Here is a 72,089-nt window from a genome sequence, read left to right as displayed (position 1 = left end):
CTATCTAATGTGAACAAATCTCCTAAATCTTAACCAATAATTAGATTTATTTCTCATACTTTAGTAAGATTATTGATACTTAACCAATTATTTAATTTTGTAATAAGTCACTAGCTGAGTTGGCAAATTTAGTTAATTTATATGATGATTGTAACTTCAATTATAAAGTTTATTTTATTGTAACTTCAATTATAAAGTTTATTTTTTCTTATTTTTACTTAATTTATACCGTGCAATGTGAATTTAACTATATTGAATATTCGCAGTATACCTCCGTGTACTTTCTCTTACACCCAAAATTTCGAAAGAAGAGTTATATGGTCGTACTGTGAAATTTAAGATTGTAATAACTCTAGTTAGATAACTAATTATAAATATGCACTTGTAGCATATGAATCTACCTTACGGCAAATGTAGCATAAGACACACTGTGAATTAGAGAATCTTTATCTAGATGGAAGAAGTGTTTGAATTTCGATGATGATATTATTTTAAGGGGTATATTGTAATGCCATGAGCTTTTCAATACTTAGGTATTGAAAGTCCTTAAATGTTACCATGGGTATTTAATTTAGAAGGTAGATATTAAAGATGGCTTAGATCCAAAGGCTGAAGTCCCTATGTATCATAATATACGCACATATACACACATGTACATGTATGCGAGGAGTAAGAGGCCATTTTAAAAGAATTATGGCTTTTATGATTTCAAAAGACATTAAATGAAATTTTCAACATGAATAAGAGGTATTTGTAAAAATTTGAAAATCTTATTACCGATTTGGATTTTAGCCATCCCAATTAACGACTTAGATATCACTAAATCCTCCTCATTCATTTGTTTTATGGGAGTAGCCACTCTCATAGCTCTTTGGGTTAACATGTAGTTGCACAAATTCCTATCAAAGCCCATAAAAAAGGGCTATGTGAGCCCCACCACGATAATTATATAACATCAATTTCATATACCTTCCATATCACCTTATGTTAAGATGTCAACCCAAATAAAAGGTAGATCTAGAACTTGAATAGGCCACAAAAATAGAAAAACGTAGAGACGAATCACCTGTGGTTGGAAGCCTTCTCTCTACTCTCCAATTTCTGTCATTTCCTCTCCATGTAGCATTGCACTAGCCACTTAGTTGCTTACAATTATCCCAACAAACCTCAAATGTTCATGCAGACATAATCTATCATCTGATTTATTTATATTGCTTATAGTTATTTACTCTCTTATATTTTAATTTTTCAGGCATCAATGAAAGGAAGCTACCATGTTCCAAGCGTTGAGCTGCATGAAGTGCATTCAGGGCCAAATCCCATCAGCAATGCTTTCCCATTACAAAAGAGAAAGAGCAGCTTACAAACAACTCCATGACTTCTATACATGTTTCTTGAACATTCTAGAAAGTACAATTTTATAAATATTGACCATATACAATGCTAGTAGCGTTTGGCTAATTTAACCTTTGCAATTAGTGATTCCACATGCACTAAAAGGAGATTGAAAAAAGTTTTAGATGGTTAGCTAATATCTACCCACGGTAGAGAGTTTTGGAAGATGATCCAATTGCAATAATTCCATTGTACTAGGAATCTGGCTCATCATCTCTGGATTCCCTTTGTAAAAACCGAAAAGAGCCTTGTATTGTGCATGTCTTTAAGTTGAGGATCCTATATATAAGAAAAATAAGAAGAGATGGCTGTGAGGGAATCTCAACAACCCTCACCGGCCACCTTAGCAACTCTTCTCTTCATCTCCATCAACATGGACACTCATCATGACATCTATATAATCAAAGGCCTCAAATGCTCATCGATGAGTTTTTTTTTAAAAAAACATTCCCTTCAAAGGTGAGCCTTATTACATAAACTATTTGAGCCATGATAAAGAATCCAAATCCAATGAATAAACTTGCTAAAGCATTTGGAACATATTTTAGCAATTTGGTGATCAAAGGATGAAGAATTGACTAAGGCCCTATTTGGGATCAAAGGAAACGAGAATGTGAAGTTGGTGGGGATTGGGTACTAGCCCCACCATAACCTAACTAGAGAAAAGATTCTGTCAGGGTTTCGTTGGGTACACTGTGATATATGTGTTTTATCCAAGCAGCCCATCCAGTTTGAAAGATTGTTTTAGGGCATGAACCGGAAAAGGAGGCAGATGGAAGGCTTGAGTGGACCATAACACATGAAACAGTGGTGACAGTGACTCCCATCATGGGAACATTCCTAAGGTTTACCATAGTGTTTATTTTCCATCCAAACCGTTCATAACGTCATAGACCTAAATGAAGGAAAAACATAAATATTAACTTGATCCAAGACTCCTGTGGTGCCTGGAAGGTTTTTAATGGTATGCATTCAATCCCCATTGTTTCTTGTTGTGTGGTCCACTTGAGCATTTGATTTACCTTATGTTTACGCTTAGCACCTAAAATGATTTTTTTAAATGAATTGATAGTGATAAAACACGTATATCATGGTGGGCCCCAAAAACCTCCTAACAAGATTATCTGCTTCTTCTTCTTTTTTTTTCACCCACACACCACTCACTTATACACCCACCTACACCATATGGGCACTCATCCCTAGTCTCAATGCTGTAATAGAGCCTGTATACCATTGAGCCATGGAGCTGGACTTAGGACCGTCCGCTCTCTAGCTAAGTCCCAGTGGGGTGAAGTTGGTAAATCCGTCAACCCAATAAATTTATAGATTTGAATTTGATAAATTCTGAAGTCCACTATTTAATTATCAAAATATAAAATTATAGATCATAATAAGAAGCCTGCAGAGAAAATGTAGCATCCGTGAGTAATTCAAGGTCAATTTTTTGTAATATAATTTTCAAAAAAAGATTAGAGTATTTATTACAAATGATTTTTATTTTTATTTTTATTTTTAATTCAAAACCATCCACATTTAAATATCCTCCAAGTCAATAGATTTATAGATGTGTGAATCCAGATCTTCTGCTTGCCCTAAGCAGGGATTTCTTGCTTGTTGCAATGTTAGTGGTAAATGGAAAATCCCTACTTATAGCAAGATCCAGACTTAAATTTAAAAAATTAACAATTTATAAATGTAACAAAACTCCAGCCAAAAACTTACATGAAAATTTTGAAACTTGTGCGTAACAAGGATCCCTCACCCAAATCACTCACTGCAAACAACCTTTAATTCACAAATTAAAAGGTCCAGGATCATCCAATCTGAAAATGTTTTGAGAACCCAATCAGCGATTGGAATTATCATATCAAGGATCTAGATCACTGGATTGCTGGGCCAGTGTCTATGTAAAATCCTTTGGCCGTCCAATAAATGGCCACTGATCTGATTGTCAGAGATAATCGAATGATGAGAAATTTTGGTTCATGTTACATCTAAAAGGGTACCATAATTTTGACAGTTGAATTTAAATTACTTATGCTACACGCCTGCAACTAAGATATTTTTAAGTGCGTGCGTATCATCTATCAAACATGTCAGAGTATCAAAGTTTGCACTGACCTTACAACTAGTACACAACAATTTAAAAAAGATGATGGCTGGCATAATATAGTCCGGCTGGCATTATTTTACATCCATCTAGACTGTCCAAATCCCCCGTCACTTTCTAGATGGAATGTAATCCAAAACTCACTCCAGGAATATGGTAGTAACCATACTATATTTCCATTATTCACTATTCTACTTTTAACCATCCATTCCACTGACACAAAATTGGTGGATGAGATTTCTTGATCAGCTTTATTTATTGTATATGCCTCATCCACGATCGTCTCACAATTTGGATGGTCCAGATACACGTACAGATGTAAGATGAGTTACCACCATTTTTTAGAATGGTTTTGAACTAGCACACGAGACTATCGCCCCAGATTTTCAAAGTACGAAAATGCCCATTTCTTTTCCAGCTTGCTACCTGACTATTTATAAGAACGAAAAACCCAACTCCAAAGCGGCCGCTTCTCTTCTAGGGTTAGGGTTTGAGAAGAACGAACCGAAACTCGCCAAGGTCAGACATTCAAATCGCTCTCTCTCTCTCTCTCTCTCTCTCTCTCTCTCTATGTGAAATCAAGATATCTGTTTCATAAATGATTGTGTTTGTTACGTTAAAATGTCGAATCTTTTGAATTTGAATCCTTTCATATTGAAATGTTTATGAATTTTCTATGAAAATTTGTTCGTTTTTGTAATTAAAAAGAAGAAGAAGAAGAGATGGCTGTTCCTCTGCTAACGAAGAAGATCGTAAAGAAGCGTGTGAAGAAGTTCAAGAGGCCACAGAGCGATCGCAAGGTCTCCGTCAAGGTATTCTTCCTTTTATCTTTCCCATTCCTTCTCTTCTACTTGTTGTTTGAGATTGATGGATGCTGTTCTCTGTATTTCCTTTCCCTTTGATCGAAAATGATCTCGACTGTCCATTTTATAAGGCTATGGATCAGATGTTTAGAGTGATATTTGTCTTTTACATGACAACCCAAGAAATGTCAGCTGGATCTAATGGACAGCCTATATCTGTCGATTAGACAGTCTAATTGTCCTGTTGCATGTAGGAGCACTATAACTGATTTGTATTCCGAGAGAACTGCTCTCTCACGTATGCCCTCCCCCGCTACACGGTGGGTGTTAGGAATTGAGGTATTGGCTGATGTGGCTATATCACCTATTGATATTTTTGGGGAGAGATTTTAAAATTCCTTAAATGTATTGAGTGTGGTAGCTTAGGATGTCAGTGGTTGCTGGAAACTAATTTGGGATTTCTGCTCCAAGTCTAGTTTATAGAAATGATGGAATGATGTGAGCGTTGATATGATGCTCTTACTTTCTAATACAAACACAAACGAACCCCTTTTGGTCTCTTTTTTTTTTTTTTGAAATTCTACTGAAAGTATGAATTCTAAAATCACAAATTATTTCTATCCTCTACTGTAATGACAAATGAGCAAAATGTAGCCTAAGTTACTTAATATTTAAGCTGTTTCAGGCCTGTATATCAGTCCAAGTTCTTGGCCATATCAATGTCCAATATCTTGGAGGGCAACACAGCACATCCATATTCTACTTGGGGTGGACTGATATTTTGTTCATGATACTTCTGATGTAAAGCCCTACCACTGAATTCAGTTTGGATCTTATATCCTTGCAATTTGAGTTCCAGATGCCAAGTCTGCATTTTCATTTTTTATTTTTTTGTGAAGCTGGATGTTAGTTTCAAGAACAGTCTTTGGGCTGTACCAGATGATCAACTTGTATTACCATGACAATTAGTTGATACATCAGAGATTTCTCATCAGGTGGTAATAACATGGAGGGGAATGATAGGGTGCTGGGCATCATACCATAAAAAGGTCCATCTTCTCCTATTTTATAAAGCACCTCAAATCTGCACCACCCAAATAATGGGAACAGCCCAGCACTGTAGTTGCGGTAAGTGTTAACAATACCCTACACCATATCATTCACTCCAAGGAGTTCTTATGGACTTGGCATTCGACAAGGTGCAGCTGAGGAATGTGAATGCCTGTTTAATTTCACCATGAAGAAACCGTAACAGATGTTGAATAATCTCAAATAGCAAATTTTAAGAAATTTTTTTTTTAATATATCAAAAACATTTGAAAAATATAAGGAAAAAAAGATTTTAAAAAACTCATCAATCATCCATTTCCCGGATGCGGTTTGCACTCTATAGCATTCTGAGTAAACTCTTTGGGGCCCACCGGGATGTATGTGCCTTATCCATGTCATCCATCCATTTCTAGTTCATTTTAGGGCATCAGCCCAGAATTTAAGCATACTCTGTGGGATCCTTCGCCAAAAAGTTGATCTTTGAATGGGTGTCGAATGTAATGAGTTTAAAAGACTATAATCTTGTTTTCTTAGGCTTCTAGTTTGCCTCGTGGCTGCTATGGATGACAAATAAACATCGCTGTGGGCCCTAGGAAGGTTTCAACAGTGGACATCATTATCCCCACTGTTTCCTGTGGTATGGTCAACTTGAGCTTTGGATATGCTTCAATTTTGGGCTCATGCCCTAAAATGAGCTGGTAAAACGGATGGACAGCACGGGTAAGGCACATACATCATGGGTGGGCCCCACAGAGTTTACTCAGTACACTAGTTATTTAGTAATTAGTACGCAATCTGCATCCCCATTTCCCAATGGCATGTATTGGATCAAGCTGATATTTGTATTTTTCCTTTCATCCATGTGTGTGTGACCTTATGAACAGGTTGGATGACAAATAAACATCGCTGTGGGCCCTAGGAAGGTTTCAACAGTGGACATCATTATCCCCACTGTTTCCTGTGGTATGGTCAACGTGAGCTTTGGATATGCTTCAATTTTGGGCTCATGCCCTAAAATGAGCTGGTAAAACGGATGGACAGCATGGTTAAGGCACATACATCATGGGTGGGCCCCACAGAGTTTACTCAGTACACTAGTTATTTAGTAATTAGTACACAATCTGCATCCCCATTTCCCAATGGCATGTACCAAAAAAGTAATGCATATCATGATATTATCCATTGAGAAAATGTATATGGTATATGAATCATGATAGTAAAGGATTCTCGTCTTTTTCTCTTATTACCTTTCAAAAGGTTTGCCTTAAAACATACAAGAGTCCTTTAATAATTTTATTTTTGTGAAGCATAGAATTATGTTAGAAAAAAATGGCATGAGAAGATTTCTCTTTGTTTTTTGAATATCGAAATCCCGATATCTATTCTCTCTCAGAAGAAAAATGAGGATATTTTTAATAGGTGAGTGCCCTTTCATGTTTGTAAGCAAAAGGGCAAAAAGAAAGGAGAAAAAATTGAATAAAAAAGGAAAATGATTTTATAAGTAAATTTTGGGCCCATTTAACGCATTTTATGATTATCGTAGTTAAGATTTGTGATTTGAATTGTACACCCACATGATACGATATGAGTTGTAGGGGATTCTTATTGTGAATTGTACGAATCTGATAACAGTGTATTCACCTTAAAAATGGCTGCATGTGTTAATGTCTTGATTCAATTCGTGAATGGGAATTTGTTACAGCTGGACTCAATTCACCACATGCTAACATGGCATGTGTTTTAACATCCCTGCTACTTGTTAGGCTACCCCAAAGAGATTGTGCTCTAGCGCATATGTCATGCTGGTCCTCACATCACACGTCAACAGTCTTCCATTATCCAAATGTTGAATATTTTGTGCATGTGTGGCCCATTTACATGGCCTGTCCTCATTGAATGGTCTGGGTCTTACACGGTCTTCCGTGGTTCACTCACCTAGCAAGTCCAGATGTGCGGGTCTTGTCCTCTGGGCTTTACAAAATCTGGAAATGCAACGTGTTGAATAAGAAAGGGAATGTTCATCAATTTACTAGCCATCTGGAAAAAAGGGAATTTAACTGTTCCATGAATGTTCGTCAATTTTCTAGCCATCTGGAAAAAAAGAAGAGGAATTTAACTGTTCCATGGCAGCTAACCAAAATTTCATCTTCGTTGAAAAATGAAAGAGCTTATTGATAAAGATATTCCAAGTACATATGAAACTTCTTTGGCACTTTAACAATAAAAGTTTCATTGCCCTTCAAAATAAAAAAAGTACATATGAAACTTATACTGTTGCTGTATCAACAGTGGAAACTGCTATAGGAACTTTTTTTTTTTTTTGGGTCTTTTGTTTTTCCCTTTCTGGTGTAGAAGTTTTTTCATTGGGACCCTCAAGATTGAGCTCATGCCTTTCTGCTGAATGTATTTATGACAGCCAAACTGGCGTAGACCCAAGGGTATTGATTCCCGTGTGAGAAGGAAGTTCAAGGGATGTACATTGATGCCCAACATTGGTTATGGTTCAGACAAGAAGACCCGTCATTATCTCCCTAATGGTTTCAAGAAGTTTGTTGTGCACAACGTCCAAGAGCTTGAACTGCTAATGATGCACAACAGGTCAAATTTCTCTCTTTTTTCCTGGATAGTTGTTGTTGATGATGGATTCATTAGCAATGTATTGTAGTGTGTTGGGATGCACGGTCCACATGAATTGCAATTATTAGTCTTAAGAAGAAAATGGAAGTGACGGACATGATAATATTTTATTTTACTGATAATGCTCCAAATATCAATTACATGCAAGTTACAAGTCGAACTTGAGAGAGATGTGACTGGGTTCGAGGGCTCTTTATCACCATGCAGAATTACAATTTTTTTTTTTTAAATGATAAAAAATTGTAAGTTTGTTCCCCCATGTGCATGATGATAAAGAGGCCTCAAACCAGTCATATTTCCCAAGTCCGACTTTGTATACCACCCATGAATCCGAACATGGCATTTGTGAAAGATGTTATCATTTTCATTCTATATACTTAAACCCATCTATGTTTACTTTTGATGCAATACAGGACTTACTGTGCGGAAATCGCTCACAATATATCCACGAGGAAGAGGAAAGCAATTGTTGAGCGTGCTGCCCAGCTTGATGTTGTTATTACCAACAAGCTGGCGAGGCTCCGCAGCCAGGAGGATGAGTGAGCGTTTTGCATTACCTTTAGAAGGAGATCGCATTAGATTAATACTTTCAGTTTGGAAATTTTGTTTGTTGGGATTTTGTTTCTCATGTTGAAACCTCTTAAATTTAATTTCACATGGCACTGTTAGTGGATTTGGTTTGGTTTCTTTATGGTCAGTATGAGGTTGTGGCAAAAGAATGCTTTTCCACGTTTATTAGGATTGACGACATTTGTATGCATTGCCAACCATGTGACGATGAGCCTGCAGCAGACCAGCATTCAGTACTTCGGAGAAGTCCTGCGGCAGTGCTTAGTGAAATAGCATGTGCTCAATGCCACATGCCATTGATGTTCTTTTCCTTTTTGATTTCGTCTTGGTTTCACATAAGGCTCAGATTGATTTAATGTATGTTTGTTTGTGCTATTGGAATCTTTCTTTAGACCGTTATCCACTCCAAACTGCAGTTGTTATACTTTTAAGCTGGACATGGAAGGAACACTGCTGCTTGATGGTTGCTTCTTCATTATGAACATGCTATGGTCAAGCTTTTGTAAATTCATGTAGTGTGGCCTAAATTAACTTGAATTTGTGTCCCTTCATCCTGATGAGTGGCATCAGATGAATGGATTGGATGCCATACAAACACCATGGTGAACTCCATGCACAGCTCATGGTCTGCTTTCCAACTGTTCCCTGTCCCTGAGTGGGAACTTTACAAAAAACGAACTACTTGAAGAGCTCTCATATCAGTCATATTTCTCTTATGAGGCCATTCTGCCGCAGGCCTGATATTTTAGCCCTTGGCCTAAACATGGGATCAAACATCTGACAGGCTAACTGTTTCAAAACAGATTTAAAGAGAATTCTAGGGATGCGGCGATTATATGAATTCCACACGGACCATAATTTAGGCCTGGAGCCCAAACAACCGCCATTAGATATTCAGGTGGGTCACACGAAAGAAAACAGTTGGGAGGGTGGGGCTGATTTTTGGGCCCTGAGCCTAACATGCGGTGATGTTCACTGGATGGTTTCATACAAAATTCACATGGGGCCCACCTGAGCTGCTGACCCTTTCCTTGCATGAACGACCCATTCTTCCCTTGACTGATCTTAGGGAAGGTACTTCAGGGATAATTACTTGAATTAGTGGGGTAGTTTATTGAAAACGTATTTGGGAGTTATTTAGTGCTCTCGGCAGGGTATGATGCTTGCTATGCTGGCACTCGCAAATTACACACGTGCCATGCCCATCCCAGATTGAACCGACAGAATTGTGGAAACTACGCTCCTTAAAGCCACCATCCCAAAATCAGATTTGCTTGAACGATCCAAACTTTGTGATTTGTGAACACTTGAAATAGGACCATTGGATCGTCTTTGACAACTAATAGATGTCGACCAATCCAATAGCCAGAAAATCAATATGCATCTCATCTGGACCTATGATTTGGACACCAATTCAGCACAGCACATGGTAGCTCGTGCAACCAGATTTAGCATAATGCTGTTAACCTGCTCAGGTGTCATAAAATTTTTAAAAGCACAAGCATAAACTTGTAAAATCTGACCCTTGGATCTTATCTTCACATCTATATAATCAAGTTTCTAAAAGGATCTAAGAAGGATGGATATCATGACTTTGTTTATCTACAAAATGATGACCAATTAATGTTGGTTTTTCTCGAGGCCATAATAAGAATAACGTTTGTTCTCACATAAGATAAACCATACTAAGGATAACTATGGGTTTGTCTTAAAATCTACTTAGTAGTCATAGTTTAACAGAATACTGAGATCCTTGGCCCATAACCCTTTTTAACATATGGCCATTGTTCTAATCTTGAGTTCTCGAGGACAACTAATGAAAACTTTCGTTTTAATGAGTATAAATTTCTTATATCACTAAGGTTTCACACACATCAATAAGACAAGTGAATCAAGGTGTATAAAACAAAGCTTGAGACAAGCATTAGTTTTTTAATGCATTAGCTCCAATTATTGTCATATTTATAACTTACCATTGCTTATAATCATGAACCCTCCATAGTAAATAGTCCAAAGCATGGACAACTCCAATTTAGAATCTTATTTTCCATGCCGGAGATGATTTTACTTTGATATATTTTATGCTTCCATAATGCATGTGCATGCATTCCGTGTAAGGTGGGTTTGAGTTAAGCCATCAACGAAAGGCCTGCATGAAACTTCCAATCACAAATCAAGTGATCTTGAATTCTTAATTGTGTTTGGTAGCCTGTAATTTGAACAAATCGAGGTAAACAAAAAAAGTAATGCATTAAAATTCTATAGCATATTTATAGGTATTTAAATTTGACTAATAAATCAACTTTAGTATCTCTAATTGAGGTACATAAATGGTATTTGAAGGAATGATTGTAGCAAGCATGTTAAAATACATGTCTTGACAAAAAATTATATAATTTCAAACATTGAGTAGCCACAAGCACAAGTTTATAAATGGGTGACTCACCAAAGCCTTTTAATCATCAATTTTACATGGCCAATGTTTAGATTATTTGGATCATTCTATTGATGTACTTTTAGTGTTGCAGCTAATAATTTAATTGTTTGAAGGTATCATTAGCATGTCATATCAACAATGAATTAGTAGCCTAGCAATAGCTTTGTTGTACGCTGCATCTCTCCTACCTTTGAAAATGAATTTAAAAGAAAAACATTTGATTCTGAATTACAATCAAGGGGAGAGATTTAAAAACTATATATTTCAAGTATCTCTAATCTGGTATACCTTTGAACTCATGCTACCAAGTAACTTTTAAATTTAGAATGCAGGCTACTAGACCACCGGTAAGCCTATCCAACCTAACGTAAAGTCAAGAAATTTCAACACAAGCCCAATGGAACCTGAACCCAAGTTAATCCACCTTGGCCAAAGGTAGGGCAATCGGGCTTGGGTTGAACCTGATGTAGAGCAGGTTGTGGACAGTTACATGGCCAAGATGGATCAGAAAAGGCCCGGTCGACGACAGAAGTGATCCAGACCATCGAACCTTAAATCGGGCGTATCTTGCAATCCGGAATGAGTTATCTGACGTAAAATATATGATTTTGGGGTAGAACGAGCTACTGAAGCCAACCAACCCGGCATAGCCTGGTTACGCAGCTCGGAATTGTGAAAAACACCTGAATCGACGGTCGTTTCCCTGTTTTAATTTCGTTTTTACTATAAATAGTAAGTTTTAGTTTGATTATAACTCTTCATCCGTCGGGCTTTAGGAGTTGCGCCCAACGTGAAAAGAGTTTATAATAATTAGGAGAATGGTTTGGTGAAGCCAAATAGGACACTTACTATTTTTGGCCGAAAACCTTGCGCACTAGTAGACATCACGACCGTCTATAATTAGTAAGTTTACTATTTATAGTAAGTCACGGATTCTAGGAGTTTGAGTTGTAGTTTGATTCTGATTTCTTTCCCATTGCTTGGTACCCCTATTTAAAGGGTTGTGAACTCGTTTTTATTCATCAATTAATCAATTTCGAATTTTTTAGAATTTATTTCTATTTTCTACTTTCTTTCCTCGTGGATTCGAGAAGTCTCTGTGAGGAGTCCAGAGAAGCTCCATGCATTCGGAGTAGTTATCCTCATCACGTTCATCCCTGCATCAATTGGTATCAGAGCGAGGATTCCCCTCGGGCCGATGGCAAACAATGAAGGTATGAATCAAAATCCTGTGGACGGTGATCCAGAGATTCGTTATCTTTCGGAAAGAATGAAAGCTTTCCACCAGAAGAGTCAGTTGATCATGCAAGGACTGCAGGAAACTTTCGACCGTCTTGCAGATGCGCTACTCCCGCCCAGAGCCCTAGGCGATGCTCCACCACCTTTGGTTGCTCCCCCACCCATGGTGGCTCCACCACCCATGGTTGCTATACGACGCAACCCCGATTTTCGTAGAGCACTACTAGTGGCAAACCGTAGGGCTACACCAGATGATTCAAGTTCCAACGACGAGGACCTTAATGAGGGTTTTGCTCAACGACCGATCCATGGAGGTGATCATCTAGATTGTGCTGAAAGAGACTATCGAGGTAAGGCTGAACTTCCTAGTTTTAACGGTTTATTACGTATAGAAGATTTTCTCGATTGGCTAGCCGAAGTAGAGAGATATTTTGATTACATGGATGTGCCAGATCATAAAAAAGTAAAATTGGTAGCGTTTAAATTAAAATCTGGTGCTTTTACATGGTGGGAACAATTACAACTCTCACGAGCCCGCCAGAACAAGGCGCTCATCTCATCATGACCACGGATGAGACGTCTTCTTCGATCTTGATTTCTCCCCAGTGATTATGAGCAGATATTATTTCAGCAATATTAAAATTGTAGACAAGGAAATCGAATAGTCACAGATTACACTGAAGAATTCCAACAGCTGGCTACACGAAACGATCTGTCAGAATCTGAGTCACAGAAGGTGACACGATTTATAGGTGGGTTACGACCGACAATTCAGGACCGAGTTCAAATGTACCCAGTCGGGACTATGGATGAAGCAGTTCAATTGGCGGGTAGGGTAGAAATACAACTTGCAAAAGCTCCTGCTTGTCCATATCCTTCAACTCGACCCCCCATGACGGGTCCCACGCAGGATCCAGTGCTGCCACGAGAAAAAGATCCAATACCTCAACTTCCTATAACCGCAAACCGTGATACGGGGAGCGGCTTATTCAAACCTCAACGTGCATCACCCACAACAGCGAGTCCGAGTAGGATTCCAAATCCTTATGCTCGGCCAAGGTCGAACAATTGTTACCGTTGTAGCCAACCAGGCCACTTATCAAATACTTGTCCTCAATGTCCCGCAGCACACTTAACTATAAACGAAGGGGGCACTGAAGATGAGGCCACAGAAGAAGACCATCGCTTTAATGAACATGAACAAATCACTGAAGAAATAGCAGATGGCGATGAAATGACGGGCGAGGATCGTGAAAATTTCTAGTTGTGAGGCGATTGTTGTATGCCCCACGAAAGGAATTACATCCATAACGACATAATATATTTTGTACTCGGTGCACCGTCAATGGAAAGGTCTATGATATGATCATAAATAGTGGTAGTAGTGAGAACATCGTCTTGAGAGTGATGGTGGACAAGTTGCGACTACCAACGATGAAACATCCTTCCCCGTACTCAATCGGCTGAATAAAAAAGGTGAATGAGACCAAGGTAACTGAACAATGCACTATCTCGTTTTTAATTGGCAAAAATTATAATGATCAAATACTTTGTGACGTGGTCGATATGGAAGCTTGTCATATGTTACTCGGTCGACCCTAGCAGTCAGACCGTGATGCAACCCATCGGGGACGAGATAATGTTTACGTATTCGTCAAGGATAGTCGAAAAATAATCCTTGCCCATATGGCACCAGAGAACCACCCTAAAGCCTCTAAAGTGGAGAGGAGTTCCCTCTTGACCATTCGAAATTTTATGGAGGAATCCAAGGAAACCGGCGAGGTATACACTGTAGTGGTGAAAGGCGAGGAAGAAGAACCCTCAAACATCCCTCTAAGTTTAAGACTGTTGTTAAACAAATTTAAAGAAGTCTGGCCTGAGGATTTACCTAATGGATTGCCCCCCATGAGGGATATCCAACATCACATAGACCTCGTCCCTGGGGCTAGCCTGTCTAACCACCCTCATTATTGGATGAGTCCGAAGGAGTGTGAGATACTTCAGGGGCAAGTGGAGGAATTGATCCGTAAGGGTCTCTTGAGAGAGAGCATGAGCCCATATGTCGTACCAGCATTATTAACGCCAAAAAAAGATGGAAGCTGGCACATGTGTGTCGACAGTCGAGCGATCAACAAAATTACCATCAAATATCGATTCCCAATACCACGGTTGGACGACATGCTCGATATGTTAGAAGGGGCCAAGGTGTACTCTAAACTAGATCTAAGGATCGGGTACCATTAGATTCGTATTCGACTCGGTGATGAGTGAAAAACGGCATTCAAGACCAATGAAGGGTTGTATGAGTGGCTGGTCACGCCTTTCGGCCTATCGAACGCATCAAGTACTTTTATGCGTTTGATGAATCAAGTTCTAAAACCGTTCACTGGCCGATTTGTTGTAGTATATTTTGATGACATATTGATATATAGTCAGGATAAGGCGGAGTATAGGAAACATCTCAGGCAGGTGCTGCAGGTCCTACAAATTAACAAGTTGTACCTCAACTTAAAGAAGTGTAGTTTTTTAACTGACAGCTTATTGTTTCTAGGGTTTGTTGTAACGTCCACAGGCATTTGTGTGGACGATGAAAAGGTGCGAGCTATTAGGGAATGACCGATCTCGACAAACATTCATGAGGTGGGGAGTTTTCACGGGTTGGCGACTTTCTATCGTCGATTTGTGCGAAATTTTAGTACCATAGTCGCGCCTATAACAGATTACATGAAAAAAAAATCGTTCCAGTGGACCGATAAAGCTGACAAGAGCTTTCATGAGATCAAGCATCGTTTCTCTACAACACCGGTTTTGGTGCTTCCTAATTTCAACAAATTATTTGAGGTTGAGTGTGATGCTTCATACGTCGAAATTGGAGGAGTATTATCACAGGAAGGCAGGCCGGTAGCCTTCTACAGCGAGAAGCTCAGCGAAGCCCGAAAGAAGTGGTCGACTTATGAGCTTAAGTTGTACGCAGTTGTTCAGGCGCTACGACATTGGTGGCATTATCTGATTCAAAGAGAGTTTGTTTTGTACACTGACCATCAAGCATTAAAGTTTATTAATAGTCAGACTAACATGAATCGTGTGCATGCTAGATGGGTTGCATTTTTACAGAAATTCACGTTCGTTTTGAAGCACAAGTCAGGGCAGCAGAACAATGTGGCTGATGCACTTAGCTGTCGTGCATCACTACTTGTTACGATGAGCAACGAGGTGGTTGGCTTCGACTGTCTCAAGGAGCTGTATACCAAGGATGAGGACTTCAAAGATTCTTGGATGAAGTGCCAAGAAGGTCACCCCAGTGACCTTCATATACGGGACGATTTTTTCTCTTTAAAAGGAATCGATTGTGCATCCCCCAAAGTTCTCTGAGGGAGCAGATTATTCAGGAGCTACATGGAGGTGACCTCGGTGGACACCTGGGGTGAGACAAGACGCGAGCTCTTGTGGAAGAGCGGTATTACTGGTCGCAATTAGTACACGATGTGGAAAAAGTCGTGCAACGTTGCCATGTTTGTCAGACCTCCAAGGGGCAATATCAGAATACGAGCCTCTACACCCCGTTACCTGTGCCTAACGGTCCTTGGGAGGATTTATCAATGGACTTCGTGCTTGGTCTTCCACGAACATAACGCGGCATGGATTCGGTGTTCATGGTGGTAGATCGTTTCTCCAAGATGGTGCACTTTATCCCATGCAAGAAGACTCTCGATGCAACACACGTGACGAATCTATTTTTCAGGGAGGTAGTACGGCTACACGGGGTCCGCAAGACCATTACTTCCGATCGTGACATGAAGTTCATTAGCCACTTTTGACGGACTTTATGGAATCGATTCGATACACGACTTCATATCAGCAGTGCTTACCACCCACAGACTGATGGGTAGACCGAAGTTGTGAATCGCACGTTGGGAAACCTTCTTCGCTGTATTTCAGGAGAAAAACCGAAGCAGTGAGATTTGGCCTTATCTCAAGCAGAGTTTGCATTCAACAACATGGTGAACCGCTCGACAGGGAGATCACTGTTCCAGATTATCTACGGACGAATGCCTCGCCACACACTTGACTTGGTCCCTTTGCCCAAGCACCCAGGCACGAGCATTGTAGTAGAACATATGGCAGACAAGATCATGGGCATCCATGCAGAAGTGCAGACCAAGCTACATGCCTCGAACGAGAAGTACAAGGAACAAGCGGACAAGCATCGGCGATAAAAAGTGTTCGAGGTGGGCGACCGCGTTATGGTCCATCTGCGCAAAGAGAGATTTTCGACCGGGACGTACAACAAGTTGAAAAATAAGAAGATTGGACCGGTACCAACATCCGAAAGATCAATGACAACGCTTATGTTGTTGATCTTCCAGATGACATGACAATCTCACAGACTTTTAATGTCGCGGACCTAACCGAGTATCATGAACTAGAACATGACGAGAACTCGAGGACGAGTTCTTTTGAAGTGGAGGAGACTGATGTAGAGCGGGTCGCGGACAGTTACGTGGCTAAGATGGATCAGAAAAGGCTCGGTCGACGACAGAAGTGATCCAGACCATCGAACCTTAAATCGGGCGTATCTTGCAATCCAGAATGAGTTATCTGACGTAAAATATATGATTTTGGGGTAGAATAAGCTACTGAAGCCAACTAACCCGGCATAGCCGGGTTACGCAGCCCGGAATTGCGAAAAACCCCTGAATCGACTGTCGTTTCCTGTTTTAATTTCGTTTTTACTATAATTAGTTAGTTTTAGTTTGATTATAACTCTTCATCCATCGGGTCTTAGGAGTTGCGCCCAATGTGAAAAGAGCTTAGAATAATTAGAAGAATGGTTTGGTGAAGCCAAATAGGACACTTACTATTTTTGGCATAAAGCCTTGCGCACTAGTAGACATCACAACCGTCTATAAATAGTAAGTTTACTATTTATAGTAAGTCGCGGATTCTAAGAGTTTGAGTTGTAGTTTGATTCTGATTTCTTTCCCATTGCTTGGTACCCCTATTTTAAAGGGTTGTGAACTCGTTTTTATTCATCAATTAATCAATTTTGAATTTTTTAGAATTTATTTCTATTTTCTGTTTTCTTTCCTTGTGGGGTCGAGAAGTCTCTGTGAGGAGTCTAGAGAAGCTCCGTGGATTCAGAGTAGTTATCCTCATCATGTTCATCCCTGCGTCAGAACCCAACCCAAGTTATGCCACACATGGTGACAAATCTTGTTCTCATCAATTTATTGGCATGAAAATTTCTTGGGAGATTTCAAAATTTGACATTTTTCCAACAATATAATCGAGAAAAATCTCACTGGAAATATCACAATATTACTGCAATAACACCGTTTCATCATTTTTTATGAGAGAGTGGATTAGCTATTGAACTAGATGGTAGGACTTGAAACATAGAATAAGGCACATCCAAACCTTAAGTGAGCACCACCACACAAAATAGCAGGGATTGAACGATTACCCTTGATAAGTTTTCCAGCGTAGTCGTTCTATTCCTACTGATTTTCATTCCAGACGAGGCAGATTGGCTGGCGTACCACGCACCATCAACCAAGCTGGTGTGTGGATGTCACTAAATTTTGTGGATCCCATCATGAGGTACGTGTTATGTCCAAACAGTCCGTTCATTTGGCAAGCTTATTATAAAGTTTGAGTCAGAAAATAAGACAGATGCAAAATTCAAGTGGACCACATTGCAAAAAAACAGTGGGGATTGAAACCTGGTGGGTCACAAAAGTTTAGGATCACTGTGATACTTGTTTTTCCTTTTCATCCAGGTCTTCGGGACCTTATCAACAAACTGGATGAAAGAGAAACGTTACTTACGAATGTTTTAACAGTGAGAATCATTGTCTCACTACTATTTGTGGTGTGGTCTATTTAGCTATGGATATAACTCATATTTTGGGACATGATCTAAAATGATATGGCCAAATGAATGGTGTGGATATAATAAATACATCATTGTGGGGCCACGTAACTTTAGCGGAAGTCGGAGCTCGAGGAGCATCAGCGCTCCTCTTCGCACGACAGGTAACCACAACAGTCAGGTCGGTGCTGTGTGGTACACCAGCCAATCCGCTTCCGTTCTAGACCTGCTGATGGTTGCCCCACCTGATGATGGCCCAGATATCCCGTGCGTCCATGGAAGTGGACCCACCTGAATTTTACGATGAAAAAATCGCAACTTTCAAAAGACCAAAATGCCCTTGATATTTGTTACATACGGACCAAAATACCCTCCACCAGCTATCAGTGCTCAAGAGCTAGCTTCTCTCATTTCTCCCGCTGCATTTCGGGAAGCAAAACGATGCAACGGCCGTCTCTGTTTCTGTCTACGCCAACTCCCGTCTCCATCCTTCCCTACCATTCTCTAAACGCGAAATCCCTCCTTCGGAAGCATTGCAGGAGCTCTTCTATCATCCATCCATGGACCAAACAACCCTTCACTTGCTCCCTCTTTTCCAGAACTACCCCTTATCTGGAATGTCTTCATAGCACAGGTATCAGTTTCCCCCTTCTTTCATGCGTTTGATTTTGAATAGTTTTGAATTCGAGTAATTTATTTGTCTTTCTTTCTCAAACCATCTTTGATTTTTTAAGTAGTTTTTGTTTGATGGCTTTTGATTCTGGAGAGTTCTGTCTTTGTAGGGTTTGGATTTCTTTTTTTACTTTTTTTGTAGCTTTTAGTTGTTTAATGGGTTTGAATTCGTTCTTTTAGTTTTTTCATTTTCATTCTCTGATGGGTTTTGATTTAGTAGTTTTGTATTGTTATTTTTAGTTTTTGGTTTTCTAATGATGGTTTTTAAGAATCTTTAGTGGTTTCTGTTTGACCTTTTTTTTTTTTTGAATAGTTTTATCATTGCTTCTCTTATGGGCTTGGTTTTTAGTAGTTTTTGTTTGATGGGTTTTGATTTTTAGCAGTTTTATTTGATGGCTCCAAGAGAGAGAGAGAGAGAGAGAGAGAGAGAGAGAGAGAGAGAGAGAGAGAGACACTTTTATCTGATTGGCATGATGTTTTTGGCAATTTTCATTTGGTTGGTTTGATTTTTCTGATAGCATGTGTTAAATACTTCAGAGGTTCAAGCCATTGCCGAAACCATTCCGGATGCATCAGAATTCATTGAAATTGGGTATGTCTGTAACGTTCATGGGCTCAATGGGGAGCTCCGTGTGAAACCGACCACTGATTTTCCTGAATTGCGATTTATGGAGGTATCTTCCTCTTGTTTTCTCACTTTTGTGTTATTCAACTATGGGTTTGGGTTCTTCCTATCTGTTCTTTTCTACTGCTAAAATTAAAAAGATGGAAAGTTCTTCAGCTCGAATTGGTTTCTCTTTACTTGGAGTTGGTTCCTCTGCTTTTGAAAATGTGCTCTTGTAGCCAGGGACAAGATGGTTGAAAGTACGAGTTTCAGGGAAGGAAACTATTCAGGAAGTTGAGCTGACTGAGGGAAGAGGTCACCCTGGACAGAGGAATTGGATACTCAGTTTCAGGGGGATTGATACAGTGGATAAGGTGAGAGCTCAATGAGCACTTTGTTATTTGGACAATGCAGTTTGATTATTTATTATTATTATTTTTTTCAAGACGGTACGATTTTTTTAATTTATACTTTTGCAAATTGTGGAATTTGAAGTGCATCGTTGTTGTCATGAACCTTGCCCTTGTATTTGGCATCAGCTTTGTGAATCCTGTATCACCGGTCACTCCTATTTGATGCCTTGTCCTCAGTTCTTACAGAGTTTTGCCTGCCATTAGTATGATCACACTAATAGAGAGATGGGTCCTACAGTGAGATTACACATAGGGCTGAAAGTCGGTCTGGTTGGGTCAGGTTGGTGCTCAACCCTAGCCCAACCCAAGGTTCCTATGGCTGAAAGTCGGTCTGGTTGGGTCAGGTTGGTGCTCAACCCTAGCCCAACCCAAGGTTCCTATACCTCAACCCTAACCAACCCAACCCAACCTCGGGTTGGGAATTCTCAACCCAAGCGGGCTTGGTTGGGTAGATATATGCTAATATTTTCATTATTACATTAGTCTATTATATTTTCAATACATGTCTTATTTTTTGTACCTATAATTTTATTAATTATATACGTAGTTATTTATCGTAAATAAGTTCATTTTTCTAAACAAACAAGCTAAAATATAGGACAACTACTCCTTTAAAAGTCGTATTGTGTATCAAGCAATCTATTTGGGAGGGAGAAATCTAGCGTATCTTGTTAGCTTGAGTCATCGGAAATGACGTGGACCAATGAAACCCGACGACATTGGAATTTCCTGTGCCTTCGACACAGACGATCCGCACTCAATTATAATTAATTTATGAGGAACTTATATATTGATTGGGTTCAGGTTCGGGTTGGGTCGGGCAACCCAAGACCTCAACCCGAGCCCAACCCAAGTTTTATCGGGTTGGTGTTTGTATGGCCCAAGCCCGAGACCAAACTCGATACATCCCGCCCAAGCCCAACCCCATGTCGGGTCGGTCGGGTTGAACCCACCCAACTTTCAGCCCTACTTACACACACACACACACCCCACTAGCCTTGAGTCCTTTATGGTATCATAACATCACTCCATTCCGGATTTGTACACTCTCTGGCATTTGATATCATTTTCTCCTGGATCCAGTTGCTGAAAGACTCCAAACCCATCTCGTCACAAATGGCTACCCTATTCTAGATCCTTCCATAGCTGCAACACCCGCTGAAGCCATCCATGCTCTGCACTCAACTATAGTTATTTACACACAATGTTCCAGAGGTACATTGCCACTTCATCCATACAAATCTAGTTCGATTGGAAACTTCCTTATCAATGTCCCCATCATTTTGAGATATAGAGCGAAGGTAATGAAACAAATAACTTTAATGAATCCCTTATCAATTGATTTTAACTAAAGCCTTCCCTCTATAAATATTCCTCTTAATTTATTTATTTTTTCTATCCACAACTAAAGTTGCATTCTAAACACTCTACCTGGATTTTGTCAGTTTTTTAAACCGTTAGACTCCAAAGCCTTACTCCAAATCTCCAATTTAGAATTTTCTGCTCTCTAGTCTCATCAACCAAGAAAATGTGATTTGCTAGCAAAATTGCAAAATACACAATGAACCTTATCATGGAGACTATTGGATAATTCATCTATAGAAAGTGAGGAAAGGTAAGGACTCAATACCGACCCCCGATGACCTTTTCCGGGAATTTGGAGTGCTCCAATTTCCTCATATATTGAATTGTTATTGTAATTCTTTTTGAAAGTTGGAATTGTTATCTTTATCAGTTTTTGAAAGCTACAAGTTCTCTATAATTATCATGAGCATAAGTGATGGAATTTGTTTAACATTCAATTGATCAATACACATTAATCCTATTAAGATGTTGCCAATGGTTATCTAAGACAACCTATCACTAGACTTGGATCTAAATTCTTGTTTGTGTAGTAAAAAACATCTGGGTCAAAATCAAAATAGTTCTACTGCATTTAATAATTCTGATTTTATGTATGTTTTTTGCTTCATATATTATCAGCTTGTATTTTCGGGGACATACATGCACAGCGGTCGTTGAAAGTTCATAGTGCTCTAGGCATCGATTTCGGAGTTCATTTTTGTTTGTTACTCAAGGCTTTTGGTTAGAGGATTTTAGACGTTTATTGTTGACTACATGGAAACTTGGAAGCAATTCTCTTTTAATATCAGACATGTTTGCTTGTAGGAATCATCATTTTTCTATTTTTTCTTACTCTTCAGGCCAGGCAAATTGTCGGATCGACTTTACTTGTAAGGGAAACAGACAGGCCAGCGTTGGAGGAAGGCGAGTTCTACATTCCTGATCTTGTTGGCATGAGGGTTGTTCTTAAGGTCTGGACATGTTCCTTTAAACAGGATCTTTTATCCCAACCCCTCCAAAAAAAAAGAAAAGAGAGAGAGAGAGAGAAAGAAAAAGAAGCTGTAGCTGCCAAAAGATTCCACTAGTGGAGAGTATCTCATGGAATATTTTTCCTTACTATGAAGCATTTTACTATTTTTCCAAAAGGAATACGTCTATATTTCTTTTCTATCTTTTTCATGTTTTTGAAACTTGTATGATTATCAATAGTAGTGGGTTTTCATTAAAAAAATGAATGAATTGTACTTTTCTGATTCAGGAGACAGGCAAACCAGTGGGCACTGTTGTTAATGTTTTCAACTCCGGGGCAAGTGATCTTTTACAAGTAATGCTTAATTCAGCTGAGGGAAGATTCGACCGCTCTGGTTCATCAGAGACAGAAAGTGGTCCCTCTGGCCCCCTTGTGTGGGTTCCATTTGTTGAAGCAATTGTTCCAGATGTTGATATGAATAGGAGAGAAATGCGGATTACACCTCCAAAGGGGCTGCTTGAATTGAATATACGTTCTGATGGGAGGTCCAAGAAAGAAAGACGCCAGTTGGTTCGTCCCACTCCTTTGCAACATATTATGGATTTAAAATAAATGTTTTCTTCGTATTTGGATGGGCCATGTATTTTGCAGCTTGTATCAGGTGCAACTTCGTTCAAAGAGAATGCAATTACATGGATGAAAATGCTTGCGTGGCTACGCTTGGTCATACAGGGGGCATGACTATTCGCTGACATGGATGGACGACTTCATGTGGGTGAGATCCACCCCATCCATCAGGTGCACCACCCCGTATTAGACAATGATTCCGAACATTAGACTGATCCAAAACTCAAGCGGGTCTCATTAGGAAACAGTGTAAATCTGCCCAGAACCTCAAATTTCACACGGTGTGGTCCACCTTGCTTTCGGCATAGTGTGACTTTTGGACAGTACCTTCCTCTTGGTGAGACGAGTCATATGAATGGATTGGATGGCATATATAAACCATGTTGGGCAGTGGGCCCCATACACAACCAACGTTGTGTGCCGCATCCCAACTATTCCTTATGGTGTGGCCTGCCTGGGTTTTGAACTGACCCAATTTTTGGTTTCCAGGGCGAACATGAGGCGGGGCACCTGATGGACAGTGTGGATCTCATGGACGTTCTCCCTCAGGTGGTGCTAGGTTAGTTGGCAGCATGCCCCCATATGACTGTATTCAGGCTAAAGTGGTTCTTAAATGAATGCCTTCAAGCTGTTGTAAAACAAAGCATTGGATAAATCCTCACTTTCTGAGAGATGGCTCTGTTACATCCTGTCAGATTTTTCATTAGATAAAACTGGCTATAGCAAATTATTTTGTCATTTTTTAACTTGAAAGTTCTTTAGGAATGTGCTAATGAAAATGTATAATGTTACGTAACTTACATGGTTTCAGTAACGAGGTTAGATATGTGGTTTTGCAAGAACATATTTGAGGTAGGACTGGGAATGGGCCAGGCCTATTTAAAAATTTGATTCTGCTGGCATATGCCTGGCCCATTGCCAGCCTTAATTTGAGGGTCTGATATAACAAATTATTATTGTGGAGCATTCCAGGAATGGAAACAGAGAAAGAAAGCCCAGCAACGCTTTATCACAGCAAAAAAGAAGCTGAATGAATTGGGGCAGCAACATCTCCTGCAAGGATTTTCATCTGGAGACAAGGCCCAAAAGAACTCCCTTGCAAATCAGATTGTGGGTATTAATTTCAAATTGCTGCAACAGGCAATTCAGAATATCGATAAGCCTTCCATTAGGTGAAGTATATATTGTTTCGTATACACAAGCAATGCATGATTGTTTATTTTCCTGTCATATATGAACTGGATTTACGTGATCATTTTGAATTATTTATTGATGTTGTGAAGATGATAGCCTGGTTGTTTTTCTACTAAAAGTTACAGCTACTGAAACAGTTAACAGTATGGGGTTATGTATTCAAGTTAACACAAAAGTAAACATTTCTTTTGACCTTGACAGCTTCTAGGCTGTTCTTACTCAGATCCTCCTATGAAGTTCTTGTTGGCACTAGTGAGATTGTGGCTTCTGCCATGGTTTTCAAATGGTAGAAGCCATCTTTTATTGCTCCAACGAGGTCTCTTGTGCATGTGAAGGATCACATTCTTATTGTGGATTGGCTAACTAGCCTCATTCTCCCACACTGACTAGTGCATATTGCGTTCCTGGACAAGCGGCCTCTTTCCTCCTCTTCCAGCAGATTTAATTGGGGTTGCTATCTTTTTCAATCCACTCTCGCTAGGGTTTATATATATATATATATATATATATATATATAAACACACACACACACACACACACACTAGTTATGGAGTTATTGTTCTTGATGATGAGGATGATTTTGTTCAGTTATTCTGATCCTTAGGTGAGATTGATGTGTTCAATGAGAGGATGAAGCTCTTAGTGGGGGTCCAAAGCATCTCATTGCATTTCTCAGTTTGTTTCTTTTATGTGGAATGTCTTTCTATTTTCTTTCACAAACTGTTGTTTACAAAAATTAAAGGAAAGGAACTTTTTATGTGAAATGGTATTCCGCTAAAGTGTCATTAGAAGGTTCAATAAATTGGTGGCTCCTCATTCAAAATACATGGCCCTTTTTCTCAAGATCTTCCTTGGCGTGGTTTACGTCAATTCAAATCTATGGACAAGGACTCCTCCCGTACAGAGGCCCCACGATGTAGTTTTGATGGTACCAACTACAATCAATGAGTCATCCACTTTCAGAGCTTCCTCAAAGGTCATGGTTTGTGGGGACTAATTGATGGATCTGTTATTGTCCCCACTTCCACAGATGCCGACAAAATAGCTGAGTGGAAAATAAAAAATGGACGGATTATTATCTGGATTCTCGATTCAGTCGATCGGTCAAGTGCTGTTGACCTCACGCCATATCGCATTGCTAAGGCAATGTGGGGGCATCTCCAGACAATTTATCAACAGAGTAATGCAGCTTGGTTATACCGCTTGTAACAAGATCAGGTTCACCTTACTCAGGGTGACAAAAGTATTCAAACCTTCTACTTTACAATTGTTACAATTTAGACGGAGATGGCTATGATGGATCCAGAATTTTCTCATAACTTTAAGATATTCCAAATAATGTGCGATAGTGTGCAAGTTCAACAGTTTCTTATGAAGCTGCGTCTAGAATTTGAACATTGTAGGGCTGCTCTCCTGAACCGTAGCCCAACTCCTTCATTGAATTCGGTTATTAATGATTTATTAGCGGAGGAACAACGCCTGAATGTTCTCTCTCTCTCACGTCCCCAACTCAGGGACCATTTGATCTGGTACTCGCTGTATCCACCTCTGCACCAAACCATGGTTCCACTCCTTTAACTTGTCGCGGCTATAGCAAAGTAGGACATGTCGTCGCTCAGTGCAAAGATTGGTGCACTTATTGTCGACGGATTGGTCATGGTGTTTAGGACTGCCACTCACGTGCCTATGCATCCTCTTTCAGCCGTGGACGTGGTGGTCGAGGTCATGACCGGGGTTGTGCTCTTTCTGCTACTTCTGCCACTATTTCTTCAGATCCTTCTGTTAGTGATACTGCATTTACTGTTTCTGCTGAAGGTCTTTCCTCACCTTTGACTCCTACGATGTTTCAGCAGATCGTTCAAGCCCTTTCTACTGCTGGTATGTCAGGTATATTCTTATCTTCTGCATGGTTCTTCGATTCGGGTGCTTCCAATCATATGACTGGTGATGTATCACATCTTCACGACATTCGTCCCTACACTTGCAATCAGGCTATTTCTACTACGGAGGGATAGGCGGCATTGTCGTCTGTACGTGCTGGACTTTGACCCATCTCACTCCGGCTCATTGTTTCTTTTCTCTATCTTGCTCAGATATTTGTTCGGCAAATAAAATGTGGAAACTCTGGCACTTTCGCCTGGGTCATCCACATTCCGATCGGTTGTTGATTCAGTTATTTTCTTTTCGCATGTTAGGGAATATTTCTCTTAATAAAAGTAATTTGGTTTATTCTTGTTCTTCCTGTTGTCTTTCCAAAAGTAAGTATATTCCCTTTCTTCTAAGTACTACAAAATCATCATATATGTTTAAGCTCGTGCACACGGATGTCTGGGGTCCTTCACCAATTATGTCACTTTTTGGATTACAATATTATGTTATATTCATTGATGATCTCACACGTTATACCTGGATTTACTTTCTGCACTCTAAGTCACAAGTTTTTAAAAAATTCGAAATATTTCACTATATGATGGACACTCAATTTCGGGTTAAAATTCAAACTCTCCGCTTTGACTCAGGGGAAGAGTATCTCTCCACAAATTTTCGTACAGATCTTCATGGTCATGGGATTATTCATCAGACCACCTGTTCTGATACTCCACAACAGAATGGGGTGGCTGAACGAAAAAATCGTCATATTGTTGAAACTGCCGACACCCTAATGACAGCAATGAGTGTTCCTCGTTCTTTATGGGCAGAAGCTATGTTGTATTCAGTCTAATTGATTAACCGGATGTCAACCAAAGTTCTAAACAGTAAATCTCCCTACTTTGTTCTCACCGGTTTACTTCCTACATATTCCACATTTCGTGTTTTTGGTTGTGTATGTTATGTTCACTTGACATCACGTAAACGTAACAAACTCTCTCCAAAATCGGTCAAATATATATTCTTTGGATCTGGAGAAACTCAGAAGGGTTTCCGATGCTATGATCTGGTCTATCGTCGTGTTCGAGTGTCACGACATGTTATTTTTCTCGAGCATATTGCCTTTCACTCATCTGTTTCTCCTCCGCCTACACCAAACTCTCCTAGTCTTACCGCTTTTCCTGACATTCCTTTTTCCTTCAGTACACTTCCTCGTCCGCTGTAGGTTTACTCACGATGACCATGTACAGATCCACCACCTATTACTCTCCCTACTGTACCTGTTGCCGATCCAAAATTCATCTTGATACGTCGTTCCACTCGTGTACATCGACAACCTGATCGCTTGATATACTCAATGTCTGTCATGAATGTTACTCTGGATATTGTATCTATTCCTACTTCATACCATCAGGCAGCCACTCATGATTGCTGGAAGAAGGCTATGACAGAAGAACTTGAAGCATTGGATGATAATTATACGTGAGACATTGTCACTCGACCCACTGACTAACAATTAATTGGTAGTAAATGGATTTATTCTATAAAGCTCAAGTCTGACGAATCATTGGATCGATACAAGGCTTGGCTTGTCGCTCAGGGATACAAACAGGAACATGGAATTGATTATGATGAGACATTTGCTCTTGTGGCCAAGATGAAAATTGTTCGCACTTTTCTGGCAATATTATCCGTTCGTTCTTGGCCACTCGCTCAGATGGATGTGAAAAATGTTTTTCTTCATGGAGACCTCCAAGAAATAGTATATTTGAAACCTCCTCCTAACTCTTTAATCCCTGCCAATAAGGTCTATCGCCTAAAGAAAGCTCTATACGGCCTCAAACAGGCCCCTCGGGCATAGTTCCAACGCTTTTACAATGTTGTTACAAGTGCTGGTTTTACTCAAAGTAGTCATGATCCATCCTTATTTTTGCGCACCACTGATCGCGGAATTGTCATTGTTCTCGTATATATTGACGACTTACTTTTGACTGGTAGCGATGTTACTGGCATTTCGGTATTAAAGGAAGTTCTGAAATCATCTTTCAAGATGAAGGACCTCGGTCATCTGACATACTTTATTGGACTTGAATTTTCATGTTCTAAACGTGGGATCTTGGTCAACCAATGTAAATATATCAAGGACCTTCTCGCCTTAGCCTCATTAACGAATCAGAAGACAGTTTAGACTCCCTTAGAACTTAACGTTCAATATGGCCATGACGATGGTGATCTCCTTGCGCAGCCCATATTATACCGTCGTTTGGTTGGGAGTCTGGTTTACTTAACAATGACTCGCCCTGATATTGCCTACGTTGTTCAAGTAGTCAGCCAGTTTGTATCTCCTCCTCGGACTCTTCATATGACTGCGGTGTTGCGCATCCTACGATACCTACGTAGAACTCTGGATTGATCACTGTTCTTCTCCTCCACGACGTACTTATTCGGATGCTGACTGGGCTGGTTGCGCTCTCACACGAAGATCTACCACTGGCTACTGTGTTTTTCTCGGCTCTTCTCTCATCTCTTGGAAGTGTAGGAAGCAAGCCACTGTTTCCAAATCAAGCACGGAAGCAGAGTATCAAGTGATGTCAGCTGCTTGTAGTGAGCTTGTCTGGTTACATGGACTTCTTTCCGACTTGGGTGTTCATCTACAGAATCCTACTCCACTCCATGTAGATAATCTCAGTGCCATTCAGATTGCCTCTAACCCTGTTTTTCATGAACGGACAAAGCATATTGAGGTTGACTGTCACTTCATCTGCGACAAGTTTCAGTCTGGGCTCATTTCTCTTCTACATGTCGCATCCCATGATCAGATTGCAAACATTCTCACGAAGTCCCTTACTTCTGCACGTCACTCATTTCTAGTTGGCAAACTATTACTTGTCGATGACCAGCATTAGTTTGAGGGGGGATGTTAGACAGACCGCATGCCTTGTATAGCTACTTTCCATAGATCGATGATGTATAGCTAATTTCTATAGACAGATAATTCTGTTTTTATCATTTACCTTGTATAGATGACTGTAGATCTCTATATATTCAACCCTCTAGGGTTGTCTCAAATACAAGAAAACCAATTGTCTTCTCTTTGTTTTCAGATCCTCCAATGCAAGTTTTCAGCTAGGCCTAAATACAAGAACCTACATTCCATGAACACTACATGCCTGTGTGGGGTAGGGCCATGGCACAGATATCCCGATGGTGAAGCTTGCCATCCCAACTCATCGTTGGTTCTCTCACACAGGATGACCAATTAACATTCATGGATTACCCAATACCGCCATTATGGTCATGAAATTTGGGGTATTGAGATCCATGAAACACAATTCTCCCTTAGCCCGTGGCCATTGTGACCAAACTCACCTTCTCCTAGGAGAACTGAAGGAATCCCTCCTAGCAACTTGTAAAATCATAGCCAGTAAAGGTTTCCCTTCATGTTAATTATGGCATCCATAGTGTAAACCAAACACGTGGTCATCAATACATATGATCATAGTCATCATCATTGGCTTTTTAGAGCACACAATACCAGCAAAATATTCTTGTTTTTTTTTTTTTTAAGACCATAGTTAAGCCAGCAAAATATTCTTAAATGTTTGCATCTTACGAAACACAGCTTTGCATTATAGAACCCAGATACAATGGAACGTGAATAGTGTTCTCGATGCACCTATTCAGTACAACTAGGCTCCATGGTTCAGTGATCCAAACTATTGATCTTGCAGGACCCACTGCAAATGGGGGACGACCCAAAACTCTTTCAGGTTCAGTGATCGAAACATTGATCGTATGGATCCCGCTGCAGATAAGGAATGACCCAAAACTCTTTCAGATTGAAAGATCCAATATGTTCAATCTTTGGGCCTTTTTTTTTTTTTTAAAGGATCAATTCTTTATCTTTTGTTTCTTGAACTTCAACTTGTAGGCAACTGATCAGAGGGTGAGGAATCTCTGATCTGAACGATTTTTTGGGATTTCTGGGGCCCATCAAATCTGTGGCCTGGGTCATTGAAACATAGGCTCAAACGTACAGACGGCCATATCAGGAGACTATTCACGTTTGTGTGGATCAGGACCCTATGATTCCTCTTTTGTTAGACAGGATTCTGTCCCTGTGCTTGTTGTTTACAACCTTCTTGTTTCAGCACATTCTAAAACTACAACCAGTCAGCTAACTTTTTTCTTTCTATTTTTTTGGATGTGGAACAGATATAACTTGAGAGATTTTATTAATGCTAATTCAATTGAGCTATTGAATAACACTTTGAGAATATCAAGTGAAGACAAGCTGGAAGCAGATCACCAACTGTACAAAAGGGGACTTCATCTCATGTCTGAAGGGAACGTTGCCATTATTTTGGTAACGGATGGAAACAATGATAATGGAAGTGAGTATGATTTTGACGCGGTTGGTTGCAGTGGTGTTGAGCATCAATCCAATATCTTACAGCTCCTGGAGTTACTTCTCAATGATAAGAAATTCCCTAAGATGGTATGCTATTTTAACTCATGCCTGGTGCCTCTTCCTTACATGAGTTGATTCAGAAAGAATATTTTAAGATAGTCCTTGCTCAGTTGCATCCTTGGTATTAGAAGATTCACACACACACACACCTTTAAGGCCATTTTTCGAATATACACCTACTGTTTATGTACACACACACACCTTTAAGGCCATTTTCGAAAATACACCTACTGTTTACGTATTTTAAGGGAGCAAAGTACTTTTTGGTCGCTGTTATGGTATTACTGCCTACCGTCTTATGCCTTTTGATCCCCATATGGTTATATAACTGTATTTTTTAAAACCTGAAAATGCCCCCAACAGTAATTCTTAACAAGGTAAAAAGTCGTTTCGCTAATTCTCTTCTCAGCAGCTCTCTCACGATTTCTCAGCATCTCACTCTCTCGACCTCTCTTCTTAGCAGCTCTATCTCTCGGTCTCTCTTTTCAGCATCTCATTCTCTCGATCTCTCTTCTCAACAGCTCTCTATCTCTCGATCTTTCTTCTCAGCAGCTTTGTCTCTCGCAATTACTCAACATCTCATTCTCTCTATCTCGAATCTCAACAACTCTCTCTCTCTCTCTCATCTCAGCAAGTCTTTCTCTCTTTCGATCACAATCTGGTAGTTGTTTCAGCAGCTCTGTTAGCAGCTCTCAACCATGATCTGGTAGCTCATCGGACACCCTCCTTTGTAGCTCTCGATTTGAAACCCTCGTCTCTTGGAAAACCTAGTTCGCAAAGCTCGAAACTCTCAATTGGAGCTCGAAACCATCGACATCCTGCAAACCCTCCTCTTGTTCTATTCCTCTCATATCTGAAGATAAAAACCCTAACCTACATGTCTGTGAGCAAGGCGACAACCCCGAACCCACGTCTCTTCTTATTTTGATAGAGATGGAACATCTCCATCATTTCTTCATCAGATCGGTATATTTCCATTTCCTCATTTAGCCCTTTTCGTAGCAACTCGTACTTAATTTCAACATTCTCACTCTCTTAACTGTTCGTTAGATTGCGTACTTGACAGTTTAGATCCATAAAAGAAGTTTCGTCTACATCTAAATTGAATTCTTCCATCGTTCCACCAACGTACTCCGACTTCTTAGATGAGGCAATGACGTAATTTCCTCCATAGTGTCTTTGGGTCTCAACAATGTCCTCAAGCGAAGCCATCCTAATCGCCTATATGAAAATACGATTTGATCTGTTTCAATTTGGGTACTAACATCTTAACTCTACATTTAGTTTTACTTTTTAGCCCATCCAATAACATATCATGTACTATCCTTTTACAATTTGCATGCAAGTAAAAAATTCAGCAGCATCTCCCCGTAATTCTCCGAATATATGAAGAATTCTCTACTGATTTCATGCCATCTATGTTATTGGTTATTCACAAAGGAGGCATTAAATCAATAAAGAACCATGTATCTGGAGAATATTAGGGTGGTCTGCCGAATCTCAACATCACATGTAAATTGTGAACGGAACAACCTATGTACATGATATAGTTGATGCAGGACGGAATGATTTAACCTAATATGATGCCGTGAAATTAAAAGACTGATTAACTAAAGCAATGGAACGATAAAATAAAGCTAATTTACCATAAATTCAGAAATTTCAGATTTATGACATGTACAAATTCAAGCCTACGACAGTCTCGCAATGTGAATCTCATGAATTACTAATTAACTAGGACCTATGGGAGATAGAACTCCCATCCTAGCATAGGGTTAAATATGAATTCAGTGGAAATCATGTGTCTTGTATGAGTTTTGACATGTTATGGCGTTTTAAAGGCTAGGGAATGTAGGAAATGGGTTTGGGGTATTTAGGCTTAGAGGAATTAATGTTGGAACATTAGGGTTAAGGTTTTGGGAGGTTTCAGGTTGGGATTTCAGATTTTACGTTTAAGGGATTTAGGATTTAGGGTTTCTAGAATTGAAAATATGGGTTTCAGGTTGCAGGAATTATGGATTTATGATTTGGACGGGATTTTGGAATTTGAGAATTTTTAGGGTTTGAATTTTGGGGAGATTATGATTAGGGTTTTAGAGATTTAGGATTAGGGTTCTAGGAATTTAGGATAAGGGTTTTGAGAGCTAGGTTTGGATGGATTAGGGGTTATAGAAAGAAGAAGAATGAATGTTTAAAAGAAGAAGAAAGAAGGGGAAAAAAACAAAGAGATGAAGAAGGAAGAAAAGAAGATGAGAGAAGATGATACCTTGTTAAGGAGAGAAAAAAGTAGAAAAGATAACTACGGAATCGCTCCCCGTGGTTTCGCACCACCAATCCAATCACATGCTGATTTTTTAATTTTTTTTGCTCAATCTCAAAGCAAAAGGAGATAAATCTCTTTCATTCATAAAATGCACATCGGCTAGGGTGGGGACGTCCAATCCTTTATAGTCTCAAAAAAGACCTTTTACAAAAAAGCGCTCTTAGATAAGATTCTCAACATAAAGATGCTTGAAGAATTAAGAGTTGTTCCTAACTCCTTAAGTCTCAACACAAATATGAGCCATACCAAAAATAACGAAACATGTAAACAAACTAAATAACTAAACTATTTTGTGGAGTCCACGATCAAGATATTCAATGATGATGATCCAACCGTCAGAATGGTCCACGGTTGAAATCCAATGGCCCGATGCGTCCATCAAAGCTCTTACATGTAGCCCACGTGCATCTTCTCGGTGTGGGGTCTTCATGAACATGCATGCGGGGTCTTCAACGTGGCTAGGAATGTGAATTGCACCAAGTGAGCCCCATGTAATGGTCGTTTAGCCATAAGGAGGCTGGCTCAGCCCTCCTCCTCTGATATGGTGGTCAGATGTCCTCATCAACGGTACCGAACTGTCCACACTTCGGGCATTTTAAAATCTACACAGAGCAACCATCTCTCAATATAATATCATTTCTCAGTTACATGCATTTGTTTTAGATATTGGTTTGTATATGGTGTTCTGCAAGATTTGTAAATGGGTAGGTGTATTTAACGTGAATCTACACCACCAAGTGGCATAAGAAACAAATGCCAATGCAATGGTAGACAAGGTTAGAAAGTTGGGATTATACAATGCATATCAACCATCTAGATATGTAAATAAAATGAGGCATTTAGTGCATACACTTACAGCAGTACACATGCTACATACAATATCAACAATTTAGCCATGCATGAATGCACGCTATGCATTGTAAATAAGGCATGCAATGTATACAGATACAACAATACACATGTTAGATAAGATGTCAACCATGCAACCATGAATGAATGCACACTGTGCATTGTAAATGAGGCATACAGTACAATAGTTAAAACAATACTCACTATGCACAGTTATATAAGTAACCATCAAACCATGTGTCACTAAACAGGAAGCACAATTGTATGAGTAAGAGAGCCATATAGTGCATACAGTTAGCAGACATGGTACATCTTGCCATGTATCAATGCACATTGTGCATTGTAAACTAACTATACATTACATATAGATCTAAGAGTGCACATGATACATCAGATGTGAACTACACACACATATCATTGTACACCATGCCCAGTTATATGAGTAACCAACAAACCATATGTCATTAAGCGGGAAGCACAATAAACTTAGTAAGAAGAGTAACCAGCATACTACTAAAAAAATGGTCAACTTTAAATGCGAATTACGGTGGAAAACTGTCAATTCAATTTAGGGTATAAGAGTATCAAAATTCCCAAGTTAGGGTATCAAAATCCCCAAATTCAGAGAGGGATTAGGATGTCAAAATCCCTAACTTCGAAGAGTGATTAGGGTACAAAAATCCCCAAATTCAAAGAGGGATTTAGGGTACCAAAATCCCCAAGTTCAAAGAGGGGTTTTTTTTTTTTTTCTTGTAGGGCCCACCTTCATTTTGACACCCCAGGCAAAAGACACTTTCAATGCGTGCTCGAGTCCACGGACCCGACACATTATGATGAAGAAAAATGATAAAGTCACATGGGCCCTACAAGCATAGTAACACATGTAAAAAATTGCCAAACTTGAAAGCGACAAATGATGGCAATTCTCAAAAGCACATGGGCTCTGCACTCATAAACGAACTCTATAAATATGCACAACATTATAGAGACGATTGCCACCTTGCTCACAACCATATGGGTTAAGGTTTTTAGCTTTAAAGATGAGAGGAGGGTTTATGGGATGTTAAGGGTTTCGAGCTCCAATTGAGAGTTTTGAGCTATGTAGACTAGGTTTTCTAAGAGACGAGTTTTTCAAATCGAGAGCTACAGAGGAGAGCCTCTGATGAGTTACTGGATCATGGTTGAGAGTTGCTGTTGAGACAACTACTAGATCACAGTCGAAAGGGAGAAAGACCTGTTGAGATGAGAGAGAGAGAGAGAGAGATGTTGAGAAATCATGAGAGACAGAGCTATTAAGAAGAGAGAGAGAGAGAGAGAGAGAGAGAGAGAGAGAGAGATGCTAAGAATGAGGGAAATGTCTTTTTACCCTGGTAAGAATTATAGCGGGGGGCATTTTCGGGTTTTAAAAAATATAGTCATATAACTGTATGGGGATCAAACAACGTATGACGGTAGGTGGTAATACCACAACGGTGACCAAAAGGTTGGTTGCTTCCTTAACATACGTAAATAGTAGGCGTATCTTTGAAAATAGCCCTATGTGTTTTCATAAATAACTCATGTGTGTATTTTTGCGCGTGCGCAGGCGCATTTCTCACGAGAAGTCATGAGAACTTTTTAAGAACTCATTTCTGGTGAAATGATCCCAAATTGTGAACTGTCCACCTGATACATGCCATGAAACCCCTGGGGGTCAACTTTTACATCGATCCAAAACTTTGGTGGGCCATGACAAAAGAGAGGCAAATCAAGGGAGGAAACTATTTCCTTTTGCCATGGCCCACTAGAGCTTTGGATCGGGGTAAAAGTTGGGCCCTTAGGGTTTTATGGGGTGCTACATCAGGTGGACAGTTCAGATTTTGGGTTCATATAACCATAAATAAGTTCTCACGAGATCTCGTGAGAACTGGTGCACAGCTGAGCATTCCTCTCTCTCTCTCTCTCTATGCAGTCGAGCTGTGTGGGCCCCATCGTGATGCGTGTCGAACATCAACACCATGCATATGATGGGTCCCCTTTAAATTATGGGATATCTGTATACGGAACTCAGGTGGGCCATACCATCTAAAATCATGTGAAGACATGCCTAAAACATATAAAATCACTTGGTGGGGCCCACCTAAAATTTGGATGCATCTGAAACTTGGTCTGACCCCTCATCCAAGTGGGACACACTTAATGGATGGGCTGGATTTGTGAACCACACCTCGGTGGCCCCAACAAATAATTATGAATGTTTTAATGGGAGGGTAACCCCTCTCAACTTTTGTACGTGGTGTGGCCCACAAAAGTCATCAAATGACTTGTTTTTTAAGCCCGAGGCCCGCCATGGAATGTTGCATCTGACTGATGGGGTAGATGTTTGACACTCATCACGGTGGGGCCCACACAGCTCGACCTCATGGGAAGTTCCCATGAGCTTGACCACATAGAACCATTTCCCATATATATATATATATATGCTAACTTCAGTTTCCTGACTATTTTTCCCCTTCTAAGTGCATGCATGAGAATCTACTTCAGTTTAAGGTTGATTAGATGTATAAATTCTGAAAATCTTGACTGTGAACGAATTGCAGTTTCTTGAGTCCTGAGTGCCACATCCAAGCTATTGAATAACGGAAACGATCGCTGTAATGGCCAGCCTTATGGTCGTTGCGTTACCGGCTATAACGGCCAGTATGGCACAGGCTATAATGGCTGTTATGGCTTTGTAACTGTCAATTTTATTTTATTTTTTCTGAAAGGAAATGCATAGGCCCTGGGTTGGACCTTTTTTTCTCAGAACGGCATTATGACCCTTTATTGAGTAACAGGTCACACTGCTACTGTTACGTAATGGCAGTTTACGCAACCGTTTTTTAATACCATGGCCACGTCAGCTTGGCATTGTTTTTTTTAGCAGAGAAAGTCTGAAACTGCAATGCCATGTTTAATGTGGTGGGTGCGTGATCTATGAAATCTTCATTTTTGAGAATCAAGGGTTTCAAAAGTTTCATGTCCAAACATAGAGCCTTGAATACAATTTCTCATAGTTCCTTCACTAGGTAGCTGTCCTAAACATAGAGACAAATCTCACTCTCAGCAATTTATTTGCCCAGAGATTTCTAAGGAAATTTTTAAATGTCGAGGTTTTTGTAGGGATATTATTGGGAAAGTCTTGCCAAAAAGAAAAATATTTATTATAAAATTATTAAATAAATTTAAATTATATGTCTGTGTGCGCGTGCACTGGTATCCTCCATCAGTAGCATTTGAGGTACCTTTGGGTCATATCATTCAAAGAAAGAAAAGGTACCTTTGGGGAGGATAGCTTACTAGCGTATGGACAGAGACAAATGGACTGTGTTGGTTCTTCACTAAAGAAAGGGATCTACATCTTTTTTGTATTAAGCAAAACAGCCCCTCATGTAACTTCTTCAATAAATTTCATTAGCTATAAAAGAAGAACCGTTCTCTATGCTTCTGCATGATTTCCATTTGTAATGGAAGTTACTCAAGTCAACCTGTCTTCCTATGTAAACTGATAATGAAATCTGAACATATTTTCAAGGTATTTTATGTTAAATCTATATCCGTGCAGTTTCTGATGAAGTGATGGTCATGCAATACAGATAGAAGAATGGCGTACTTCCATACCTCTGATTATAGTTTCCGCTGCTCAGGATATCCAGTCTTCTCAAGAACATTTTTCCGATCATGACTACTTTGGTTTTGACCAAAAAAAGGTTGGCAAAGTCCTTGATGCTATTAGCATTAATCGTTTCATAATTTTCTGTAAGATCTTTTATTTTGCTGTTCTGAATGCTGTTACGAATCTGCCATAAACTTCATAATATGTTCTTCTCTTTTAATTCTTTTCCTACATGGGTTTCATTTTGCAGATTTTTTTTAGAATTTTTGCAGACTTATTTTGCTCTAGTGGTATCGACATTAACCACATTTGCATGATTGTTTTTAAGCTTACTCTGTGACCCTTTTACAGGTCTGGTTCTTGGAAGAAGAGAAGCTACCAGTTGTGAGGAGCTCACTAACAGCACAAAACAGGCACGAGATTTTGTTAAAATCTCCGTGGGAAATACTCCAGTCGCCGGTAGGATCTGGAGGAGTCATCAGCTTACTTTCTTCTCATGACATTGTACAGAATCTTACTGAAATGGGTGTACAGTATGTGGAGGTTAGATGTTTCACCTGAATCTGAGCCTGCGTTATCTTAAAATTCTTGTCTTTTGTAGGTAACTTAAAATCCATTATCAATCTGACGGTGGTTTTGGATTAAAGGGATCAATTCCTGAAAGCTTTGATTTTTCAAATACGGTCTTTGTTCCCATTGTGTAACATATGGCATGTTGTATTCTATCCTAATGCATTCATGTTGCTAACAAATTACTACCTATAGTACATAAATCCTTCTCCATGTTCCTCAAAATCTTGCTCATGGTTTCAATGGAAAACTACATTAAAAGAACTGTTTTAAAGTAAGCTTGACAAAATTCGTATGGATCATGACCTTTGAATTGCTTGTCAAAAGAGTTAATATTTACTAAATCCCAGACACAAACTTAGCCACACATGCCAAAGTGGCACATTTGGGACATCTGAGTAGTAAATTAAGTGGGCCCGTCCATGTAAATGACCTGGTCCTAGTGTCAGGCTAGTCTGCTCATCAGGCAGACTCTGTTATTTGAGTGTGGACTGTTGGCAATTTAACTGTCCATTGTCTTGTCATGTAATCCACTTAATGAGTGGACCAGCTGGATTATTGAGTTGGGTCATCTGCATGGTAGGGCCCTCAGGTTGGCATGTCCAGCTGCATGTATGGGCAGAAAAAAATCTCTGGTTAACATGGCCTAACTATTTTTTGTGTTTACTAGTCACGACTACCATCCTTCTTTAGGTCTACAGTTTCACTAGGTAGGCAACACATTATCCATTTATATAGTCTGACGGCCACGTTCACTAGAGCATGGTCCTCCATCAAGGTTTGAAATGGGTGTGTTATGTAATGTATCATTCACCACTGATACCATTGCATATCCCCCCGTATCACCTTGTATCGGGTTGTTTCCAACTGATATGGGGAATACACCTGTATCGTTCATGGGTTATATTGGTATGTATCGGGCTGGCGACATGTACCGGTTTCGGATGTTACTTTAAAACTTGGTCTCCACTGATTCTATGTATATCAGTTCTTGGATTTTTCTCTCAGTAATGTTTCCCATTTCATCCTATTATTGGTCATATAGATACAAACTGTAACACTATTACTTCATTTTAGTTTAGACAAGAGTTCTCTTGAACTGGGTCGGTTCAGATGCACTCAGTTCAGGAGCCAAGTACCACGTGCCATCTCAAATATTAAGATCTCTACAAAATCATTCCACTATGACCAAAAAAAAAAGAAGAAGAAGAAGAAGAAGAAGAAAGAAGCCACCCTCCCCAACTTTCAAAGCCTTAGCTGATTTATCTTAAAATGGTTAAAAGACCATAGTTCTAAAACTCAGTGCTCGACTAAAAACTTGTCTGAGTCGGCTCGACTTGACAAGATTCCAGGCGAAGTCACTAGGGAACTCGTCATGAGTGTGACTCGGTCCCAAATTGATGGGACTCGCCATTGGCTTGCTACTAACTCAGTCAATCCATGACTCGACCCAAGTCACTCGCCTACTTACTGTTTCAATAAATTAGTTGTGACCTTTCAAAAAAATATTAAATACCAGATCATATCCGGTGTAGAATCCGAGTCTTAAGTCGAGTCGGCAGAATCCTTGAATGGTTTAAAAGAATGTTGTGTGATCTGTTGAGGCTGCTCATCTACCAACTTCAGAAAAGGTAAGAAAAACCATTTGATAAAACCACAATTAGCTGCGAAGATTGGATTTTCACTTTGGGATGTTTGGTCCTTCCTTTTGGCAGGTATGCAGATTGGTTCAAAGATCCGCCGTTGGGCATCCGTCATCTTTTGGGTTTGTTGATTTGAAGGATGCAGATATTGGGATCAAAATCTGGGACGACAGCGGAGACGCAGATGATTATAATCTTGACATGATATTCTCCATGAGATTTCTGCAGAAGATTACCAAACAGATTGATAAACTCCACTTCTATGCTGCACCGAAACAAAATTCGCATATTGAGAAGGTTGGCGAGGAATGGGTTGATGTCCATCCCACATCACCGAATTCATATCACCTGCATTGTTCGATTTACAGCTGCTTGAACATTTGCTCTCCTGATAAAATCTGTCTAATGCAGATTGCAGATTGATTTTTGTAACGATGAGAATGGTGCATAGCATAGTATGCTAATGAGAATGGTGTATAGCATAGTATGCTAGATTGATATAGAGTTTTGGGAGGTAAACCTGAGGTTTGTATTTGTGTGAATTGATTTTGAAGTGCTTGAGTTAATGTGATTATGCCATAAGATACAGCCATTATGTTGCTTGAGATGAACCATGGACCGCACGTTTCAGTAGGGTCCACTGATCAGTGGGTGTTAGCGACAGAGCTTTCTTGGCCAATTTGTTGCTCCCATTCCTTTTACCTCACCATGCGCTGACCCAGACTGTCTAATAGATGGGCTGTGGAAAGAACTCCATTTGGTCAGGGATCCTAACAATCCATTAGTTGTTGAAATGTGGACCGCTTTTGGATTGTACAAAGTCTGGAAACCACTAATCAGTTGAGATTTTGCCATGTGGCTCATCGATGGTGGGCCATACTTGATGAATGGTCACGAGGTGTGGAACAAGGACAACAAAACCACTCAATTCTTGTCAACGATCACATTAAAGATTAAGAGATTGCAACGGAGCAGAGGGTGATTTGGTTGTGTCAATGGCTTGAATATGATATCAGCTTTTGGGTCACGGTCTAGTGGGACATACGTGGAGTCTTGAAATGATGAGCCTACCTAGGGTCCAATTCCCTGGGCCCACCTAAATGAGTCTGGTCTTAAAGGCCACATCTACACGACCTGTGTAATGTAGGATACACTACTGATCACCTGCAGGCATTGGCACAACTTGTGGTACCTTATCATACCGTTCAATAGTGAGATCTGACCGTCCATTGTGGGGGAAAGCTGACCGTTTGTAGCCTTATTTTGGATTGGATCAAAAGCTCCTGTGGAGTGGTCCACTGAGGGCATGACCACTTGTGTAGGATATCTATACCATGAAAACTCAACGCCCCACCATGAACATCACCCGGCACAAAAATAGGGCTGGGTTCGCTTATCACATGAGAGGCATGCCATTGGAATCAATGGACAGCTTGCAGTCTGGCTCAACATACTGGTGTGGCCCATCTAGTGAATAAATGGGCCTAATTCTCGAGAAGGACGACACCCCAAGTTCAGGGACGCGGTTTGCCTGGTGACCCCAACACCAGGTGTCAAAACTCTGTGGGCCCCGCCGTGACGTAAGTGTTTTATCCACGCCATCCGTCCAATTTTTTCAGGAACGCTTACCGTTGAAAATTTCTTGAGAGCCCACAGCAATGTTTATTTGCCATCAACTTGTAAACACAAATATCAACGTGATCAAGACTTCCGTGGGCCCCAAGAAGTTTTCAACGGTAAGCATTCAATCCACAATGTTTCCTGTGATGTAGTCCACTCGAGTGTTGGATCTGCCTCATTTTTGGTGTTATACCCTGATATGAGCTGGCAAGATGCATGGACAGCGTGAATAAAATACATACATCAGGGTAGAGCCACCAGGGCTTTGACACCAGTTAGCTGGCCCGTGTTAGGTCACCAGCGAATCCAACAAACCTAACTGGTGAGAGGATCTTTTTATTTTATTTTCTTTAAATAGGATCGGCTAACCTCTTTCTTTCCCAAATAGAGGTCAGGATTCCCTAACCAACAATTAATTCAGACTTCTTACACAACCATACTACAAAACACAAGTATATCTTTCAAATACATCCTATTAAATAGATGAGATTTCCTGTTCTATTTTGTCACAGCTGGCGTTCCGCACTCATCCAACACGTCTTATCTTTTCCAACTTGAATAATAATAATAAGGAAAAAAAAAAAAAAACCCCTTCCACGAGCTAACGAGCTGAGGATGGGGTCTTCCTTTTCTGCCAGCTCACAATCAACTTAAACTACATCTGAAAAGATAAACGTCTCTCATCTGCCATCCCAGTTGGCTTCCAGCTGACAAGCAGCTGGATTCTCTTTGCTAGGTACACAGAACAAACAAACAAAGACCATATCTAGAACATGGACAGCTACTCTGGGGACACCCCCATCACTAAGGTCAATATTTATACAAAGGAGATATGATCTGATACAGGCTGTATCGTGATGATACGTAGAATTTATTATCCGTACAGAAGGTGGGCCACACCTGTACTATGTTATTGTCCATCAACAGCCACTGTCCCGCTGGTACTTGTGGATCGGCCTGATATTCACATCAAATGATCATGTACGTGTGGCCCACCTTTTGTATGAATAGGAGATTCTAGGTCATGTTACATGTTGGATAAAGCTGGCTGCATCTGATCAGAGGTTCATATACAATACATAAACAGAGGGAGAGACATAAAATGCATGCATGCACTTTCTTTTTTTTTGGCTGGCAAGGGGGAAATGTGTAAATTTCACTACAGTAGTTACAAGTGTGACAGACTACTGCTTGCTTTCATGCCCCTTTTTTTGTTGTTGTTGACATTCGACAGGATGCCTATTTTTGAAAGGGGCCTTTTCTCTCTCCATCCAACAACAATCCCCGCCCTTCATTTTGTTTTTCTTCCTTTTCTGACCAAATCATGTCATGAAATATTTTTAACGTGGGGTTCCTGGACTCTATTTTCTTCTCACTTCTAGTACATTCTTGTCATGCCGAATTGAACAGTACCCACCTTTCTGTGAGCTGCAGTAGCTGCTGCTGCACCTATCCCACTGAACTGAGACTTTGCCTGCAGCAGGTTCACCTCCATTGCAACCTGATCGCCAATGCTGCCTGCATCAACCTTAGCCGCCTGTGCAAGATAAAATGAAGGATTCATGTCGACGGCCACGCCCGGTGCCAATTTGCTCGCTGCGCAATGGGCAGTGTGCTTGGGTTGTGACGGCAATTCAGTCTCTGCATCCATTGCCTCAGACCTTTGCGGCCTTGTTGTATTCCGGCGGAAACCGTAGGGCGGGGGAGCAGCCTGAGGGGGAAGAACAGCATTCCTGATCAACCTCCTAACGTCGTAAGCATCCTTGACGTTCCCATTTTCGTAGGGTACAACTGGTCCCACAACTTTCCCAGGTTTAGCTGAACAGCAAATGTTATGGAATCATTGACAACAGCACCAATAACAAAAACAATGGTGGCATTATTAGGCCACCAGGCGATTACCATCAGGCAGGCAGGGCTAGAGACTCAAATTGCAATTTCTCCTACATAGATCGCCAACTATATTAAGTTGATGAAGTGCAGGAAATTTTTTACTACAGCCAGACAGTTGATCTGATGGGTCCAACCATGGTCAGGGGAGGAGCAAAAGAATCTCCCAGGTTAAAGGATCCTAGCCCTTAAATCAGTGCCTACAAATAGACAGTGACTGGAATATGTACCAAAGATTGAAGTGTCAAAATCTTGCAGACTCTTTCAGTGTCAGCCCCATCACATTAATGGTTCAGATAACTGAACTACAGGCCCCATATTTATGGAATTTACACCTCAGCAAACTTACATTTAGATAATCTTGGGTCAGAAACTGATACTTCATTTCCCTCTAGAACAGAACAAGTGGAAATATCCTTCAAACAGGGGAATCATTCATGCATACCTAGTGGGATCCTCTGTGGTGCTTGTGAAGTTCTTGGTGGATGACCAACCACCGCATCTGTGTCCCTAGAGTTCTTGCATGACTCTTCTGGGACTTGCCGATCTTTGCATGAAGTAAAAGTTGGCTGTTCCCTTGGGGGGATTGTATTTGAATGGACAACTGTAGATCTGCAAATAAAATAGCCAATCAGCAATTGAAAGATGATAAAAGATTTGAGCAAATCAATGGAAGAAGTTTGTTTAAAGGCATGCTGCTACAGCCTGCTGCTCTTGCAGGCTAGTAGCATAGCACGACCTTCAATTCACAGGAAGGGAAACTGAAAAATGCAACAAGCTGCATGTCAATCAGCCTCTTCTACATGTAGGGGGTATGTGATTAGATGTATAAAATGTATGCGCTCAGCTCCATGTCTGCATTAACCTATGCGGGAAGTTATTGCAGGTTTAGGGTGGTTGGAGGCAATCTAATCCTCAGCATGTTTTGGGCTATCAGTATTTGTTGATGGTTTGTAATATTTTATTCTCATTTTTCTGTACAGAAAAGGATTCATCATGTATATATAACAAAAGAAAAATCATGTTCAGAATAAACAAGAAAGTTGGCATTGGCCTTGAAAACTTGAACAAGGAAATCCTTGAGAGACCCCATCCATCAAAATCAACAAAACACTTTGGCATCACCTTGTCCACACTTTATTTACATTGACCTAGGCATGTGGCTCGAAATGATTCCCCTCCCCACGAATGTCAAAAATCTTGAATGATCCAATACAAAAAGGAGTTGAAGAGGATTTACCTTGGGAGAGAAACATGCTTCCTCTCCAATGGGATCACTGGCCCGCTTTTACCACCATTTTCCTCGAGATGAGCAAACTGCTTCCGGAATTGATCAATGGCACTGCAAAGGCCCAATATACAGAAAATGAATCTAACAATAGAAAAGAAAACATCATTCAGCGACAGCACACTAAATATGAAAACCAAGGAGGCAGTAATAAAACCTTGGATAGAGGAAGTTTGTCCTTTCAGTTCCATTAATGTAGTCCTTGAGCAGTTGAGGATGGTACTCTAGTATTTCCCGGAATATAAGTTCCCGAATGTCCTCTTTTGTCACCCTACGCCTCTCAAACTCAAACTCAATCTTAGAGATCGGTTGACAAGACGGTTCTCTCTCCACTTTGGCCAGGCCCTTGAAATAAGGATCAGCCAGTGCCTGCATATAACAAACACAAACAAACATCCCCAATATAGGATAAATATCAACAATCACAATAGACGAGAAAGAGAGAGAGAGAGAGAGAGAGAGAGAGAGAGAGAGAGAGAGAGAGAGAGAGAGAGAGAGAGCATCTCCATGCTCCCCTAATATGACAGCATGACCAACAGATACAATATCCTCATATGACAACATGGCCAACCGGTACAATATCCGAGTCATCCATCATGTGGATCTGACCATTTGGATGGTCTCACCCAAAATAAATCTGGCCCATTCAGCAGGATGCTAGAAATAGTTGGACAGTTAAAAAAATCAGCCAATTTCCCAGCCGTACATTTGTTTTGTAAACTGCTACCCACCTGATGAGAGGACCGACCTGATTCTTGGGCAAGACTATCTACATAGTAGTAGTATTCTAAATAAATGGATTGGATCAAATACAAATGGTCATTCGCATGAACATTAGCTGCCTGGTTCAAATGTGTGAGCCTATATCAAAGTTCTACAAGAAGGTGTTGCTATATCAAATTTCGATGATCATGAAACATTAATGAAATCAAGTTTTGGCATTCTTCAGGGCCAAAAAAGATTCCAAAACAACAGACCACACAGATTCAGAAGCAATTAGCTGGGCATTTATAAAATCTAATAGAAATTGACATCCTGTCAGAAACTGACCTCTTCAGCAGTTGGCCGATCCTTTGGATCAAATGCTAACAGTCTTTCCAACAGTTTGAGTGCTAAAGGATCTGCATTTGGAAACTTTTGTGAAAAGGGCACAGGCTGCTTCTTCCTCATGCTACTCAGATACCTCCTCGCCTTTTCATTCCGGACCTGGATTCAGAAAAGCAGAGAGATAAATTGCTAAGGTCACTCTCTTACGAGATAGTTGGCACTAAGGATAGGAAAATGCCATACCCGAGATACAGTATCTAACGAAGGTGTGCCAAGCAGATCCGTCATCAAATCCAATTGGTGAACAACATTTTTACCAGGAAATAGTGGCCTCCCTGTTAATACCTCAGCAAAGATGCAGCCTATGCTCCAAATATCAATTGCAGGAGTATACTGCAGATCCAGAAACCAGTCACTAATTAAATCGTGCTGGGAAAATATAAACAACGTTATGCAGTATCAACAGAGAAGAGAAACTTAATACCAAATCCAATACAATTACCTGGTAAGATATTTCAACTTGCAGGAGAGTTCAACACTCCTTCCTGAACAAGCATTTTTTTAATTACTAGGCATAATTACTACTTAAAAGCACATTGAACAAATCCTCCAAATAAATTGAAAGCTATTATCCATGGTAACAGTGAAAATTAAAATAACCAAATTGTGTTGAGGGACACCCAACATCATATTTCCTATAGCCACAACTGTTGCAGAGACGGTAAGAAAACCAAATTACAAATAACAAATAGTTTTTTGGATACTAAAAACTAAAAATAGTAATAAAAATAACAAACCTTCTGACAGTAGTGGTTCTCAACATGTTGGTTGTGCAAGACATGCCTAAAACTTTTAAGTAACTTTCCAATGGCATTCAAGGATTCTCTAGAATTGTCTTACAACATAGCAAGAAAATTATCTTTCACCAAAAAAAAAAAAAGCATCTTAAGAACATCTGATGACTCTTAAAAACAAAATATGAATATACAGATAAATGCCTTATTAGAAAACCTACCCTATAAGTATGCATGTAAAGACTAGCCTCACCAAAAACTAGAATTGAACATAGATACATACTACAAGATTGATTGTAGAAACAAGTTCAAACTTGGTACCAAAAGCAAACAATCTAACACCGGTGGTTTTCATCCATGTTGCCAATGTCCAACCAGTTTAGGGATTTTTTTCCTGTACTGATTAGTTTGAATTCCATGACCTTAGATGGACATGTTATAATTTCAAAACAGGCATCTTCAGAACAATGGTGGCTGCCTCCACTAAGGACAATGGTCGACTGGTTTCAAAACAATTTGCTCCATAACCAGGAGAAACATGCAAATCCTTACAGATTCAATATATATATATATGGGAAAAGGTTCTATGCGGTCGAGCTCCTGGGAACTTCCCATGAGGTCAAGCTGTGTGGGCCCCACCGTGATGCGTGTCGAACATCTACCCCATCAGTCAGATGCACCATTCCATGATGGGCCTAGGGCTTAAAAATCAAGCCAATCCGTGACTTGTGTGGGCCACACCACCCACAAAAGTTAGGGCTACCCTCCATTAAAACATTCACAATCATTTGTTGGGCCCACCGAGATGTGGTTCACAAACCCAGAACATCCATTATGTGTGTCCCACTTGGATGAGGGGTCAGACCAAGTTTCAGATTCATCCAAATTTCAGGTGGGCCCCACTAAGTGCTTTTATATGTTTTAGGCATGTCTTCACATGATTTTAGATGGTATGGCCCACCTGAGTTCCATATACGGCTGATTTTTGGGATATCCCATAATTTAAAGGGGACCCATCAAATGCACGGTGTTGATGTTCGACACAAATTCACGGTGAAGGCCCACACAGCTCAGCCTCATGGGAAGTTCCCATGAGCTCAACCGCATAGAACCTTTTCCCTATATATATCAAACTAGACTCTTAAGTTGACTGGTGGGTTGCTAGAACCAAACTCAACTCGAGACCAATTCAAGTCTCAAGTTTGGAGCCCTTGTTAAGAAATTCATTTTCCTTTAGAAATGGAAAGGGGGTGAAGTAAATCAGTCTCTTCACTGTTGCTAGACCAAATCCAATAGTTAATATGGAGTTCAAACAACCACTCAAAAGTCAATTTTGTGTTGCCAAAAATATGTTGCTGCATGGTGTGTGTGTTTGTGTGTGTGAAACTAGACTTCTGAGTTGACTGGTGGCTTGCTAGAACCAAACTCAACTTGAGACCAATTCAAGTCTCAAGTTTTGAACCCTAGTTAAGAAATTCATTTACTTTAGAAATAGAAAGGGGGTGAAGAAAATTAGACTCTTCATTGTTGCTAGACCAAATCCAATAGTTGATATGGAGTTCAAACTACCACTTGAAAGTCAATTTTGTGTTGCCAAAAATATGTTGCTGCAGGCCACACAAATGAACAAATGGTGTAAAATTAGAATCCAGATAATGAAAGGACAGATGAGATAAGGTGGATTTGAAAAAAATATGTCTGTATCACTACTTCCATGGTCAGTTTTGAATATCATCTGGTAAGTGTTGTGCATAGTGAGTTCCCCACTTCCATAACATTATCAGCAAGCTTATTATTCTTGGCACCTTCATTTCTCCTGGTTCTTTTATATTATTCAAGACGGCTATTTCTTTCAAGCTGCAATGCTAACCAGATAAAAACAAATGTCCTATAGATGGTTCCAGTTCACTCCCACAAGAACAACCATCTTCAACTAAGAAAGTCATATACAAGCACACCAATTTGAAAAGGATGACAGGCAGACAGTTTACAGAAGAAAACTGAAATTGCAACTGTATAGTAAGTGTAAAGGAACCAATAAAAACCTAAAATATAGAGTTAGGGAAACAGTTGAGCCTATCTCCAGTGTCTCCATTTGAAAATTTTAGACCCACTAATATGGCCAACTACAAAAGAATGCAAATGTATGAATCTAAAAGTTCTATACATGCTTTACGTATCTTGACACAGTTGTAGATCCAACTGAAGTATATAAGCAATGCAGGTAAAGATTAACAAATGGTCAAATGTGCACCATTTAATATATAACCAATTTGGCACTGTGATGCCCAGTATGGTAGTACTCAAAAAATAAAAATAAAAATAAAAATTAAAATTAAAAAAAAAAAGCTAGCAAATAAAGCTACAAGGACATAATGTCAGTAAAGTAAGAGTACTAAGTCACTTAGGGCTCATTTCTCACTTCCCCCCACCCCCACCAAAATCCTGCATTTTGGGCAGTTTGGAAATGAAATCTAGGATTTGTAAAAGTAGGGTTGTTTGGCACCACTGAAAATCCTGAATTTAAATTCTAGGGTGGTCCAAATCTAGGACTTTTAACACTTTTTTCAATTCCAAGGAAGATCCCTAGCTTGAAAATCCAAGTTTTTGGGATCATCTCCAACCATCATAACTACCATCTCCGTTCATGTGGCATTCACATTCATTCACACCGTTGGATGTTGTCACTTGGATTCGCACAATGATGATGGGATGCCAAAAAAACCAAGGTTATGCAATCATTATGTGGGTCACACAATAGGAGAATTGACCACCATCCAAAAAGTTTTTTTTTTCAATTATGAAATTAGTGAGCCCCAAAAGCTTGGAATTGGCTTATTTTTGGGCTGAAGCTATCCTACAATGGGCTCAGTGAAATGATCGTCTCATGTTGCGAACATACATTTAGAATATTTGAGAGCATTTAATTCATTGCATTCATTATCCTTTTGAATATATCACAAAATAATTCTAGGAACCCAAAAGTCATAATCCAGGCTCCCAAACACAATTTCTGATATCCAGGATTTTGAAAATCCATGCCACCAAACAAAATTGAAAATCCAGGGTTTCAATCTCTCAATGTCACAAAAAGCTCTAAATAAAGCTCCATTCCAGAACAAATACTAGCACAAAGTCCACAAGACATTTATAAACAAGAGGTCATCATATTGTTCATGCTTTCAAAGCAATTAGAGGTTGTTAACGAAAAATCTGCCTTCCCAACCTTCCCTTCTCCAATAGTGTCCCATATATTGTCGAAAATAAATTTTCACGGTTTTGCTTCACCAACAAACATAACCATACATAATGATGAATCAACATCATAAAGAAATCAAACTGACTCTGCATAAAAGATTACCAACTTAAAAATAAAAAAATAAAAAAATAAAAAAGCAATAGAAAATGATGTCAGTCATGTCAAAATGTAAATGTTGACAAAGGGTCAGCCAGCAAAGTCTTGAGCTAGGATTGACAGGAAAGCCTATCAGGTTAAGAATAGATACTTTCCTTGCATTTAAACAACAACGATTACAGGATATCAGAACATAAAAATGCCTAGCTATCCACACATACAGTTTTTAAGGGTACCTACATACAAATATGCATTATATTCTATGGTTTTAAAAAACAATCATCCAATACGTGTTCAATATACCCCATATCATAATGTTTTTGGGCCCAAACAATACGTTTATTCAAGCCCTTGATATATACGATCACAGGATATCAGAACATAACAATGCCTATTGCCTACCTATCCATACATACATACAGTTTTTAAGGGTATCTACATACATATAATATGCATTATATTCTATGGTTTTAAAAACAATTGTCCAATACATGTTCAACATGGCCCATATCATAATGTCTTTGGGCCCAAGCAATACCTTTATTGAAGCCCTTGATACATACATATATGTACATTTGTATGTGTGTATGCATGGATCGTCCAAGGTGGGCTCCCTCTTATCCAATGGTCCATGTGAACAGAAGTGGGCCCACTTGGGCCCCACAAGTAAACTCAGGCCGTAACAATGTGCAAATAATTCGCGGTACCTCTAATGCTCTATATTAATAACAATTTTTATCCAAATAAGAACAATTTATTCTGTATATTGTGAATGCAAAAGCAATCAATTGTTCAATGTAAGGTATCAAGCACCTCGCTGCAACTATATTGACAAATCAAGGACCAGGCTAAAACTTACTTTAGAGAAAAATGATCCACAAAGTTCCGGAGCTCTATACCATCGTGTTGCAACATAATCCTGCAACAATGTTCAATGCTTCAGAAGTAGGGCAAGGAAAGAATGAAAAGTGTCTACTGAAAGATATCAAGAAAAAACAGAAAGACTAACATGGTAAAAAGAATAATTTAGAGGTAATGAAATGAACCAAGTACAGTCTAAAGATAGAGCTGCCAAGTTTAATGGATAGCTCTAGATTCTTTTCACATACCGTCCAAAATATTGTGGTAGGGGTATCACTGAATGCAACTCTTGCTAATCCGAAGTCACAAATTTTGAGCTTGCAGTTTGCATTTGCCAATATATTCTTTGGTTTTAAATCTCGATGATACACATTTGCTGCAACCAAATCGCCTTTATATCAAAACAAAACCCAATGTTCTCCAAAACCAAAAGAAAGAACTTTAATAGATGCCATCCAATGCTATGACATGAAAGGTCTTTGGAGTTGTTAGTATATATGCTAGCATATAAAATTTGAGTGGATTTCTCTACTCATGATGGTTCCATGCTGTATAGCAAACAGGGACTCGGGACTTTTCAATCTTAAAACAAGCCCCATGAACTTGGGCAGAAACTATTTCTAAAAGAATGCAGCTTTTAGGGGGTACAGTCTTGTGAATAGCACTGAGGAAAGAAACTAAAATCTCTTGAAGCAAGACTTTAAATTGGCAACGTGCAGGATGCAGGGAATGATACAGTCGCAATTCCCAAGAAGATATGCAGAGAAACGTTAAATAGTATGACTGTAAGAGTGAAAGCATTGTAAGGAGCTAAAGCGCATTTCAGTTAAGTGAGCCCCAAATTCTAGGAATGCACATTTGAGAAAGAGAAAGATGTTCGACCAAGAGAAAAAGAAAGATGCATCATACTCTTTGGTAGCTCATAACAACCTACATAACCCACATATTTTATACAAATATGAAAATAAATCAGCCAAACCTGTATGAATATACTTCAATGCACGTAGCAGCTGATAAAGGAAAAATTGATAATGTTCCTTCGTCAAGTCATCATTAGCCTTGATGACTTGGTGCAGATCTGATTCCATGAGCTCGAAAACAACATAAATATCTTTAAAATCCCTTTTCGAAGGTGGCAACATGATGTGCTTAATTTCAACAATGTCAGGATGGCGTAGGAGCCTGAGCAGCTTGATCTCACGGAGGATCCGAGCAGCGTCAGAGATATGTTCAAATATGTCATGTATTTTCTTTATTGCCACCTTTTCTCCAGTATGTGTGTCAATAGCCGAGCATACCACACCATAGCTTCCTTTCCCTACTACCTCCTGAATTTTGTATCGATTGGCATCTCCATATTCCGTGAAAAAGTCCATCTCTGCTTGACTCTGGAAACACAAGAAAATCCATTGAGGATTCATGATTGCATGCTCAATCAGTCATGTAAACGAACTTGAAATAGCTTATAACATGAGTTTTCAGTGACAGTTAGAGAACTACTCAATAAAGTAATTAAACAAAAAATGGGAGCACAGAACTTGATGAAGGCCTATTTTGATTGTGAGAATATAAGATAACTAGAAACTTTGAACTCATTTTGACAAGCTCTAATTTTTAGAGTTAATCATGCAAGGAAGAAAATATTTCAATCAATGGGCTTTCTTTCTCTTTCCAAATGAACTGCAAAATGATAAAAATAAATAAAGAAGAATGATGATGACTATGATGAAACAAGAATGAGATAATAATAACACAAACTAATTCTTATGAAGACATCACAGACAAACTTTTACGCAGTTATTTTTACCAAGGAACTAAAGGAACTTGTTTCTCTGCCCAGTATATATTCACATCAGACAAAATCAAATAAGACAAGGAAAAGAATAGAAAATACTAAGAAAAAGAAAAAAAAAAAAAAAGTAAAAACACAATGAAAGGCTAGTAGCAAATGATATTATATATATGAGATCTGCATGCGCGCACACATATGATAAAACCATAAATTAACAGCTAATCCAATTGAACGAGGTTTTTTTTTTTTTTTTTTTGTTTTTGAGAGGTAACAGAAATATTGAACAAGTCTATTCACTAATAGTTTCTAGACATCTTATACCAATCTCAATCTATGTAAAAGCGATAAAACTTTTAAGCTGCAAAACAACAGTAGCATATTTTCTTCTTCATTTTTATGGAAGGAATGACGGTGGCAACGAAGAAGGAATTAAGCCTCTATCTATTTCCGATAATGATGACGGACAAATTTCAGGTTATTGCGTGATAAATGAACAGAAGACTTTCAATATTTTCGAGAAAACAATGAGTTGTGTTGAAAATTCCCAAATCCAGTAATCTGTTCATATACACGGCATTGGGGAAACTGCATCAAAAGTCCAAGTCTTACTGAAATGATGTGTACCAGTAACATCACAACCAAACGATGGAAAAAACGAAAAACAAACAAACAAACAAAAAACAAAAACAAGCTGCCCGATCATCACCCAAAAAAAAAAAAAAAAAATGAACAACAAATGGGATCAAGAAGGCTACAGTGTTACACAGATAATGCTTGATGATGAAGATGCAAAAGACTTGAAGAGAGGCATAAGCAATTTCCTACAAGCTTTTTTCCATATCTCTAGAAAAGAAGAATTACCATGAAAATAGAAAAGAAAAGGAACCAACAGCAAAGGCAAATCCAATTCCCAATCCATTGTCAATAACAAAAAGGAAATCCACAAGGAAATGCTTCCAGCAAATCAACCCATAAAAACAAATAGCAAAAACTAAAAATTTACACCCATCAAAACAAAAACATCCCAATAACTGAATAGAAAATTCCATAGGAAAAAAAAAGAAAGAAACTTCACAAACAGATATATCAAGGAAATAAAAGAGAGAAGAAAATTCACTCCAGCAACTTTCAACGTGACCAGTAGATTCTGCCAATTACCCAGAGCTGGCAAATTCGAGCCACCAGATTTCGATCACTATCAAAAGCAAGATCTAATCTGATGGCTCCAATCTTCCGGAGACCCACAATTCATAAACAAACCCGTACAGTCCGAATTCTCAAATCAAAACCCAAAACCAGAGATATCACCAACCAGACCACTCCAAGAGAATTTCCAAAAAACGAAACGGAACGAAAATCAACATCACAACAAGATCAAGAAACCTAACCTTCTTGCGCTGATCTTGCTGCATTCTCTCTAAATCTCAAAACACAAACCTTTCCAAACCCCTGTAGATTCTTCCTGCTCCGACGATAATCTAACTCAAAAAGACGAAAATCACGACCCAATCAAGCTCCAAAACTCAGCCACATTTCCCCCACCTACCCCTGCTCCGTATCACAAACCCGCAATCTCTCCTTATTCTCTTTGAAATCGTCTCTACACATAAAAATTGGAGCCGATCCTTCATGCACTCCTGTTCCGCCCTCAGAACCCTCTGATCAAGAATACCGACAGAGACAACGATCATAGAGAGATAAGAAACCCGCGCTTCGATTCCTGCATGGCCGGATGCTAGATCCGAGAAGTCAACAGCATACGTATGTATACGCGCAGTCTACGTATACGTTTACAAGCCGAAGAGATCGAGATCTGATCAGAGAGAGAAAGATGGAAGAAATGAGGTTTGGCAAACCCTAGATATCCGGGGACCTTTTCGGAGAGAGTCGGAGAGAGTTGAGAAAAGAAATAGAGAGAATGGGCATGAAAATAGGGCGTTTTGTACTAGCGTTTTATCAGGAATCGTATATACGAGCAGAGCGTACGTGTATGGTAGTGGCCGTATATGGTAATTAATCGAAAGTTGGAGGGGATTGTGAGGGTTGGGTTTGAGGAGGTTGTGGCCACGGATGAGAGAGATTCTTTGCGTGTTTGCGGTTTTCGAGCCGGTTTTTCTAGCGTAAGGTGGATGGTTTTCACCTGGATTGCCTTTTAAATGATGATCTGAGCCGTTCATTTTCTGGATTCCATGCTCCTCAGGTCATGGTAAGAAATTGTTTTTGCATGGGTGATTTTGAATGAAGATGAATATTTAATGGATAATATTCAAATCCAAGATTCAAAGGTCAGCATTATCAATTGAAGCATGATTATAAGATGATGGCTTCTGTACGGTGGTATTGAGAACATGAACGGTTCAGATCAACATGAGGATGTAGTATGGAGGTGGATTCAAGGCAACGTACGGGGCCAGCGTACCGTAGCAAAACCTTTTTTGAGCCGTTGGGTTCGGTCCCGTGTCCATTTCACCATCGACAGCCATGGCTTTGGGTTTTTTCGGTGGGACTTTGAGTTGAAAAGTCCGACTTTTGGGGGATTTATTCGGATAAGAGAAAATACTTTATAATCCGGCAGAGCGTGATGCATGATATGCAGGCACTTAGAAATTTCATACGTGTTCATACAGTTAGTAAAATTAAACGTTAAAAATTATTTTAATCTGTGTATTTTTATTTTGAACCAAAAATTAAGCTTTTCTTGTCATCTAAGTATCGGATCGGTGGACATTCATTGATGGTTAAAAATGAAAAAATCTAACGGTCAATTTTTCAAAAGCAAGTGTCCATGAATCAGAGATTATTATTATTCAAACAATCTGATCTTATAAGTTCAAAAAAGTAGGATGTACAATATAATCGGTTTTATTTTAGCTTATATATGATAGGTTTATAATATCTGAGTGGTTGCGTATCAAACGTCATACATTGTCTGAGTATCATATAACTACCGTGCGGATAAAGTTGACATGGCCTTCGTAAAAGACCAATTTACCCTTTAGTATGGGTGAAATGGCCTTGTGTTCCCGATCTGGCAGATGGAAGCGCGTGTCAGACGCCGTGAAGAGACGCGGAATGAATTAAACACGCGTGAGATCCGTTGTTCTTTCTTGCATGACTTTCGTTGCGGTGTGGGAGATGTGGGGACCACCTGTTTGGATCTGTGATGGGTGTTGGGGTGCTTGGAACCCACGTATCATCGTCACCGTCCAAGATTGAGGATGCACCACTTTGTACTGGATCATGGGCAAGGAGTGTGTGTGGTGTAGCCTATTATCCACAGCACACGTGGCAGGGTGAATTATTATTCTGACCGTCCGTTTGTTGTCCTACCATGTGGAAAGTAGTCCACATAACAAATCGATCAGTGGCCTCAAGTGCTTGTAGAAAACAAATGTCCATGTCATTGATGGCTACGATTGTCCAAAGATATCTCTAATATTTTAAAGTTTTCGGAATTTTATGGCTCGGCCTGTGTAAAATGGACGGGGATTTCATGCCAAAGCCAGGAAGTTCTTGCGCTCGGAACATAGGTGATGTTTGTGATAAATCCATCCCATCCATCCGATTTGAGATTTCATTCTAAGACATTAAAAAATAAATAATAATAATAATAATTTAAAAAAATTGAGTCGCATCCAAGGGCCAAGTAGGCCACGCGAGAGGGAAAAATAGGGAATGAAATTCCTACCGTTGAGACCTTCTTTTGGCTTTACTTAGATATTTACCTGACATCAAAACCGTTTTGAATGTTATTTCCACTTGAATGAACTCAAAACACATAAAACTTGTATAAAACTTTTGTGGCCGTATGAATGTTTCAACTATAGTTGATCATTCCCCACTGTTTCCTATCATATGGCCCACTTGAATAGAAGATGGATCATTTGTGCTTCCTTCTTAAATGATCTCTAAAAATGAATAGATATAGTAGTTTAATAACAAATATAACTTTCAGCGAAACGCGTCCGTGTAATATGGATGGACGATAATGACAGGTTGCTTGGGTCTCACCAATTTAAGGAGGAAACGGATTCCATGAGTCAAAATTGGAAATCAAAATTTCAAAATTTGCCCACTTTATAAATTTTTATTTTAAGACGGCCCCACAAAAATATCAATTTTCATGTTCTCGAAAGGGATTAGAAGGGCTTCTCCACTTTTCTTCCATGCTACTCTTTTCTCCTGGGCGACTTAGGCTGCCACGTTACAGCCTACTTTGATGTATTCATTCAACACCTACCATTAAAAACTTCGTCCTTGTCCACAACTTTTGTAGCTCACATATCTATGCATTGATAAGATCTCATAAACCTCAATTAAAGGAAAAAAAAATATATCATCTTGATCCACAACTTTTGTAGCTCACATAAGGTTTTTAATGGTTAATAAACCATGTTTCATATGGTGTGATGTACCTAAAATTTGTATCTAATTCAGTCTTGAAAGCATAGGGTAATGGCCTAAAATAATTTGGAAAAATAGATGAAGGGCATGGACATGCAATCCATAAATCAAGGTGAGCCCCAACAACAAGGATCTCACCACATTGTTGGTTTAAGGTTGGAGTTAAGCCGTGCTCCGTTTCTCCTGTCCAACTCTTTTTCAAGCAGGCATATTACATCTTAAATTTTCATGATAAATTTAAATCTTTGTATTTTTTCAAAATATTTTAAAGGTGAAAATATATCATTTAGCACTCACCATCCAATTTGATTGCTGGTTATTTTCATATCTATACATTGAGCTGAGTTAAGCAAGTGCTCTATGTATATCAAAACTCATGTAATGTTAATTACAAAAGTTAACCCAAACAAAAGAAATCTAACCTTACCCTGTGTATTAAAAGGTGTCACTTAATGAGACGAGGCAAATCTCTCACCTCCCGAAGAATTAAGAGATTTTGGGATTTGCTCTCCCATTTAGCTAAGCTATCCGTCACAAAATTCACTTACTCATTAATAATTTTGAATATAAAGTGATTTTCTTTTAATAAAGACTTATTGATTTATTTGAGGATTACTTAAAAAGGAAGAATTTAGGATAAGAAAACATTGTTGTTGGATATCTTAAATTAATCTGGTAAAAAAGTTTATTGATGCCATCAATAGACCAGTCGATGTCATCGTGCACTGTTCGATGTTATTGAATGGTTGCTTGATCCCATCGAAGAAATTCGGAATTTTCCTAGTTAGTTGTTGAACTATTTGGGTACTTGTTCGATGCCATCGAAGATCAGTTCAATGCCATCAAGATCCATCAAAGTGCAATTGAGAAAATTCATTTTTTTATGTTTTATCCCTAGACTGTTTTGGTGCTTGTTCTATGCCATTGACAGTCTGTGGAATTTGTTTCCAATTTTGTTTGAAATTCTTCCCATGACTATAAATATGGGTGAAAATTGAAAATAAAAATTTAAAAAGAAAAAAGAGTTTTTTCAATTCGTTCATAGAGTTTCAAAGGGTGTAACTTGGGGTAATTCAATGCTTGTTCAGATTAGGTATTCTCTAAACTCTTGTAATTTTTCCATAAAGGTTTTTCCACGTCAAAATCGATTTATTTGCATTGTGTTTTATTAGTGCAATTTGATTACTTCACTTAATTCATCTTTTTGTGCTTCTGCGCTCCCCCAACAAACACTAGTCTAATATTTATATAAATTAATGTTCTTACATATATAAATTAGAATTTTTAATTAAAAATTCTTTTTTTACCTTATTTATATATAAGATATACACACATATATAATTTTTCCACTCTATTATTTTTTTTTCCAATTCAACCATCATTATATGAATTTTTGGTGTCATTGTTTTTCACCGAATTTCTTTATTATTACTTCTATAGGTTGAATTGACCAAGTGAAACAAAAGAATATTCGAAGCTATCCTTTTCTTTTCTTCTTTCTATTTTTATTTTCTATTGTACCGGTTTTTGCTAACTATGCTTAAAACATATGCATGTCCCCTTTTAAGGTTCTAAAGAGCCAACAATGAAATGAACCTTAGTTACAAAGAGCAGAGAGAGAGAGACAGCCGAGAGCCAAACAAATCCTAGTTATATTCTAAATCATTAATGTGATACCTATTTTAGGTGAGCTCTCCACTTTTGGAACGGCTCTAACAATCTCCATGTTCATTGTATATAAATTACTTCCTACACACTTCAGGGTTCCATTAAATGGCATTTGATTATGCAAGTCGGTGGAATTCTACTCAAATAGCAATGGGATAACATCTACATGCTAGCTAATCCATAGTAAACAACTCACAACAAGATTTTTACAAAGCAGGAAATGGTACTATGAGGCCGACCTCATGGAAACTTCCCATGAGGTCAAGCTACGTGGGCCCCACCATGATGTGTGTCAAACATCAGCATCATGCATTTCATGGGTCCCCTCTATTCTATGGGGTATCCCAAAAATCAATTGTATCAGGAACCTAGGTGGGTTATACCATCTAAAACCATGTGAAGACATGCCTAAAACATATAAAGCACTTTGTAGGGCCCACTTGAGTTTTGGATGTGGCTAAAACTTGGTCTGACCCCTTCCAATTGAGACACACACAATCGATGGGCTGGATTCGTGAACTACATCTCAGTGGGCCCAATAAATTATGAATATTTTAATGGGATGGTAATCCCTTTCAACTGTTTTATGTGGTGTAGCCCACCTAAGTCATTGATTGACTTGATTTTTAAGCCGGTGGCCCACCATGAAATGTTGCATCTGGCTGACAGGGTAGATGTTCAATTCAATACACATCATGGTGGTGTCCACATAACTCGACCTCATGGAAACTTCCCATGAGGTTGACCTCATAGTACCATTTCCCTACAAAGTATTACCTTGTTATTATGGAATTTCATTCAATGCCTTTCGTAAAAGTGCATGTGTATCAAGTGCCTTACTTTGCAAGTGTACCAACTCTTCGAAATACCTACAGGCTTCTCTCTCACCTGCACCCTCTGTCCCTTCCGATAGCTCGTAGGACCGGTATCTTCTGGCATCCGTTTCAAGTAGCCGCTAAAATTCCCGAGTTATGTTGGACACAGTTTGGCTAGTGGCCCTTCACTTGCCATGTGGCCATTGGTCGGTGCTATGTGGGCTTCACCATGTATATGTTTTATCTATACTGTAAATCAGTCAATCCGTTCATACATCATTTTAGCACTTGATCCCAAAAATAGACAAATCAGGTGGACAAAATGAGACACATATCAGGTGGACCATATCACGGAAGGAAACAGTAGTGATTGAATGTCCACCATTAAAAACTTCATGGGACCCACTGTAATGTTTATTTGACATCCAACCTCGTTATTAGATCAAAGAGGTCATGGGTTCAAATACCCATTGTGGTGAAATTAGGGCCGAAAGTCGGGCAGGTTGGTGCTCAACCCTAGCTCAAAAAATCAGCTTGACTTTGCTCGAACTCAGCTACGAACCGAGTGGAATCGAGCTTTTTCAAGTCGAGTCAGACAAACTAACTAAGCTAGCTCAGTTCGTGTACACCTCTATTAACTTTTAATTTATACTTTATAGTAAAGATTGTAATAAATTGAGGTCGGACTAGGCGTGCCTCGATTTGATGTAAGCTCATCTCAACTCGAATCACAAGCTCGCCTTGAATTTGCCTTGAAAGATTTGGTAAACTAGCCAAGTTCCAATAGACTTGAAGAGGACATGAACAAGTCAATTCAAGCTCAATACACCTCAGCTTAACTCGGTTCGATATGTAACTCTTAACTCATTTTGCTGTATAACTTTATATGTAGTCCGGCTGGCCACACACTTTGTACAGAGTATGTTTACGGTGAAGTATATGTGGTACATTGACCGGATGTCCGGATACTTGCACCGAATTTGCATGCTCACGCAACCTGTTAAAAACAAAGCGCGTTGACTGAAAATACATGCATGCCATTAAAATTCTCAAGTGGTTAACCGTGTTATTACCTACTTGGGAATATTAATTCTCAAGCGAAGTTTTCCTGCTTAATCAATTTGATTGATTCATTCACGTCAATTACATTGCAATATTCTGGAAATTGGACGCGGATTGCGTCCTACCCCTGCCTGGACGGTAATCCGTCCGGGCAGGCCTCTGTGGGGCCCACTATGATGTAAGTATTTTATCCAAGCTGTTAATAGCTTTTCTCATATCATTTTAAGGTATGAGGTAAACACTGAGCAAGTATAGGCTTAAGTGGACCACAAAGTAGGGATTTAATGCCTACCATTGAAAGGAGAAGTTTCGGATCAAGCTAATATTCGTTTTTTCACTTCATCCGCGTCTAAATGAGCTTATTAAAAGGTTGGATGATAAAAAAAACATCACGGTGGTCCTTAGAAAGGTTTCAACGGTGGGTGTCATTATCACCACAGCTTCCTCCGGTGTGGTCCACTGGAGCTGTGGACCTGCTTCAATTTTTCTTATGTATCTTAAAATGATCTGATAAAAGCGATTAACGGCTTCGATAAAACACTTACATCACAGTGGGCCCCACAGAGCCCTGGTAGGACGCAATCCGCGCCCCAGGAAATTCACGCCCGTGGCGGAAGCGGATTACCAGCTATATAGCTGATGTAGGTACGTGTCGTGCGAAGACGAGCGCTGACGCTTCTCGAGCTCCAATTTGTACCAACGGTTCAAATGATATCAAAGTTACGTGGGCCTCACGATTATTTATTTATTATATCCGCACGGTTCATCCATTTTTCCAGATAATTTTCGAGTTATATACAAAAATTGAAACATATCCAAAGATCAACTGGACCACTTCACAAATAGCAGCGGAGATAATGATTTTCAACGTTAAAATTTTTTTAGGGCCCACCATAAGGTTTATTTTCCATCCAATCTGTTTGTAAGGTCACAAAGACCTGTAGGAAGAGGAAAAACAAATTTCATATTGATCCAAAACTTCTGTGAACCCCAAAAAGGTTTCAATGGTAGAAGTTCAATCCCCCAATGCTTCTTGCAGTGTGGTCCACTCGATCGTTATATCTGTCTTATTTTTTGCCTCGATCCTTACGACAAGCTTTGAAAATGGATGGACCGTTTGGATATAACACATACCTTATGATGAGACGCACGGAACTTGCTGACGTTAATACACCAGTAATATGCGTGGTACACCAGCCAATCGGGCTTTCGCTTGTGGCAAGTGGGGCTTTCGCTTGTGGCAAGTGGGGTACACCAGCCATCGAACTCCTGCCTTGGATCTTTGCACAATATACATCGGTTTTGGACTCTGACAAGTGGGGCCCACCATTTGGTAATCAACGTATCTGTTGAGTCGGACAAAAGAATGCACTAAAATTCTATGATCCTTGGGAACCATATCATGACCTTTTTCAGGTGAACGTGGACCTTCTACTTCTCTTCTTAACCGTTCAATTGTAAACCTCGTATCAAACGCTACAGATTGTCCATGTGAGAAAATTTTTGCAGCGTGATTTATCTGTAATAGACACAACAAACCAATGGTCTGGATTACCAAACCGTGGGCCCCACTTATCAGAACTGAAAAACCGTGTGTCCTGTCTGGCGTTTTAAGAAACGTGAGCGGAAGGAAGATTGAAACTTTCTACCAACCTCTTTCTCAGTCAGTCGGCGCAGACCCAGATGATAATATCTTGCGTTTCAAACCGTCAATGCAGCCCCTGGTCAAATGAATTCCAGAAATGTACGGTGTCGCGAGGTTTGCCGGCTAGCAACAGATCAACCATATCCAACCCGAACGCGACCTGCACCATCCAAATTATCAGAGACGTGCAGGAAGTGGATCGGCTGGTTGACGCAGGGGAGGACGTGAGGTGGAGCACCTTCTTCCTAAAGAAGATAACTATTCTCAATCTACGGAATTTCTCTGAACTCCTCATAGAGATTTCTCAAATTCACTAGGAAAGAAAACAGAAAATAAAAATAAATTATAATAAATTCAAAATTGATTAATGAATGAGTAAAAACGACTTCACAACCCTTTAAATAGGGGTACAAGAAAGAAATTAGAATCAAACTATAACTCAAACTCTTAGAATCTGTAACTTATTATAAATAGTTAACTTACTATTTATAGAAGGTCGTGATATCTACTAGTGCACAAGGTTTTCAGCCAAAAATAGTAAGTGTTCTATTTGGCTTCACTAAACCGTTCTCCTAATTATTATAAGCTCTTTTCACGTTGGGCGCAACTCCTAAAAACCGACGGATTAAGAGTTATAATTAAAATAAAACTTACCATTTATAATAAAAACAAAATTAAAACAGGAAAACGACCGTCGATCAAGGAGTTTTTCACAATTCCAGGCTGCGTAACCCAACGTAGCTAGGTTGGTTGGCTAAAGTAGCTCATTCTACCTCAAAATCATATATTTTACGTCAAATAACTCATTCCGGATTGCGAGATATGCCCAATCTAAGGTCCGATGGTCCGGATCACTTCTGTCGTCGACCGGGCCTTTTCTGATCCATCTTGGTCATGAAACTGTCCGCGACCCGCTCTACATCACTGGTGTGTTGACGTCACTAAGTTCTGTGGGTCCTATCATGAGGTATGTGTTATATCCAAACCGTCCGTTCATTTGGAGAGCTCGTTATAAGTCTTGAGCCAAAAAATAAGATAGAACCAAAGATCAAGTGGGCCATACTGAAAAAAGCCGTGGAAGAATGAACGTCTACTATTGATGCAATTTTGGGTTCTCTTGGATCAATATGATATCTGTTTTTCCTCTTTGTCCCTGTCTCCGTGACATTATAAACAGATTGAATGGAAAGTTAATGTTATGCGAGCCCTATGAATATTTTAATGGTGAGAATTATTGTCCCACTGATATTTTGTGTGTGGTCAACTTGGGCGTTGGATACAACACAATTTTGCCATAACGATTTAAAATGATCTATCCAAATGGATGAACGGTGTGGATGTAATAAATACATCATTGTGGGGCATGTAACTTTGATCTCCTTTAAACCGTTTGTACAACTGGAAAGAGCCTGAGCGTCAGAGAGCTCCTCGCGGAAACGGATTGGCTACTCCCCTCCACCAGCCAACGGCTGATGGTCGGGGCTATGTGAGCCCCATCATGGTGTATGTGTTTCATCCATGCCGTCCATCTATTTTTATAGATACTTTTATGGCATGGAACAAAAAATGAGATATAACCCAATTTCAAGTGGACCACATTATAGGAAACAGTGTTGAATAAACATCGAGCATTAAAAGCTTTTTGGGGTCATAAAAGTTTTGGATCAAGCTTAAATTTATTTTTTCCATTCATCCGGTCTAACCTAATCAATAGATTGGATGTCAAATAAACAGTACATTGGGCCATAGGAGGATTTTAACGGTGGATATCCAATCACTATTGTTTTCCTGTGGTGTGGTCCACCTGGGATTTAAATCCCTCTTCATTTTCGGTTCAGGTGCTAAAATGATCTGAAAAAATGGATGAACGGAATGGATGAAACACATACATCGTGGTGGGCCCACAGAGCACCGAACACCGGCCAGGGGGAATCCGTTCCCCCTCTTCGCACGACACGTACCCACACCAGCTAGGTCGGTGATGTGTGGTACACCCGCCAATCCGGATTGGCCGGAGTAGCACACACCACCGACCTGGCTTCCGTGCATAATATAGGCCCCATCGTGATCGTACGCAAAACGTCAGTCTCGTTCAAGTATTATGTGGACCACCGTTAAACGGAGTTATGGGTCCCGTGAGTTTCCAATTTCCATACGTTTGAGATTCCGTGGAACCCACAGGGAGGTGTGTGCGTGTGTGTAATCCAAACCGTGCATTAGATGCAAAGCCTCATGCTTACTGTACATGTCAATATTCAGGCTAATCTCATAATCAGATGAGCCAGAAACAACATAAAATCGCGCCTAAAACATCTTAATTCACGTTGTGTGGCCCACGTGACTTATTTAATATCCTGAATTTTGGACTGTCATTTTATGGTCATGGTTGGAGTCTGAGGAATGGATTGGATGGCATATGTACATGACTTTAACCCCACGCGGTCTGAAAGTTTCTATGATGGGCTTACCTCACCATTGCTTTCAGTTGTTCCATCTGTCGTGGCCCACCTAAATCCTAAATTAGGCTTAAATAGAGGCACATTTGATGGGCTGTGACTTCACGGTGGGACGTTCAAACATTATGTCATCGCGCCCACGGCTCCACAATAATAATTCACGTGTGGCTTGGAGGACTTCTGGTTGAACTGAGTCAAGCTTAGTACAGGTTAGCTATGCCAGCAGCCAATCTCAGCTCAAACTTAGCTTTCACCACGTCTTGGGGCGTGCTCAACTCGATTTCTCAAGTCAGCTGGAGCTGATTTTGAGTTCGATCTTTCGAGCCGAGCACCGAGGAGAGAGAGAGTATGAGTGTGTGTGAAAGAGTACTAGGAGGATTTGGGCTCGATGCTCGTCAAATCGGATAGATTGGCCGGAACTTCGAATAGAGAGAGTAAGAAAACAACTGAGTGGGGTTGTGAGTTAGGGTGTTAGGGTTAGGGTCCGGCCGTCGGCGAGGTGCTGGAGAGGGGAAACGGGGGCTGGTTATGGACGTGTAACATTCTGTTTTTATTTGTTATTTTTTATTTTATTTTAATGGTGGATATTCCAAACCACAGTGTTTCTTATGGTGTGGTCGACTTGAGAGTTGGATAGCCTCATTTTTTGGCTATACCTTAATATGGATGAACAAAACTAATGGATCAACTGGATTTATCACAGCATCTCTATGAGGCTACTTGTTTACGAAAAAATAAAATAATAATTGCTGCAAGTCATTCAAATGTGAGTTTCCAATCTCATCGGTGTCCTCTAACCTACTAAGAAGGTGGGCTTGGGGTCTCAATCCAAACCGTTCATTTGATGGGTCTTGTCATTCTTACCTATTCTATAAAAAATAAGAAAAAAATTTAAAAAAAAAAAAAGAGAGAGAGAGAAGAAGACGCAACGTGTAATGCTGCACATCACTGCAAAACCAAAATCCTGACTCTCTCTCCCACTTCACCCATTTTCTTCGCTCAACAATGGGATGAATTTGTGCCAAAAGTTATCCAGGCCGTTCATCTTATGGAAAAAAAAAAGAAAAAACAAAAAGAAAATCGATGACATGCGTTATTAACGTACACTGCCACAAAGCCATGAACCTTTGAACCCATTGGAAAATTTCCATTAAAGCTTTCATCTCTCATCTTCTCCAAGTTTCCTTACATCGTACCTTATCGCTTCGAAGGATCAAAACTCCCGAATCTTTATCGTCCAAAGATTTGCCATTAGAAGTGGTTCTTTTTTTCCTTAACAAATTTTGGATTTTTGCTGCTCATTTATCAATTGCATTTGATTCTCTACACACCAACGGGTAATTTCTCAGAATCCTCTAAACTCGAATGTATCTAAGAATTCAATAGTAGTAGCTGAGAAGAATGATCTATGTGTAGAACCGCCTTGATCTATGTGTAAAACCACCTTACGTGTGTAGCTTCGAGGTATACAAGTTGCCTTCAACATGTGACTAGATCACCGACCTAATCCACTCCTATCTCAATTAATTTCAACTCTAGTTTTGCAACATTTTCCAAATTAGTTATTCCTTATGTGAGTAGAGCAAATTAAACCTTATACATTGATATTATCTTAAACAAAGCTGTAAAATGACTCACTGAGTGACTTAGTGAGTCAGCCTCTGTTATTCTCAGGGACAGTTCCAAATCTCAGTATACTAATGGGACCACTACATAACTTATGATAATCTTATAGGAAGAGTTAACTCGATCAAACCATTAAGCAGTATCTAAATCAGATCATATTCAATACATATTTAAGATCATCAAAAGTTGAACGATTCATAGCCAGGCATAAGGTTCAAGTTTCATTGATTAGTTGCATTTCTAACAGGTAGGTGATCATCCCTGGTTGGGAATTTTACAAATTCTATCATATGTAAGTCTAGACGTGGAATATTCTTAACTAAATTTAAAACAACAATGCAAAAGGCGTTGCCCTTTCATTGTATGTTATGAAATTTCTAGTCTTGAATTTAGATAATACTATTGAAGTGTAGATGTCATATTTATTATTCCATTAGCTATTATACATGTGTAAATGTCAATCCTGAATTTTACCTTGCATTTCAATTCCTAATTTAAATTGTTGTTATGTGTGTTTAGAGAATCACGAATATAAAATTTCTAGAATAACCATGGATGTTGTTGACATTTTTATCTTATGAATGTACATTTTTATACCTTGAATCTATAGAATCAACCTTGTGAACCTTAACACTCAAATTGTATGCTTTTGAATTTTGTCTTAATCTCATTATTACATGCTAGCCGTAATTATAAATTTTACCATTAATCTTGCAAGTGTAATTGAAAATTCTAAGTTAAATATCATATTATTCATGCATATATTTTTCATTGTCTATTAGTATGTTATTATAAATATTGAGAAAATAAAAAATAGTTCAGTATATTGTTATGGGTGCTTTGCCAATGTCATTCTTGGAAGGATTGATACGATATAGGTGCTCTACCTAGGGTTATTCTCGAAAGGATTAGCACAAGTGTTTTTACCTTGTGTGATTCTCTAGAAGATATGCACATACGGTTGCTCCATCCTAGGCTTTTGTCCCTAAAAGTTTTACATTGGTGCTTTACCAAGGATCATACTCTGAAAGGATCAACACTGATGCTTTGCTGTGGGCTATCCCCTAGAATGATTAGAACACATGGGTGTTTCGTCCATTTTTATTCTATTTTTATCATTCTAAAAAGGTTAGATCAAATTGTTTTTACATGTTCATGAATGTTAGATTATTAATTAAGATGTTAATTTCAACACGTGTATTATTTTATGGGATATGATGAGCTTACATTTGATAACATTGTGAAACTTTCAACTTAGGATTGATACGACCCTACAAGCCACCATGCTCACATACTCTTAGATTATTTTGCAGGAGCCGAGATGGAGTTCTATGATTAACTAATAAGTTCTTTACTTAAACTTTTGTTAAATTAAGATTAGTTTAGTGCCACTTTTATTCTGTTCATATGAGTAGTTTATTTCAAATTTCAATGTAATTGAGAGAATTATTAAAGAATGGATGATGGATTAGTGAATATTTATTTAATAATATTTTTAAAGTTTATTTTCCTTTATGTGGCTCTTATTGCCTATGCAAATGAATGTGAACCATGTGAATTTTAATTGAAATTTGATTACATATACCCCATGGGCTACGATTCAGATTTGGGCCTGATCAACCTGGGTACCGAATTTCGGGGCGTGATAGGACGAGTGCTGGACAGAGAGAAGAAAGGGCTGGGGGGGTTTTGTTTTTTGAAATTAAGGTTCTAGATGACTAATCAGGTATTTATACCCAGTCAAACGAGTTGAATCCGATTTGAGTCAAACTAAGTTGGGTTCCAGTGAAGGATTGAGTTGAGTCGAGTCAAGCTCGGTCCAGCTAGGACTTGACTCAAATTTTCTCGAGCTCCCAAAAATTAGCTCGATTCGGCTCAAACTCAATTTCAAGTCGAGTTGAGTCGAACAAGTCAATTGACCTGACTTAGTTTGTGCATAACTCTACTTCTGACATATGGTGCGAGGTTGGCATGTTTGATGCGTCTGGAAGGGAAGTGAATTGTGTAGGTGGGGGCTACTCTGATTTATGTATTTTATCTACTCTATCCATACATTTTACCAAGTAAGTTTAGGGCTTGAGCTTGAAAATGAAGCACATCAAAAGCTCAAGTAAACCATACCATAGGAAACAATGTGAATTGAATGACTATCGTTGAAATTTTTTTGAGGGGCACTAAAGTTTTAGATCGAGCTGATTTTTTGTTTTCCCTTTATCCATTTCCGTGTGATCTTGTGAACAGGTTGGATGATAAATAAACATCACTATGGGCCCTAGGAAGGCTTCAATGGTGGAAATCATTATCCCCACAGTTTCCTGTGGTATGGTCCACTTGTGCTTTGGATATGCTTTAATTTTGGGCTCAACTCCTAAAATGAATTGAAAAAACAAATGGACGGCGTGGATAAACCACGTACATTCATAGTGGGCCTAACAAAGTTTACTCAGTATGATAAATGTGTATTGATAACTAAGTGTTACTCGGTACATAATCTAATTTCGTCAGGAAGGGTGCGTGTAGGATGCAGATTGCTTGGACTTAGGGTTACACGGCTTCCATACAACCGAAAGCATTGTGGTGCCCACCATGATGTTACATGTGGCATGCTAAAGATACTATGGAACAATTTAATTATCAACTACATCACTAAAATGATAAAGTGTTCAAAAGTTAACCATATAAATGGATGGTTAAAAAATGTTGACAAGATGCTTGTCTGTAATCCTTATGGTCATAGCCCCACTTGAGGCTTAAATTTTTTTTATTTTTAAGCTGAAGTAAATATTTCAATGGGCCTACTAATAATTCTAATATATATATATGTGCTCACATGCACACCACATCTCACGGGAACTCATGACAACTTTTTCAAAACTCATTTCTCGTGATATGAGCCTAAAATCTAAACCATCAATGTGATGCAACACCTCATGAAACCCCTAGGGCCCGACTTTCACCTTGATCCAAAACTTTGATGAGATATGACAAAAGGAAATAGTTTCCTCCCTTGATTTATTTCTCTTTTTCCATGGTCCACCAAAGTTTTGGATCAAGGTAAAAATTGAGTCCAAGGGGTTTCATGGGGTACTATATCATGTGGGTGGTTCATATTTTAGGCTCATATCATGGGAGATGAGTTCAAAAAAGATTCTCACGAGTTCTTGTGAGAATTGGTGCGCAGTTGAGCATGCCCATATTATATACACACATTGATTTAAGGTATTAAAGTTGATTTGGGATATCATATACATTTAGTGAATACATTGAAATTTTTTAATGCATTTGCACATCTACTCCCCTCCAAATAAAATATTTAAATTTTAAATGCATTTCATTTACTCCAATCCAAACACATTTACTCTCAATTTATTTACCTCCATTTCCAAATAACCCTGAACACCACACTTAGCCCCAAGGTGTCAACCGTATGTGCCTCTATTTCTGTTATTTTCGGTGGTTTGGTTTAAGTTTTGAATCTCTTGTTGTTCGTATTCACGTCTTAAAATGAGCTATGGAAATGGATGAATGGAGTAGATATCACACAAAACATTATGGTGAGCCCTATATATGGACAGAGACCATATCCTCTGCTTGCCATAAATAAGCAAACATGGATTCTTATTTTCCTGTAACAGGATTGACCCACGTTATCACGTTGTCGGCACTGAATGCCGTGTGTGATGACGTGGCCCAATCAGATTGGGCCAACAAACTTCTTTTTCATTCATGGCAAGCATGGGATCTGAATTCAACGAAAACATCACGGTGAGCCCAGATTGGATATCACACAAACATTATGCTGAGCCTGGCAGCTCTTGGTCATAGATGAGCCGCGTGACCCCGGTTACAAGCAAGTCGCGTCCGTGCGTTTGGATAGCAAAACACTCCATCTCCTTTGTTCACGGAAAATTACACTACTCTACCAGAGTACGGGATGTTACATTTTTCATACGCCCTCTGCACAAATGGCCCGAAAGTAGTTCAATCAAGACCACCCAAATTGTCCATACACTGTAGCTGAAGCCCAAAAAACGATCTTATTCAGGGATCACTAATATACGGTCATAAACAAAAATTTAACGGTTGAAAATTAGTAAGAAATTTCTAATTTGTTGGATGGTCGTTAATCAGTCTAATTTTCTTGGATGTAGCATATCCACAGGGAGATCTCATGCTTTTTACGGCTTGGATTGAGGTATATGCATGCTACAGTATGTTCGATATGTGCATACGCCCGATTTACCATACTCTCGCAGCACGTTATTTTTTCTTTGACTCGCCATCGGCGCTCTCCATGAAGAAGCTATACGCTCTCCCTAGCGTTCGTTTTCCCAAGTCCGTGAGTCAGTTTCATCAATCATTACTCGCTTCACCTGGGCCCACATGCGGAGATTTTCAGCTGATCCGACCTTCCACATTCTGGGCCATACAAGGGATGGACCTTAATTGAAAATTCACGATGAAGAGATAATTGTGACTATCTATATTTAAAGTTGAATGTGAACCGTTTGAGAAGGAAATATTAAACAGACGGCATTTGAACTCAAGATCCAATGGCCAGGATCATCTTTTCTCCTGATTCTTGCACTTTCATCCCGTCGTGTGGGCCCTATTAGGAAACGTAGGCAATTCGTGTTTCGTCTTCTTTGAAGAACGCCACTTCAAGACGGCACCACTTCTTCAAGCGGCACACAAACCATACAAGCGTGCCAACCTGACACGTCTGTGCGGGATTCTGGACGTCTATCAAATGGTCCCCACTCCACGTGTCCTATCCTAAAATCAGACCAGTCCACTCATCAGGTGACCGGCACTTTCCTAAAGATCCATTTCTGGATGGCCCACTTAATGAATGTAACAGCTGCATTTATGGCAAATCAGAATCAACCATGGCCGTCCGTTTGAAATTCCAGGATCTTGCAGTTCCACACGTGTGACGTCAGCAGATGCAGACACCACAGAAAACTTCAAATGGCCATCATTTCCATGGGACACGATGGTCTGACTTTTATGATGAAAAAGGGTCCCGTTTGGAATTTGGGATGGTATGATACGTCACACATCCCAAATCACATGTATTAGAGATCTGATTGCATGTGTATCTTGTCACCTTTCAGAAAATGGACCCCGCATGCACGGATATTCTGGGAAGTACCGAAGATGCTTGGTTGGATATGGTTAGTCAATAATGGCATACGGACCGTGCTTACATCTCTTTGTAAACTCCACTAACTTCGGATGGTCAAGATCTTCTTGCTGGTTTGAATTTCTTATTTTACAGATGTACGGTGAGGGTGAGGATGAGGATTGCTACAGGAAAATAAGCCGAACTGCCCTCAACGGACCAGGTCAACAATTTAAACACCGAATAGCGCGGTCCATTGACCGTACCCCCGTCTACCTGACCAAGGATGGAGAAAGGTTGTGCTAACCTCCGCATAAAAAACGGAGAAAGGTCGAGCTCGATCTCCTCAGTCAAGTATGGAGGAAAGCCAAGCTCAACATCTAAATACAAGGTTGAGCTGCGCAAGGTTGAAATATTTACTAATCAACGACAATACAAGACGAGCTCATCCTAGGATGGCGAGACCCGTCTGTAGGCGAACATAACATTGACTTCAATACTAACCTAGCCCTAACTACTACAACACAACTAAACCCGCCATTTGTGGGGATTGACCTGATTGCAATTAGGTTGGTCCGCATCCTCGGCGGAATATCAATGAAACTGACTTTCACATGAACCACCTTAAGATTCTAGCCAAGTATCTAGAAAGATTCACCACACAAGGAGTCTGAATCCTACTAAATAGGAATACGTGCCTTTTACGACACCGCTTCTCCTCACCTATAAATAAGAAGGCCTCCAATGATGAAAAGTATGCATAGTCTCAAGCCCTAAACCCTCGACACTCAACCAAACCCAGATTTGTAACTTAGGCATCGGAGGACCCCTGGCATGAGCCAGAGTCTCCTTTCTTTGTTCTTTGTGCAGGGGCTAATCAGATTTCTGCATCAACAAGGATGAAACCACAGTCATGTTGCGAAAGATCGCTTATCACCTATTGGAGTTTTGAAGTATGCTTAGATATCGGTTGAATTTTCTTTGCAATTGCCAACTAGGACTTGTTTGGATTCATTAAATGAGGAAGGACAAAATGTTTCTCTAAAAACTTTATTTCTTAAAAATGGTGGAAAAAGAAATATTATTTTTCTTATTTATTTTTTAATAAAAATTTTGTAAAAATTTAGAATATATTTTCAAGTTTGTTATTTGCAAAAAATAAAAATAAAAATAAATTATTGAATCGTTTTCAAAGTAGTCACTAATATATGCTACACATGTGGCACATGTTAGATGCTTAGAGATGTATAGTGGCACGTGTGACATATACAACATATATGGGCATTTTAAGATGAATTGTGGCATGTATGGTGCATTTGAGGTGCTTAAAATTACACAGTGGCAC

At 39.4% G+C, this 72,089-nt stretch overlaps 3 protein-coding genes across 4 annotated transcripts; 2 read left to right on the top strand and 1 right to left on the bottom strand.

Moving 5' to 3' along the window:
• Positions 1-3,878: 3,878 nt before the first annotated feature.
• Positions 3,879-8,668, top strand: LOC131245606 (large ribosomal subunit protein eL32z). Its single transcript, XM_058245180.1, has 4 exons — positions 3,879-4,024; positions 4,214-4,317; positions 7,775-7,956; positions 8,409-8,668. The coding sequence occupies exons 2-4, from the start codon at positions 4,228-4,230 to the stop codon at positions 8,536-8,538; spliced, it is 402 nt and encodes a 133-aa protein (XP_058101163.1). The 5' UTR covers positions 3,879-4,024; positions 4,214-4,227; the 3' UTR covers positions 8,539-8,668.
• A 9,733-nt stretch (positions 8,669-18,401) lies between these two features.
• Positions 18,402-39,898, top strand: LOC131245604 (uncharacterized). 2 transcript variants are annotated; one of them, XM_058245177.1, is made up of 10 exons: positions 18,402-18,747; positions 19,323-19,459; positions 19,629-19,763; positions 22,007-22,117; positions 22,405-22,686; positions 23,716-23,915; positions 30,022-30,304; positions 37,064-37,177; positions 37,435-37,626; positions 39,369-39,898. In XM_058245177.1, the coding sequence occupies exons 1-10, from the start codon at positions 18,417-18,419 to the stop codon at positions 39,717-39,719; spliced, it is 2,136 nt and encodes a 711-aa protein (XP_058101160.1). In that variant the 5' UTR covers positions 18,402-18,416; the 3' UTR covers positions 39,720-39,898. The 2 variants fall into 2 exon arrangements, with proteins under 2 accessions (XP_058101160.1, XP_058101161.1); XM_058245178.1 differs by lacking the exon at positions 19,323-19,459 and having other exon boundaries at positions 19,633-19,763.
• A 1,785-nt stretch (positions 39,899-41,683) lies between these two features.
• Positions 41,684-53,872, bottom strand: LOC131245605 (mitogen-activated protein kinase 10-like). The gene is made up of 10 exons (XM_058245179.1): positions 53,332-53,872; positions 51,131-51,539; positions 50,400-50,527; positions 50,150-50,209; positions 45,385-45,534; positions 45,145-45,300; positions 44,252-44,463; positions 44,047-44,148; positions 43,252-43,418; positions 41,684-42,734 (listed from the first exon to the last, which is right to left on the bottom strand). Exons 1-10 carry the CDS (start codon positions 53,353-53,355, stop codon positions 42,295-42,297), a joined length of 1,848 nt encoding a protein of 615 aa, XP_058101162.1. The 5' UTR covers positions 53,356-53,872; the 3' UTR covers positions 41,684-42,294.
• Between the last annotated feature and the right edge of the window lie 18,217 nt (positions 53,873-72,089).

This window comes from Magnolia sinica, chromosome 5, assembly GCF_029962835.1.
Source record: "Magnolia sinica isolate HGM2019 chromosome 5, MsV1, whole genome shotgun sequence".
NCBI lineage: Eukaryota > Viridiplantae > Streptophyta > Magnoliopsida > Magnoliales > Magnoliaceae > Magnolia > Magnolia sinica.
Note: the sequence above shows the minus strand (reverse complement) of the source record. Positions and strands in the feature narration are given on the sequence as shown.

Excerpts from the sequence above, each read along its gene's own strand:
- LOC131245605 (XM_058245179.1), bottom strand. The coding sequence starts at position 53,355 with ATGCAGCAAGATCAGCGCAAGAAG. Across the intron at positions 51,540-53,331 it reads AGCAAGATCAGCGCAAGAAG|AGTCAAGCAGAGATGGACTT; the intron begins GTTAGGTTTCTT and ends TTGTGTTTCCAG. Across the intron at positions 45,301-45,384 it reads CGTTAGATACTGTATCTCGG|GTCCGGAATGAAAAGGCGAG; the intron begins GTATGGCATTTT and ends TTCTGAATCCAG.
- LOC131245606 (XM_058245180.1), top strand. The coding sequence starts at position 4,228 with ATGGCTGTTCCTCTGCTAACGAAGAAGATCGTAAAGAAGCGTGTGAAG. Across the intron at positions 4,318-7,774 it reads ATCGCAAGGTCTCCGTCAAG|CCAAACTGGCGTAGACCCAA; the intron begins GTATTCTTCCTT and ends TATTTATGACAG. Across the intron at positions 7,957-8,408 it reads CTGCTAATGATGCACAACAG|GACTTACTGTGCGGAAATCG; the intron begins GTCAAATTTCTC and ends GATGCAATACAG.
- LOC131245604 (XM_058245177.1), top strand. The coding sequence starts at position 18,417 with ATGAAAAAATCGCAACTTTCAAAAGACCAAAATGCCCTTGATATTTGT. Across the intron at positions 22,118-22,404 it reads GCATGAGGGTTGTTCTTAAG|GAGACAGGCAAACCAGTGGG; the intron begins GTCTGGACATGT and ends TTTCTGATTCAG. Across the intron at positions 23,916-30,021 it reads ATCGATAAGCCTTCCATTAG|ATATAACTTGAGAGATTTTA; the intron begins GTGAAGTATATA and ends GATGTGGAACAG.